Here is a 72089-nt window from a genome sequence, read left to right as displayed (position 1 = left end):
AACATTACAACTGATATAACAGAAATACAAAAGATTATAACAAACCACTACAAATACAACTATATGTCAACAAATTAGAAAACCTAGAAGAAAGGGATAAACTTCTGGACACATACAACTTACCAAGATTGAATAATAAAGAAATAGAAAACTTTAATAGACCACCAACAGGCAACAAGATTAAAACAATAACAAACAATCTCCCATCAAAGTAAAACACTGCACTTGATGTCTTTATTGCTGAATTCTATCAAAACATTTAAAGAAGAGCTAATATCAATTCTACCGAAACTATTTCAAAAAGTTAAAGAGAGTGGAATGTTTCAATATTCATTCAATATTCGATATCGAATATTCATTCAATATTCAAATATTGAAACATACAATGTAGCTTTTAGGATGAGAGTTACTGAGATTTTTGTAAGTAGGAGCTGAAAGCAAACCAAAAGCAGGGCTCTGGAATGGTTCGATTCTAAGGAGAGTCCTGGTATAGTTAGTGGCTTCCAGTAAGTTTCAATAGTTTCTTAAGGTAAAGCCATTATGGGTGAGGTCTGAGAATAAATTCGTACTTATTTGCAAAGGAAGTATTTGGGACTATGTAAGGCACATGAATACACGTGTGGAGTATAGCATAGTAAAAGCAGCATAGGTATTAGGATGAGACAAATATAAATCTTAATCTTAGTTCTACTAGTCACTATCTATGTGGTCTTGGAAAGCTGAGGTTCAAATTTTCAATAAATGATGAAGAGTTGTAATAAAATTTAAATAAGTCATGCAGGTGCTTACTAAATATGTATGCTGAGTACTCTCATTTTGCTTCCTGTAGATCCAATCTTGTGCTCTCTACCTTGCATTTTATGAACACTATCAACCAGTCTCCTCTCTTGGGTTCATATGAAGGAAGGCATCAGCAGGAAGAGAGTGGAGAATAATTCAGTCTGGATAATTATATTTCTTCCTACGGGGTTGGCAAGGACTACCTTTCTGCACAAAAGGAGAATCTTGATGTCACATCAGGTGCCCTCTCTTACCCTACAGTTTCAAATTTTTCTGGGTTCCATTGAACCCTCCCATCCCTTAACCTCTTTTGGTCAAAGGTGATAGTGACTTTCCTGCTGTGGTTACTCACCATTGCTTGTTGGTTTTCCTTAAACCACCTCACACCTTTGTAAATAGTCCCTTTATTAAACTCCCTTCAAGCAACTCTTTTCCGTGGGTCATATTCTCCCTGACTGGGACATTAATAGAATTGTTATTATCATGATGATGATCATAATTATTTAAGGGTGGTCTCACCGAACGCCCTGCCAAGTGTTGTTATGAAGGAGATTCATAGTAACTGGCTTGACATTGTGAGAGCTATCAGGTGTCACATGAATATACAAAACAATCCATCTTGTGAGGCTGGTGGATAATTATCTAAAGCATCAGATGTCAAAAAGGGACTCAAAAGTGGTCATATCTGTTGAGAAATATACTAATTTATTATTATTTATATTTAAGAGGCTATTGTTGAAAATTTCAAAAATGACATATCTATTGACTTCTGTAAATAACTGCAAATGTAAAACTAAGGCAAAAAGAATTTTATCTTTTGCATTTTTTTAGAATCCATAAAAATGTTATTATGTCTTCCTGGGAGTGGCTAGTATGTGGCTTGCTGAGAGACAAGCCCCAGTGTGAGAGGCACCTGTGAGCCAGCATGTCCATCCTGACCTCATCATTGCTTTTCCTCCAGTGACCGATTCACCACGGGGACTGGCTCCACTCAAACCCAATAGGAGCAGTAAGAAAAGTCCATTCAATTGCATGACAAAAGTCGAAGATATTGAGTGTTGAATAAAACATTTTGGCAAAAGATAAGAAATAGAATTAAACCAAAATATATTTGTAATTTAGAATGCTGCAGACCATATAAGTTAAATAATTTAAGTAGTCTGACTTAAAAAAATTACACACTGATGTTTTTCAGTGATTTTTCCCTGAAGCAGTTTAATATATTTCAGAGAAAATCAACGGATTCACTTTTACAGAGCCAGAGCAAAATAAATTAGGATGAGGTATTCTCCTCCTAGTAAATGTCAAGAAGATGAACATTCATTTTCCTGGTGTTTCCTATCAGTGAGATTTCCAATAACCCATAGTTTCAGGCAGCTCTCTTCTTCTACCTCGATTGAACCCAGGCATTGAGATTGATTGCTACTGGTTTAGTATAGCTACGAGTAATGGCTTGCAGATTGTTTTATAATCAACCCTCTTGAAATGTCTATTAAAGTTTGCCACAGGAATCAGAATGTCAAGGTACCAAGGACAAATGACTTTTTCCAAGTCAGGTATAAAAACACTTCCTAATAAGAGAGTATAGTTGTTTATTTTTGAAGCTACTAAGAGTAATAAAAAATTAAAATAAAATAACTTGCAAATGTTAAAAGAGATCAGTAAAATTTTGGAAGTTCTCTAGAAGAAAATTATGTTTCACAGTCTTTTGATGACATAAAAGGTAACAGAAAATCCTGAAGGTGTGTTGCTTTTCACTTGTAATGTTCGCCTGAGGTTTGTCATCAATGTACATAGACTACAAGATAGCAATCTAATAACCTTGAATTTCCTTCAAATGTGACTATTTTTAGATCATTTGAACTTTAGTTTCTCAAGCACCTCATGAATTTAAACATCAAAGATGAAGACAATGAATTGAACCCCATTTTCTGGGACTTACTTATAAAGGAGTCAACATTTGTTTTGCCTGATGATATTTTAAAATAATTATTGGTATGTTGTGCCTATAATTTGTTTCTTATAACCTTCATTGACATAATTAACTTTAAGATGTCTAAAAATTTATTTCTTTTGCCAAGACCTCAGTTAATATATTTTAAATATTCCAAGTAAATACATATGTATATACATATATATAAAATTATCTAAATTAAGCCTCTGATTTTTTTTTAAGTAGTGACAAAAATAAAAGGAAGAACAAAAAGTCTCAAATAGACTCTTTAGGTATAAATTGACTGAGCAGGAAGAATTAGTTAAGAATTTGAAATATTAGTTGGAAAAGATTCTACTGAAAGAACCCAATTTGATTGTTTTTGTTGAGGCTAATAATGTCCTGATCTGGTTTAATTAATATAAGACCAATTATAACTTGCTCCCTCTGACCAAGAGAAAATCATGGCAAATTTTGAACTGCTCTGAAAGAGTCAAAAACAAATATTGTAAGTTCAATTGAGTAGGTTTTAAAAATGTATGTAATGCAACCAAATAGTTGTAAATGTATGTATTTTGAAATACAATACATACAAGTATATTTCATTGGATTTTGATACATCTGACAGTATATCAAAATGCAGTGTGAATATAGCTAAAATGTTAAATTATGAAATAATGACATCAAAAGAGGACTAAGATCAAAATGTTGAACTATATTGTTCCTGGTTTAACATCTTACATCCAAATATTCTTCTAAATGTATCTAGTGTTTTGACTAGTGCATTAAAAAGCTAGTTTGCATATTCAAGAGATACAAGAATCAAAATTTCTTTACGTCAGTAGGTTTTCTACTTATTTGTATAAACTCAAACTAATAATCGAGGCAAAGAAAAACTTTTTAAAAATAAAATTCAACTCAAATTCAAATTAAGTCTTTGATTATTAAATTCAAACTAAGAATCAATGAAAAAAAAAGGGTCAAAAAAGTATGCTTTCAGAATACTTGGGTAAGAGGTAGGGAGAGGATGTAGAAGAATAAATTTCCCATTAACTCCCAAAGGGGTGGGGAGGTGGCTGTGAAACCAGTTACACTGTCAAACTAAGATACAGCATTATTTCTGTGAATATGCGAAATCATAACTTTTTCATTAAGTTACATAAAAAAAGAAAATTATGGGCACTATTACAGCTTGTCATTTTGCTTTAAGCACATATTTTCTACCTACTTGTGTTTCGGCTTGCCCACTGGATTTTATTTATTCATTTTGATATAAACAAACTTTTGTATCTCATAATACATACATTTTTCCATCATTTTTTAGTAATTGGTTATTTTGGCCATGGTTGGTTGAAGGTTTTGATTATATTTTCTTGCTGTTTGATAACTTGATCTCTGTGATTATTTGAAATCAATATGAAAAGTGTAAAAGTATGTGTGGGGTTTTTGCTATTATTGATTTTTTTTAGTGCCTAATCACACCTCAGTGCCATTTGCCATTTTTGGGGTAGGGAAATTGGGATGGGAGAGAAGAAAGGTGGAAAAAATATAATATGAGCAATAAATATCAAATGTCTTTATAGATCAAAATTTGCTTCATTTAAATGATTTAAAGTTACATTATTAATAATGCTATTATTTTAGTTCAAAATTAATATATTTGATGTATTTATGGGTGGGAATATACAGTGAAAAGCTACAAATAGGCTTTGAGTAAATATTTTGAATAGCCCTTGTAATGGTTGGAGAGGAGTGTGTTAAAAGACATTAGACAAAAATCCTTCCTTATTATTTTCTCAACCTTTTTATATTTTATTCGAGGGGTCTTGAGCTTTTGAGGACTAATAATTCTCCCTGTCATGCATTAGCATTAGAATTTTGACAAACCATAAGTCTGTTCTGAAAAGCATAAAAATAGATAAGCTTATCAGGATATTCACATTCACACCCTTTTAAAATAAGGTCTTATGAAGTATTTTGTAGTAGTTATAGATGGACTATCTAAGAATAGTCCTTCTTGAAATGGTTTTATCCTTTAAATAACATAAAACTAATTAATGTGTTATATATTTAAATACTCATACTACTTTATAGAAACTTTGGATTATTTAAAGAAAAACATATAGATAAATAATTTTAAAAATTTAGAATATATTATTTATTGTCAACTGTAGCTGAAAGGTTAAATGTGCTGATTGATTAGTTGCCTGTAACAAGCAAGAAAGCCCTCTCTTACCACTCCTATTCAACACAGTATTGGAAGTCCTGGCCAGAACAATCAGGCAAGACAAAGAAATAAAAGACATCCAAATAAGTAGAGAGGAAGTCATATTATCCCAGTTCACAGGTGACATAATTATATATCTAGAAAACCCCATAGTCTCAGCCCAAATGCTCCTAAAGCTGATAAAAAACTTCAGCAGTTTTAAGATAGAAAATCAATATGCAAAAATTAGTAACACTTCAATATACCAAAAACATACAAGCTGAGAGCCAAATCAGGAACACAATCCCATTCATGATTCCCACAAAAAGAATAAAATCCCTAGGAATACAGCTAACCAGGGAGGAGAAAGATTTTTATGAGAATTGGAAAACACTAGTCAAATAAATCAGAGATGACACAAATAAATAGAAAAACATTCCATGCTTATGGATAGGAAAAATTAACATTATTAAAATGGCCATACTGCCAAAAGCAATATACAGATTCAGTGTTATTCCTATCAAACTACTAATGACATTCTTCACAAAATTATAAAAAAAACTATTTTAAAATTTTTATGGAACCTAAAAGGAGCCCAAATAGACAAGGCAATCTTAAGCAAAAGAACAAAGCTAGAAGCATCACATTGTCTGACTTCAAATTATACTACAGGGCTACAGTAACCCAAACAACATGGTATTGGTATAAAAACAGACACATAGACCAATGGAACAGAATAGAGAACCCAGAAATAAGTCTGCACATCTACAACCATCTGATCTTTGACAAACCTGACAAAAACAAGCAATGAGGAAAGGACTCACTATTCAATAAATGGTGCTGGGATACATGGCTAGCCATATGCAGAAGATCAAGCCTGGGCCTCTACCTTACCCATCATATAAAAATCAACTTAAGGCCAGGCGCTGTGGCTCATGCCTGTAATCCCAGAACTTTGGGAAGCTGAGGTGGGTGGATTGCCTGAGCTCAAGAGTTCTGGACCAGCCTGGACAACATGGTGAAACCCTGTCTCTACTAAAATACAAAAAATTAGCCGGGCATGGAGGTGTGCACCTGTAGTCCCAGCTACTTCGGAGGCTGAGGCAGGAGAATTGCTTGAACCCGGGAGGCAGAGGTTGCAGTGAGCCAAGATCGCGCCACTGTACTCCAGCCTGGGCAACAGAGCAAGACTCTGTCTCAAAAACAAAACAAAACAAAAAAAAAAAACAAAAAAAAAACCCATAAAAAATAAAATAAAAATAAATAAATAATAAAAATAAAAATCAACTTGAGATAGATTAAAGACTTAAACGTGAAACCTAAAACTATAAAAACCTTCAAAATACAATTCTGGACATAGGACTTGGCAATAATTTCATGACAAAGATGCCAAAAGCAATTGCAACTAAAACAGAAATTGACAAATGGGATCTAATTAAACAAACAAAAGAGCTTCTGTACAGCAAAAGAAACTATATACAGAGTGAACAGAAAACCTACAGAGTGAGGGAAAATATTTGCAAACTATGCATCTGACAAAGGTTTAATATCCAGAATCTATAAGGAACTTAAACAAATTTACAAGCAAAAATAAACGGCCCCCTTAAAAAGTGGGCAAAGACCATGAAGAGACGCTTTTCAAAAGAAGACATATTTGTGGCCAACAAGCATATGAAAAAAAGCTCAAAATTATTGATCATTAGAGAAATGCAAATCAAAACCACAATGAGATACCATCACATGCCAATCAGAATGGCTACTATTAAAAAGTCAAAAAATAACAAATTCTGGCAAGGTTACAGAGAAAAGGAAATGCTTATACACTGCTGGTAAGAGTGTAAATTAGTTCGGCGAAAAGCGGTGTGGTGATTTCTCAAAGAACTTAAAACAGAAGAGTGTAAATTAGTTCGGCCACTGTGAAAAGTAGTGTGGTGATTTCTCAAAGAACTTAAAACAGAATTACCATTTGACTGAGTAATCTCATTATTGAATATATACCCCCCAAAATATAAATATACATATATTTGTTTTATATATGTATAAATATATGTGTGTATATATATATAAAAAATACATTGACACATACCGAAGACTGCCCTGTTGGCTTCCCTGCTTTTGAGGCTTTTGAACTTGGATGAACCACTACTGGCTTCTTTCTTCCCCAGTGTGCAGAAGGCCTATCATGATGGGACTTCACCTTGTGATTGTGTGAGCCAATTATCTCTAATAAACTACCTTTCATATACACATATATCCTGTAAGTTCTGTCCCTCTGGAGAACCCTGACAAATACACACACTCAGCATATCATAACTATGAGCAGCATCTGAGAAAGCCATTGCACATAGTTTCTCTATAACCAAGAAATTCGTAGAGAAACTTTGCTACTAAAGCATCCATAACCAAAGTTAGGCAATATTAACATTATAGTTATATCCTTGGTGGGAAGAAAAGCCCAATCCAATCAAAAATAAATTAAAAAATAATAACAAGTAATAGCCTACTTAGACAAGAAAAAAAACAGAAAAATAATTCTAGGCAATATGAAATAACAGAGTTTTACATCACCAGAGAATCACACTAACTCTAGCAATAGATCCAAACCAAAATGAAATCTTTGAAACACTAGATAAAGAATACAAAATATTGATTATAAAAGTGCTCCGTGAGATGCATGAAGCATATTAAAACTAACATAAAGAAATTTTAAAAATTCAGGATATGAATTTAAAAATTTCTAAAGAAATAGATAGTTAAAAGAAACTAAAAGAAACAGAACTTCTGGAAATGAAAGACTCATTTGGGAAATTACAAAATGCAGTGGAAAATTTAGTAACAGAGTAGACCAAGCATAAGAAATACTTTCACAGCTTTAAGAAAATGCTTTTGGGCCGGGCGCGGTGGCTCACGCCTGTAATCCCAGCACTTTGGGAGGCCGAGGCGGGTGGATCATGAGGTCAGGAGATTGAGACCATCCTGGCTAACAAGGTGAAACCCCGTCTCTACTAAAAATACAAAAAATTAGCCGGGCGCGGTGGCGGGCGCCTGTAGTCCCAGCTACTCGGGAGGCTGAGGCAGGAGAATGGCGTGAACCCGGGAAGCGGAGCTTGCAGTGAGCCGAGATTGCGCCACTGCAGTCCGCAGTCCGGCCTGGGCGACAGAGCGAGACTCCGTCTCAAAAAAAAAAAAAAAAAAGAAAATGCTTTTGGACCTGGCACAGTGGCTCATGCCTGTAATCGCAGCACTTTGGGAGGCTGAGGCAGACAAATCATGAGATCAAGGGATTGAGACCATCCTGGCCAATGTGGTGAAACACTGTATCTACTAAAACTAACAAAATTAGCTGGATGTGGTAGTGTGTTCCTGTAGTTCCAACTACTCAGGAGGCTGAAGCAGAAGAATCACTTGAACCCAGGACCTGGAGGTTTCAGTGAGCAGAGATCGCACCACTGCACTCCAGCCTGGTGACAGAGCAAGATTCCATCTCAAAAAAAAAAAAAAAAAAAAAAAAAAAATTTGAATTAACCTAATCAGATAAAAGTAAAGAAAAATTAAAAGAAATAACCTGAATCTCTAAGAAACATAGTATTATGTAAGACATCTATGCCTAAGAATCATAGTTATTTTGGGGGAGGAAGTAGAAAAAGCAAAATGTTTGGAAAACCTATTTGAGGGAATAATTAAGGAAAACTTCCTGTGTCATGCTAAAGATTTAGATATCTAGATACAAGAAGCCCAAAGAACTCCTGGCAGATTCATTGCAAAAAGGATGTCACTATGGAATAAAGTCAGCAGTCAACAGGCTATGTAAAGTCAATAGAAAGAAAAGGATTCTAAGAGTAGTGAGACAACATCATCAAATAACTTGTGAAAGAAAAACTATCAGACTAATAGCAGACTTCTCAGCAGAAATATTACCAGTCCAAAGAAAATGGAATTCTATCTTTAGTCTTCTCAAAGAGAATAACTGCCAGCCATGAATTTTGTATCCTGAAAAGATAAGTTTCATAAATGAATGAGAAATAAATTCTTTCTCAGAGAAGCAGATGCTGAAGGAATTTGTCACCACTAGACTTGCCCTACAAGAAATACTCAAAGGAGTTCTAAATATTGAAATGAAATGTTGATCCTACCCATATAGAAATACTCAAAAGTGTAAAACTCATGGTGTTTATAAAACAGTAACACAGCAGAGAATACAAAGCAACCTGATAACAATCAGCATGATGACTAGAACAGTAGTAGACATATCAAAATCAACTTTAAATATAGATGAACTAAATGCCCCACTTAAATCACATAGATTGGCAGAGTGAATTTAAAAAATACAATTCAAATATCTGCTGCCATCGAATATTTGCTGCCACCAAAATACAATTCAAATACGTGCTACCTAATTCACAAAGATTCTTAATAGACTCAAGGTAAAGAGGTAGAAAAACATTCCACACGTATTAAAATCAAAATCAAGCACCAGTAGCTATTCTTATATCAGAAAAAAAAGACTTTGAATTAACAACAGAAGAAAAAGAAAAAGAATGTCATTATATAATGATAAAGGAATCAAGTCAACAAAAGTTGTAATAATTATAAATATATATTAATCTAAAACTGAAGCTCCTAGATTCACAAAACTAATATTACTGGACCTAAGAAAACACATTGACAGCAATACAATAATAGTGGTGGGGGATTGCCAACTAGAAGCAGCAGCAATTGGAGGCTCCCATCAAAAAGAATCATAATAGCATGTGAATCCTGCACTGGCAACAGAGGTATCTAGGTTCTCTGCTCAGAACTGACTAGGCCGCTAGCGTGACCCATGGAGAGGAAGAAAAAGCAATGTGGTACTGTGGCCCACTTGAGAGCCACACGGGGCGGTGGAGGCCCACCCCTCGCCAAGGGAGGCAGTGAATGAGCATGCTACCCAGCCAGGGGAACTGAGCTTTTTCCAAGGAACTGTGCAACCCACGGATCGGAAGATGCCACTTGTGAACCCGTGCCACCAGAGCATACAGTCTCAACCCTGGAGCCCTGCAGATTCTCAACAGTCTCTCAGCTAGAATCTGCTTAAGCCTGCCAAGTTCCTGGGGGAAGGGGCAACCAGCACCACAGCTGTGGCTGCCTGCTGTCTAAGCCCTTTGAGCTCCTTGGGGGAAGGAGGGGCAGCAGCAAGACCTGAGACTCACAACTGCCTAACATGCTAAGCTCCCTGAGCAGGGGGAAGGGTGGCAGCCATGTCTATAGTTCTAGGCCACATTTTTCCCTTGCTGGAGCCAGGGAGGCTGGACGGCTTGGTCCCAAGAGGTGTTCCCCACAGCCCAACACACCAGCTGGGGAAGACTGCAGCCAGAGCGTCTCTTCAGGCCTGACCCTGACCCATCACTCCTCACTGGGCAAGGCTGCCCTGGAGGAACTCCAGCAACTCCAGCCAGGTGCTCAGGGACAGAACTCTGATCTACCTGGGCCTGAGCCCCTTGGGGGACGGGTGGCCACAGTCTCTATGGACCAGCAGACTTAGCCTTTCCTCCTGGTAGTTCTGAGGAATCCAGGCTGCCCAGACCAGTGGGTTTTACCTTCAGCGAAGCACACCCTCTTCACCAAGGGACACTCAAAGTGCTTCACTAAACGGGTCCTGTTCCCCACACCACCCAGCTGGGTGAGGCCCTCCAACAGGAGTTGTCAGGAACCCTATACAGGAGCAATCCTACTGGCATCAGGTTGTTGCCCCTTGAGGTCAGAGATCCCAGAGGAAGGAGCAGACACTCATCTTTGCTGTTCTCCAGCCTCTTTGAGTGACATCTCCAGGTGTGAGAGCAAACCAGATGAATAGGACCTGAAGTAAACCCCCAGCAAACTGCATCAGCCCTACAAAACAGGGACTTGACCATTGAAAGAAAAACAAACAGAAAGCAACAACAACAGCATCAAAAAACCCATCCAAGGGTCAGCAGCCTCAAAGATCGAAATGAGACAAACTCATAAAGATATGAAAAAATCAATTAGAAAACACTGAAAATCCAAAAGGCCAGGGTGCCTCTTCTCCAAATGATTGCAATGCCTCTCCAGCAAGGGCACAGAACTGGACGTAGGATCAGTTGGACAAACTGACAGAAGCCGGCTTCAGAAGATGGGTAATAACAAACTCCTCTGAGCTAAAGGAGCATGTTCTAACCCAATGCAAAGAAGCTAAGAACCTTGATAAAAGGTTAGAGGCTCTGCTAACTAGATAGAATAACCAGTTTAGAGAGGAAATAAATGACCCGATGGAGATTAAAAACAAAGCACGAGAACTTCGTGAAGCATACACAAGTATCAATAGCTGAATCAACCAAGCGAGAGAAAGGATATAAGAATTTGAAAACCACCTTGCTGAAATAAAACATGCCAACAAGATTAGAGGAAAAAGGAATGAAAAGGAAAAAACAAAGCCTCCAAGAAATATGGGACTATGTAAAAAGACTGAACCTACGATTGATTCGAGTGCCTGAAGGAGACAAGGAGAATGGAAACGAGCTGGAAAACACACTTCAGGATATTATCCAGGAGAACTTCCCCAACCTAGCAAGACAGGCAAACATTCAAATTCAGGAAATACAAAGAACACCCCAGGATACTCCACAAGAAGATTAACCCCAAGACATATAATCATCAGATTCTCCAAGGTCAAAATGATGGAAAAGAAAATGTTAAGCACAGCCAGAGAGAAAGGTCAGTTCACCTACAAAGGGAAGCTAATCAGACTAACAGCGTATCTCTCAGCAGAAACCCTACAAACCAGATGAGAGAGGGGCCAATATTCAACATTCTTAAAGAAAAGAATTTTCAACCCAGAATTACATACCCAGCCAAACTAAACTTCGTAAGTGACAGAGAAATAAAATCCTTTCCAGACAAGCAAATGCTGAGGGATTTCATCAACACCGGGCCTGCCTTGCAAGAGCTCCTGAATGAAGCACTAAATGTGGATAGGAAAAACCAGTACCAGCCACTGCAAAAACACACCAAAATATAAAGACCAATGACACTATGAAGAATCTGCATCAACGAATGTGCAAAATAACCAGATAGCATCATAATGACAGGATCAAATTCACACATAACAATACTAACCTTAAATGTAGATGGGCTAAATGCCCCAATTAAAAGTCACAAACTGGCAAATTGGATAAAGAGGCAAGACCCATCAGTGCGCTGTATTCAGGAGATCCATCTCAAGTGCAGACACCCATAGGCTCAAAATAAATGGATGGAGGAAAATTTATGAAGCAAATGGAAAGCAAAAAAAAGCAGGGTTGCAATTCTAGTCTCTGACAAAACATTTTAAACCAACATAGATCAAAAAAAGACAAAGAACAGCGTTAAATAATGGTAAAAGGATCAACTCAACAAGAAGTGCTAACTATTCTAAACATGTATGCACCCAATACCGGAGCACTTGGATTCATAAAACAATATCTTAGAGACCTACAAAAAGACTTCAACTCTGACACAATAATAGCAGGAAACTTTAACATCCCACTGTCAATATTAGACAGATCAATGAGACAGAAAATTATCAATAAGGATATCCAGGGCTTGAACTCAGCTCTGGATCAAGTGGACTTAATAGGCATCCACAAAACTCTGCACCACAAATCAAAAGAATATTCATGCTTCTCAGTGCCAGAAGGCACATATTCTAAAATTGACCATGTAATTGGAAGTAAAACACTCCTCAGCAAATGCAAAAGAACTGAAATCATAACAAACAGCCTCTCAGACCACAGTGAAATCAAATTAGAACTCAAGATTCAGAAACTCACTCAAAACCACATGAGTACATGGAAATTGAAAAACCTGTTCCTGAATGACAACTGGGTAAATAATGAAATTAAGGCAGAAATCAAGAAGTTTTTTGAAACCAGTAAGAACAAAGAGACAACGTATCAGAATCTCTGGGACACAGCTAAGGCAGTGTTAAGAGGGAAATTTATAGCACTAAATGCTCACATCTGAAAGCTAGAAAGATCTCAAATTGACATCCTAACATCACAATTAAAAGAGCCAGAGAAGCAAGAGCAAACTAATCCAAAAGCTAGCAGAGGAAAAGAAATAACTAAGAGCAGAGCAGAATTGAAGGAGAATAAGACACAAAAAATATTCAAAAAATCAATGAATCCAGGAGGTGGTTTTTTGAAACAATCAACAAAATTACAGACCACTAGCTAGACTATTAAAGAAGAAAAGAGAGAAGAATCAAATAGACACAATAAAAAATGATAAAGGGTATATCACCATGACCCCACAGAAATAAAAACTACCATCAGAGAATACTATAAACACCTCTATGCAAATAAACTAGAAAATCTAGAAGAAACGTTTAAATTCCTGGACACAAATTCCCTGCCAAGACTAAACCAGGAAGAAATCAAATCCCTGAATATACCAATAAAATGTTCTGAAATTGAGGCAGTAATTAATAGCCTACCAACTGCAAAAAGCCCAGGATCAGATAGATACACAGCAAAATTCTACCAGAGGTACAAAGAGGAGATTGTACCATCCTTCTGAAACTATTCCAAACAATTGAAAGGGAGGGACTCCTCCCTAACTCATTTCATGAAGCCAGCATCATTCTGATACCAAAACCTGGCAGAGACACAACAAAAAAGAAAACTTTAGGCCAATATCCCTGCTGAACATCAATATGAAAATCCTCAATAAAATACTGGCAAACTGGATCCAGTAGCACATCAAAAAACTTATCCACCATGATCAAGTTGGCTTCATCCATGGGATGCAAGGCTTATTCAACATATGCAAATCAATTAATGTAATCTATCACATAAACAGAACAAACAACAAATATCAAATGATTCTCTCAATAGATGCAGAAAAGCCCTTTAATAAAATTCAACATCCCTTCATGTTAAAAACTGTCAGTAAACTAGGTATTGATGGAATGTATCTCAAAATAATAAGAGCTATTTATGACAAACCCACAGCCAGTATCATATTGAATGAGCAAAAGCTGTAAGCATTCCCTTTGAAAACTGTACAAGACAAGGATGTCCTCCCTCACCACTCCTATTCAACATAGCATTGGAATTTCTTGCCAGGGCCATCAGGCAAGAGAAAGAAATAAAGTGCATTCAAATAGGAAGAGAGGAAGTCAAATGGTTTCTGTTTGCAGACGACGTGATTCTATATTTAGAAAACTCCATTGTCTCTGCCCAAAAACTCCTCAAGTTCATAAACAGCTTCAGCAAAGCATCAGGATACAAAATCAATGCGCAAAAATCACAAGCATTCCTAAACACCAACAAAAGACAAGCAGAGAGCCAAATCATGAATGAACTCCCATTCACAATTGCTTCAGGGAGAATAAGATACCTAGGAATACAGCTAAGAAGGGATGTGAAGGACCTCTTCAAGGAGAATTACATACCTCTGTTCAAGGAAATAAGAGAGGATGCAAACAAATGGAAAAACATGCCATGCTCATGGATAGGAGAAATCAATATCGTGAAAATGGCCATACTGCCCAAAGTAATTTATAGATTCAATGCTATTCCCATCAAACTACCATTGACATTCTTCACAGAGTTAGAAAAATCTACTTTAAATTTCATATGGAACCAAAAAAGAGCCCATATAGCCAAGACAATCCTAAGCAAAAAGAACAAAGTTGGAGGCATCACGCTATTTGACTTCAAACTATACTACACGGCTACAGTAATGAAAAAAGCATGGTACTGGTACCAAAACAGACATATAAACCAATGGAACAGAAGAGAGACCTCAGAAGTAACACCACACATCTACAACCATCTGATCTTCGACAAACCTGATAAAAACAAGCAATGGGGAAAAGTTTTTCTATTCAATAAATGGTGCTGGGAAAATGGCTATCCATATACAGAAAACTGAAACTGGACCCCTTCCTTACACCTCACATAAAAATTAACTCAAGATGAATTAAAGACCTAAATGTAAAACCCCAAATCATAAAAACCCTAGAAGAAAACTTAGGCAATACCATTCAGGACATAGGCATGAGCAAAGACATCATGACTAAAACACCAAAAGCAATTGCAACAAAAGCCAAAATTGACAAAGGGGTTCGAATTAAACTAAAGAGCTTCTGCACAGCAAAAGAAACTATCATCAGAGTGAACAGGCAACCTACAGAATGGGAGAAAATTTTTGCAATCTACCCATCTGACAAAGGTCTAATATCCAGAATCTACAAAGAACTTAAACAAATTTACAAGAAAAAAACAAAATACCCATCAAAAAGTGGGCAAAGGATACAAACAGACATTTCTCAAAAGGAGACATTTATGCAACCAACAAACATGAAAAAAAGCTCAACACCACTGATCACTCAAGTAATGCAAATAAAAACTACAGTGAGATACCATCTCATGCCAGTCAGAATGGCAATTATTAAAAAGTCAAGAAACAATAGATGCTGGCAAGGCTGTGGAGAAATAGGAACACTTTTACACTGTTGGTGGTAATGTAAATTAGTTCAACCATTGTGGAAGACAGTGTGGTGATTCCTTAAGGATCTAGAGCCAGAAATTCCATTTGACCCAGCAATCCCATTACAAGATATATACCTAAAGAAATATAAATCATTCTACTGTAAAGACGAATGTTTATTGCATCACTATTTACAATAGCAAAGACATGGAACCAACCCAAATGCCCATCAATGATAAATTGGATAAAGAAAATGTGGTACATATACACCATGGAATACTATGCAGCCACAGAAAGGAATGAGATCATGTCCTTTGCAGGGACATGGATGAAGGTGAAAGCCATCATCCTCAGCAAACTAACACAGGAACAGAAAACCAAACACTACATGTTCTCACTCATAAGTAGGAGTTGACCAATGAGAACGCATCGTCACAGGGAGGGGAACAACACACACCTTGGCCTGTTGGTAGGTGAGGGCAAGAGGAGGGAACATAGAGAATGGGTCAATAGATGCAGCAAGCCAGCATGGCACACGTATACCTACATAACAAACCTGCACGTTCTGCACGTGTATCCCAGAACTTAAAGTAAAATAATAATAATAATAATAATAAAAAATAGTGGGGGACTTCAACACTCCATTGACAGCCCTAGACAGATCATCAAGGCAAAAAGACACATAGAAACACTGGATGTAAACTGGACTCTAGAACAAATAGACTCTAGAACTAACAGACATTTACTGAACATTCTCCCCTAAAACTGCAGGATATACATGCTTTTTATCAGCAAATGGAACATTTTTCAAGATAAACCATGTGATAGACCAATGGAACAGAACAGAGAGCTCAGAAATAAGGTCTCTGTAAAGAAGTCTCAATAAATCACAAAAAAATGAAAATCATATTAAGTATCTTCTCAGACCACAGTGGAATAAAACTACAAATCCATTCCAAGAGGAGCTCTTAACACTCAATGCAAATACATGAAAATTAAACAACATGTTCCTGAATGATCTTTGGGTAAATAATGAAATCAAGATAAAAATTAATACTTTTTTCAAATGAATAAGACTAACACAAGCTATCAAAATTTCTGGGATATGGCAAAAGCATTACTAAGAGGGAAGTTAATAGCACTAAAATATCTACAACAAAAAGACAGAAAGATCACAAATTGATGACCTAACATCACACTTCAAGGAATTAGAGAAGCAAGAACAAACCAAATTCAAAGCTAGCAGAAGAAAAGAAAGAAAGATCAGAGCAGAACTAAATTGAAACCAAAAATAAATAAATAAATAAAATGATAAATGAAATAAAACGTTGCTTATTTAACAAGGTAAACACAATTGATAGACCAGTAGCTAGATTAACCATGAGGAAGAAAGAGGATTCAAATAAGCTCAATCAAAAATGAAAATGGGGACATTACTACTGATAACACAGAAATACAAAAGCTCACTGAAGACTACTATGACCACTTCAGTGAACACAAACTAGAAAATCAGCATGTGGATAAAATCCTGGAGGCATACAACCCTCCAAGTTTGAATCCTGAAGAAATGGAAATCCTGAGCAGATCAATAATGAGAAGTGAGATTGAACTTAGAATAAAAAATCTTCCAACAACAGCAAAGCCCAGGACCAGATGGATTCAGAGCTAATTCTACCAGATGATTAAAGAAGACTTGATACCAATACTACTAAAACTATTCAAAAAATCAAGAAGAATGAAATTCCCTTCTGACTCATTCTATAAAACCAGGATTACCCTGATACCCTGATACCAAAGCCAGAAAAGGATGCAACAACAGAAAATAAATCTACGGACCAATATCTCTGATGAACATAGATGTAAATATCCTTAATAAAATACGGGCAAACCAAATCCAACAGCACACCAAAGAGATAATTCACCACAAGGTGAATACCAGGGGTGCAAGGATGCAAGGATGATTCAACATATCCAAGTCAATAAAAGTGATTCACTACATAAACAGAATTAAAAACAAAAACTATATATAATTTCAATGGATGCAGGAAAAGTATTCAATAAAATCCAACATGTCCTGATGATAAAAAAAAACAACAAACTAGGCATAGCAGGAACATACTTCAAAATAATAAAAGACATATATCACAAATACACAGTCAACATTGTACTGAATGGGGAAAAGTTGAAAACATCCCCCCTCGGAACTGGAAAAAGCCAAGGATGCCCACTTTTACCACTTCTATTAACAAGGAATGGAAACTCTAGCCAGAGCACTAAGGCAAGAGTAAGAAAGAAAGGGCATCCAGATTGAAAAAGAGGAAGTCAAACTCTATTTGCTGATAATATAACCTTATACCTAGAAAACCCTAACGACTTCTCCAAAAGACTCCTAGTTTGAATAAATGAATTCAATAAAGTTGCAGGTTACAAAATCAATGTATATAAATCAGTAGTACTGCTATACATCAACAACTATCAAGTAAGACTCAAATGAAGAAATCAATCCAATTTACAATAGCTACAATAAAAATAAAATACCTATGAATATACTTAAGCAAGGAGGTGAAATATTTCTATAACGGGAACTACAAAATGCTGGTGAAGTAAATCATAAGTAACACAAACAAATGAAAAAACATCCCACACTCATGGAAGGGAATAATTTACTTTGTGAAAATGACCATACTGCTCAAAGCAATCTACAGATTCAATGCAATTCCAATCAAAATACCAATGTCATTTTTCACAGAATTAGAAAAAGTTCCTAAAATTCATATGAAACTAGACAAGAGCCTGAATAGTCAAAGCAATCCCAAGGAAAAAGAAGAAAGCTGGAGGCATCATGTTGCTTAACTTCAATGCTGTACAATGCTGTAGTAGACACATAGACCAATGGAACAGAATAGAGAATCCAGAAATAAAGCCAAATACCTACAACTGCCTGATCTTCCACAAAACAGATAAAAGCATACACTGGGGAAAGGGCACCCAACTCAATAAATCCTAGGAAAATTAGATAGCTAAATGCAGAGGAATAAAACTGGATCCCTATCTATCTCTCAATGTATAAAAAATTTAACTCAAGATAAATGAAAGACTTAAATGTAGAAGCTGAAACCATAAAATTTCTAGGAAAAAAAAAATAGAAAAAACTCTTCTAGACCTTGGCCTAGGCAAACAATTTACAACTAAGACCCCAAAAGCAAATTAAACCAAAACAAAAATAGACAAGTGAGACGTAATTAAACTGAAAAGCTTCTGTACAGCAAAAGAAAAATCACAGAGTAAACAGACAACCAATGGAATGGGAGAAAATATTTGCAAACTGTGTATTCGACAAAGAACTAATATCCCGGCCAGGCGCGGTGGCTCAAGCCTGTAATCCCAGCACTTTGGGAGGCCGAGGTGGGCAGATCACAAGGTCAGGAGATCGAGACCATCCTGGCTAACACAGTGAAACCCCGTCTCTACTAAAAATACAAAAAATTGGCCAGGCGTGGTGGCGGGCACCCGTAGTCCCAGCTACTCAGGAGGCTGAGGCAGGAGAATGGCATGAACCCGGGAGTCGGAGCTTGCAGTGAGCCGAGATTGCGCCACTGCACTCCAGCCTGGGCGACAGAGCAAGACTCCGTCTCAAAAAAAAAAAGAACTAATATCCAAAATCTACAAAGAACTAAAACAAATCAGCAACAAAAACCAAATAATCCTATTAAAAAATGGTCCAACAACATGAATAGACATTTTTCAAAAGAAGATACACAAATGGCCAACAAACATGAAAAAATGCTCATTACTAATCATCAGGGAAATGCAAGTTGAAACCACAGTGAGTTACCACGTGACCCCATACAGAACAGCTATGAGTGAAATGTCAAAAAATAGATGTTGGCACGGACACCATGAAAAGGGAATGCTTACACACTGTTGTAGAAATGTAAATTAGTACAACCTCTATGGAACATGGCATGGAGATTTCTCAAAGAACTAAAAGTAGATCTACCATTCGATCCAGCAGTCCCACTACTGGATGTATGCCCAAAAGAAGTTGTCATATCAAAAGACACCTGCATTTGTACTTTTATCACAACACAATTCACAATTACAAAGCTATGGAATGAGCCATGTGGTATATGTATATATCATGAAATACTACTCAGCTATTAAAAAGAACAAAAGTGTTTCTTGCAGCAACTTGCATGGGACTCTCAAGGCCATTATCCTAAGCAAAGTATCTCAGGAATGGAAAACCAAGTACTGCATTTTCTCACTTATTAGAGGGAGCTACACTGTGGGTATGCAGGAGCATACAGAGTGGTATAATGGATAAGGGAAACTCCGGGTGCAGTGGAGAGGGATGAAAAACTACTTATTGGATACGATGTACACTATTCAGATGACAGGTACAATAAAAGCCCAGAATTTACCACTATACAATTAATCCATGTAATAAAAAATCACTTGTACCCCTAAATCTATTGAAATAAAAACAGTTTCACATTAGTGTAAAGGTAGAGGCCACAATTTTATGTCTAAATTAAGGCATTTATGCTTGGTTTTACTGCAAATTTGTCATATGGAGCCCTCTTTTTCAATGAATATGTATAGATCTTAGATATAATTATTTAAAAAATAAAATAATAATGAAAATAATTTGACAACTATATATTCATAGAAAAAAATAGAAAACCCTATATGAATTGAAATGCATTTTTTTTTTTTTTTTTTTTTTTTGAGACGGAGTCTCGCTCTGTCGCCCAGGCCGGACTGCGGACTGCAGTGGCGCAATCTCGGCTCACTGCAAGCTCCGCTTCCCGGGTTCACGCCATTCTCCTGCCTCAGCCTCCCGAGTAGCTGGGACTACAGGTGCCCGCCACCGCGCCCGGCTAATTTTTTGTATTTTTAGTAGAGACGGGGTTTCACCTTGTTAGCCAGGATGGTCTCGATCTCCTGACCTCATGATCCAGCCGCCTCGGCCTCCCAAAGTGCTGGGATTACAGGCGTGAGCCACCGCGCCCGGCCTTGAAATGCATTTTAAGCTAAATGGTACTTTACCCAAATAAAACTGTTTTTAAATTTGTTTTGAATAAAGTTTTATATTGTTTTTATTTATATGAAGTATATTTTTGCGATTCAATAAGATCAAATTTTTGATTTAAAAATATTTCCATGAATACTCATTACCCTGCTAAGCTTTGTTGACACAGCATTTAATTATGAGAAAATAGGCCGTTTTAAAACTTCGTAATAGCAGTCATCTCCTTTGCAATGGTAGTCATTAAACTTGGGAAAGGGTACACCATAAATCTCACTAACTGGGAAAGATGGCATCTTGAAACTCATAATGTTTAAATCAATAATAGTAATATAAATGTTTTTAAGATTGAAAAGTCTAATTCAAACTGTAGTTATTTTATTCACAATGGAAAATAAGTGTACAGTTCAACCTAGAAATATAATATGGTGAACATTTTAAAAATATGCCTGGTCTCCAAATTAATTATTTTCAGAATCAGGCAGGAAGGATGAGAGAATATTACCCATTGCTTTCTTCATTTGTCATTAATAAGCATTATGCTGTTTATAATTTAAATGGACCTAAGAAGAGCACAATGAAATACTTTTTATTTCATTTTGAAGTGAAAGTAAAACCATCTCATTAAGGAAATCATGTTATAATGACTGAAGAACAACTGGTCTTACATAACTGTATTGGGAGCAAAGGCTATCTTTAATAGACGCAGTGTAAGAGCATTACTGAATTGATAGATTTTCTGTCATGCATTTTCAATTAAAGCCAATTTGTCACCAAAAAAGACATTTCTTAAGTCATTTGCTAATTATGAGTATCAAAAGTTCTTGGAATAAAGAATCACAGAGATACAAAAATGATAATGATTATATGAGTACCACTATGTAATAATATACCAAAAAGGGATCTAAGGAATGTTCTTTTTTGACCTACATTGTTATTTAATAGTGGGGTCTTTAATCTCCCAGCATCTGGGGATTTTCCAGGTATCTTTTTGTTATTGATTTCTAATTTAATTCCATTGTGCTCTGAGAACAGACATTGTATGATTTCTATTCTTTTAAATTTGTTAAGGTGTGTTTTTTGACCCAGAATGTGCTCTATACCTTGGTGAATATTCTATATGATTTTGAAAGAATGTGTATTCCACAGTAGTTGGATGAAGTAGTCTATAGATGCAAAATTTTTAAAAGAGGATACTTTTCCACCAGGAGGATCTTGTTAAAATTTGCCTGTCAGTGAGTAGAGAATATCAGCATGATTTACTTTCATATATTTAATTTCACCCATCTTTATACAAATACTTTCTAAACTCATATTCAACTTATCCTTAATTCTCATTGTGTTTCCAATTATCTCACATTTCAAACCACCTACTTTTCCATTACCATGTCCCCTGTTAACCAATATACAGTCTAAAACTATTTTCATCCTCAACTGCTTACCACCATCAAACTTTATATTTTGACCTCCCTATCTCTGCTAATGAATTACCATTCTCTCAGTCACTTATGCACAAAAACTCAGAGTCATTTTTCTTTCTTTTATATACCCTATAAATAATCCATTGCCACAATTTAATTCTTCCACAGTTTTCTATCACTTTTGTTCCTCTCTCTACATTTTTTATTGTGAACAACGTAGTTATTACTGCATTATTGAGCAATTATAGTAGTTTTCCAATGGGCCCTTTGCTTCTAGTTTTCTGATGCCTAGCAGAGTCCCTCTAATTCACTTTTTATAATACTAGCAGATAAATAATTATAGCACACTAGTGTCACTAAATTACTGCTTCAGCCACAATGTCTTAGTTGCCTAGTCCTTCAACTTACAGGATTCAATATTAAGCAATTTAAATGGATTCAGGATTCTATACACATTTCTTACTTCTTATGCTTCCAACAGAAGCTAATAATTCTACTCAATTTCTTCCAAATAATTTTATGCTATCTTATATCCACACCTGTAAATTTGTCCTTTTTCTTTGCCCATCAAATCTTCCATATTATTTAAACTCTCCATGAATCTTTCCATGTCCATCACAGATCATACTGGCCACTTTAATTTTCTGAAATATCATTTTTAACTGTAATGCCCAATTATTTTTGTACCTCAATTTGCTAACTAAGGTTGAAAATATTTGAGTTCACATTTGCATGTTATGTCTCCATCACAATTACCAGCTTAAGGTAGAAAGAATATTTTAGTTTTTACTGCATTCCTTATAGCATTTAGTAGCATATTTTAGATATTGTAGACATTCTATTATTATTATTTTGACTTTCTGTTTCTGCTTCTGAGGCTATTGTAATTAATATTTTTATTCCGATAAAGGAACTTGATATTATGAGAAGCTCTAATTACTATTACCATTAACTTAAGTATTTACATACTATTAGATGATATAACGTCAGAGACACAGGGATGCCTGAATCCTGGTCCACAAATCACAGCTGCCTTTCTATAGGGTACTTAATGTTAGAAAAAAAATACCAAGTATTAATAGCTACAAAAGTGGGTCATATGGAGTATTATTATAAAAGGCTAAATTGGAGCATTTCTATTAGTCTTTGGTATAAAGGAAGTATTATCCTCCCTTTCCCTGTCCCAAATTTTATTACTTGCATTGGCATGTTTAGGCATTTCTGCCTAAAGAAATGACAAGAAAAAGACAGAGTGGAACGTGCTTCAGAAAAAGCTCTGTGCCCATTTTCCCTTCTATCTATATTGAGTCAAATATATATATATACATATATATATATATATATACATATATATATATATATATATATATATAGAGAGAGAGAGAGAGAGAGAGAGAGAGAGAGAGAGAGACAACAGGACTCCAAGGGTTCCAAACTCAATATATTTATCTTATTATGTTATGATAGAAAAAAATTCCAGATAAAATAATACCAAATAGGGATACATCCATCAGCAATCATAGCACAGTAAACGTTCCTGAGTTGGACTATTTAGATTAGCAACCAATCCCTGTGTGGGGTTAGGGGAACTGGGGGAAAGGGGAAAGAGGAGAAGAAAGGATACTTTTTAGATCACTAGAGTTAAGCAGAGAACAATGGATTCTCTCCTTCCTAACGCATATCTCATCCACACCATCCTGTTTTGTTTATTCATAAGTTCAGTGAAAATCATTTATCATGGAATAGATTGTGTAAATGATATTTTGTGTTCTCAATTCTAAAACTTACATTTTATTTCAGGTTTTTACATTTCTAGGCCAAGGCATGTCTTGCAATTTGTGTGTGTTTTTCATGTGGGCACAGTTATTATATATATTTTTAAGTATGTGACTTTCAAACCTGTGATGTACCAAAAACAGTCACAATCTTAGTATTAAGGAAATGTAATATCATATTTATTGATGTTATATGTGGTACACTTCTCAAGACAATGAAGGAATAGAAGCTTAATCTGAATCGATATATAATCTGTTGGAATCTTCATGTGTACTAACCATTAAACATTATTCTCAGAGTTCCATTTTCTTATGGTTAAAACTACAGTAACTCTTATTTAAAAATTATAGCTGTAACACATACTCAGCTGTAAATTATAAGAGTGGTTTTGTTCATAATTTGTTTTAGCTGAAAAAAATAGGGAGCATTTTGTGTAATATTAGGATGAAATGGTTAAGGGAGAACATTAGCATCCTGAACATAGTTTTTTTTTTTTTAATTTTTCTACTACAGTTGTGGAGCACTGCTACTATGACTATTAGAATTACTAAATTTTATCTTTAGTACATGAGTGGCTTATCAGAGAAGTGGAGTAGAAATTAGTTTCAAGGAGCCAGGCCATCAAGGTTGAGTGTGTGGACCGTGTGAATTTCCTTAGGGATTCCTATAAGTGAGAATATGGGTCAAAAATTAATTAAATGAAAATTAGATTTTCTCAATTTATGCAAAATCAGAGGGCACAAAGTGGCTGTAATTTGGAAAGCTAATGTAAACACTCAAGTTTATAAAACTGTAACATACCAGTTACTACTATAAAATAGATAATAAATTTTAAAGGGATTTTAAAAAGTGGTTCATTAAAATAAAAACATAATAATGGTAGCTGAAATTCAAACAGATAAGATGTTTTAAAATATTATAAAATTTCATAGTCTTTAAAGAAGGAATGGCCATTAACAACAAATGAGTTCTCAGATATAACAAATAAAAATACAGTGTGTATTAAATGTGAATTTCATATTAGACATACTTGTACAAAAAAAATTATTGCTTAGATGGACGTCCTGTATTTTTTTTTTCCGGCAACCCTATACTAAAGCCTTTCTCATTAGAACACAGAAACAACAGATATATGACTTTCTCTAAAATTGCAAGTTGTGTTAAAAACAGTGACAAATATACCAGCCAGCCAAATTTCTTAGCAACTAAGATAAGTTACCTTGCACATTTACCTTGCGTAGTTAATTGCATGTTCTGATTAACAACACAAATAGCAGAGAAAATTAAATAGCTCTAAATCTGTGTAAGGGTCCATTGCTTTAAGCACTTATTTCAAATTACAAAATTCTTTGAAGTCTCTTTTTTTAAAAAAAAGTATACATTGTATTTCATACATATATAAGTTGTTTGTATAAAAATAATGCTCTATATTATTTATAGTTGAATAAAACTGAGAGCCTGGCCAGAGTGTCATATTTATCCCAAAGCTTCTCTTTCACCCTGGCACACTGGAAGGGCATCAACACCCAGTTAGTGAATTGCTGGTACAATGAAGTTAGCACAAGCCTGAAATTTGGCTTAGAATAGCTTCACTGTTTACTTACTTTTTCATCAGTCTGGGAGCAAATTTTTCCTATTTCCTTTTCTCTACTTTTTACACCTTTAGTCTTATTCATACTCCTAAATATTTACCTTATCAATTACCTCTCTTATATTTCCAGCTCCTTATCATTTCTTGCCTAGATATCCACAAAAGCATGTTAATTGTTGTTCTGCTTTCAGCCTATTCCTCTCTTCCTGCTCCAATCCAACCTCCATACTGCACCAGAACCATTTTTCTGAACAGAATATGTATTACTGCATTATTGTATTACTTCTCTGTTTAAAATACTTTAATGATTCTCTTTTGTTTTCAAATCCATATGCCTTACTTGAATACACAAGTTGCACCATGATCAAAGCCTAGTTATTTCAACTTTTTTTTTGGATATATCCCTTTAGATTACACCTACTTGCCTCTCAACCTATGTTGTTTGCATGAATCCTTTCCTTGATCCCAACAGAATGACTTAAGTTTCATCTCCTATGTCCCTGTTGTACCTTGTATGTAACTTTTCTTGGGAGCTCTTTTCATTTAATCTACATTGCAATTATCACTAAATTTTCAGCCACTCCTAGTAATTCCAAAGGCCATCAGAGAAGAATTTGTCTTTTAATTCAATTATAATACTTAGTACACTGCCTGGAACATTGTAATCACTCAATAAATGCTTGTGGAATGAATATATTAAGTGAACAACCTGTGTTCTAATTTCATATTTAACAGTAAACATTCAACATATCTGATTTTTTTTAACCATAACATAAGGTATGGAGCCAAGGCTGGTCAATAAAGTTGTTTTTACTGTAGTATTCTAAGCCACTTATAAATTTGCTGCTTATTTTTCTAACACATTGAATTTTTCTGAAATATATAATTCATCGAGCAATATTTATTGCACATTTGCTACCCCCATGGCAGTTCCAAAAGTACAATGGCAAGACATAAATGATGTATCACTGCTCAGGTAGTATACTGATCAGGGATGAGGATCATTTATCATACCTCAACTAGGCCTTAAATTATGATAAAAATGCACTGAGGCTCACTTTTGCTGATTTCATTAAAATGTAGTCCTATCTTCCTTGGCAGGCATTTCAGCTCAGACTCCCCACTGGCAACTTAATGATATTAAAGGACAACAAAATGAGTCATGAATGATGAAAAAATAGTTACAAATAATAGAATACTTGGAGGTGAAATATGTTCATTATTTTGTTTATTTTTAAGTGAGCAAAAGCAGTTGTAAACATTATTTGTTTCAATTGATAGATGTTTATTGTGCATTTATATTTCTCAAATATTCACTGAGCAACAGGGTGTGAATTAAATAGCTTATGTCACAGAATGCTTGTAGCCATAAAACAGACTATGTCAAGACAACATAGTTAGAGATTATATGGTATCTGGAATAATGTGGGAGGCCGGATTAAAGTCTGGGCCAGGAACAACGGTAATTGTGGGAGACTCAACAAAGAGTGAGTACAGCTGAAGGAGCCGGGAAGCAGAAAGTATATGCGGCAGGTATGAGGAAGAAAATAGATTTTGGAAGTTATGAGAACTGTACAGAGTGAGTTGAGCATAGTTTGTGATTTTGAGGGCCTCTAAAAGTATTAAAGCAGCGGCAGCCGCTGCACGCAGACATGAGGGCTAGGCTAAAACAGTAAGGTCAAGTTGTTTGGACAGAAAGGCTACAGGGTGTGGTCCTGGCTCTTGTGTAAGAATTCTGACCGCACTAACCATGCCTAGGAAGGAAAGGAGTTGTTGTTTTGTAGAAGGTGCTGGGGTTTGAGAGATCAGTCGGACACGATTGGCAGGGAGAGCAAGTGTGTTTTTATGGGAATTATGCTGAGATAGGTAACAGATGAGGATGAAATTTGGGCTTGATTGAAGTAATGGGGGCTGTCTGTGAAGCTTTGCGGCAGTACAGCCTAGGTAATTTGCTGAGCTTGATGGGTGTCAGGGTCAGTCCAAATGAAAGTGAAGAGAGACTGGGATTAAGGGTGCAAAGGAATAGTAAAGAAAGCATGTCTGAGATCTAGAACAGAATAATGGGTTGTAGAGGCAGGTATTGAGGATAGGAGAGTATATGGGTTTGGCACCACGGGGTGGATAGGCAAAACAATTTGGTTGATAAGGCGCAGATCCTGAACTAACTTGTAAGGCTTGTCTGGTTTTAGGACAGGTAAAATGGGAGAATTGTAAGGAGAGTTTATAGGCTTTAAAAGGCCATGCTGTAGCAGGCGAGTGATAACAGGCTTTAATCTTTTTAAAGCGTGCTGTGGGATGGGATATTGGCGTTGAGTGGGGTAAGGGTGATTAGATTTTAATGAGATGGTAAGGGATGCATGATCGGTCGCCAAGGAGGGAGTAGAGGTATCTTATATTTGTGGGTTAAGGTTGGGGGATACAAGAGGAGGACGCAAAGGAGGCTTTGGATTGGGAAGAAGGGTGGCAATGAGATATAGCTGTAGCCCAGGAATAGTCAGGGAAGCAGATAATTTAGTTAAAGTGTCTCGGCCTAATAAGGGAACTGGGCAGGTGGGGATAACTAAAAAGGAGTGCTTAAAAGAGTATTGTCTAAGTTGGCACCAGAGTTGGGGAGTTTTAAGAGGTTTAGAAGCCTAGCCGTCAATACCCACAACAGTTATGGAGGCAAGGGAAACAGGCCCTTGAAAAGAAGGTAATGTGTAGTGGGTAGCCTCCGTATTGATTAAGAAGGGGACGGGCTTACCTTCCACTGTGAGAGTTACCCGAAGCTCGGCATCCGTGATGGCCTAGGGGGCTTCCGAGGCGATTGGGCAGTGTCAGTCTTCAGCCGCTAAGCCGAGAAGACCTGGGAAGGAGTCAGTCAGAGAGGCTTGGGCCAGAGTTCCAGGGGCTCTGGGAGTGGCTGCCAGGTGAGTTGAACAGTCCAATTTTCAGTGGGGTGCCACACAGATGGGACGCGGCTTAGGAGGAATCCTGGGCTGCGGGCATTCCTTGGCCCAGTGGCCAGATTTCCAGCACGTATAGCAAGCTCCTGTGGGAGGAGGTTCTGGAGGAACGCGTGGCCGCTGCGGTTCAGGCGTTTGGAAGTTCTTGTGTGCTGGAGATGTGGCTGGGGTTTGTCTCACAGTGGAGGCAAGGAATTGCAACTTTTTTCTATTATTGTACACCTTGAAGGCGAGGTTAATTAAATCCTGTTGTGGGGTTGAGGGCCAGAATTTAATTTTTGGAGTTTTATTTAATGTCGGGAGCAGATTGGGTAATAAAATGTATTTTGAGAATAAGATGGCCTTTTGACCTTTTAGGGTCTAGGGCTGTAAAGCATCTCAGGGTTGCTGCCAAACAAGTCATGAACTGGGCTGGATTTTTATATTTGCTGAAAAAGAGCCTAAACGCTATCAGATTTGGGATAAAGAAAAAGGAGCATTAACCTTGACTATGCCTTTGGCTCTAGCCACCTTTTTAAGAGTAAATTGCTGGGCAAGTGGGGGAGGGCTAGTCATGGAATGAAACTGTAAGCCCGACCAGGTGTGAGGAGGGGAGGCGATAAAAAGATTATAGGGTGGAGGAGCAGAGGCTGAGGAAGAATTGGGACCTAGCTCAGTCTGGCGAGGAGGGGAGAGGTCAGATGGGTCTGCAGGTGGGCTGAGTCGGAAAAGAGAGTCAGCGAAGGGAGATAAGGGTGGGGCCGTTTTATAGGATTTGGGTAGATAAAGGAAAATTAGTCAAAGGGAGTTTGTTCTCTGGCGGGCAGGAGTGGGGGTCGCAAGGTGCTCAGTGGGGGTGCTTTTTGAGCCAGGATGAGCCAGGAAAAGGACTTTCACAAGGTAATGTCATCACTTAAGGCAAGGACCGGCCATTTACACTTCTTTTGTGGTGGAATGTCATCAGTTAAGGTGGGGCAGGGCATATTCACTTCTTTTGTGATTCTTCAGTTACTTCAGGCCATCTGGGTGTATACGTGCAAGTCACAAGGGATGCGATGGCTTGGCTTGGGCTCAGAGGCCTGACACTGGTGAGCATTGATCTTTTTGCTGTCTTCATAGTTTTGTCTTTTATAAAGTGCCATATAGTTGGAATCATACATAATATAGCCTTTTCAGACTGGTTTCTTTCACCTAGTAATATGCATTTAAGGTTCCTCCCAGTCTTTTCGTGGCTTGATGTTCCACTTCTTTTGTGCTGAATAATAATTCCATTATCCAGATACACCACAGTATTATCCATTGACCTACTGAAGAATATTGTCGTTGCTTCCAACTTTTGGCAATTATGAATAAAGCTGCTATAAACATCTGTGTGTAGGTTTTTGTGTGGACATAAATAATCATCTCCTTTGGGTAAATACCAAGAAGTTGATTGCTGGATTTTATGGTAAGAGTATGTTTGTGGGGAAAAGAAACAGAGATCAGATTGTTACTGTGTCTGTGTAGAAAGAAGTAGACATAGTAGACTCCATTTTGTTCTGTACTAAGAAAAATTCTTCTGCCTTGAGATGCTGTTAACCTGTAACCCTACCCCCAACCCTGTGCTCCCTGAAACATGTGCTGTGTCAACTCAGGGTTAAATGGATTAAGGGCTGTGCAAGTTGTGCTTTGTTAAACAAATGCTTGAAGGCAGCATGATTGTTAAGAGTCATCATCACTCCCTAATCTCAAGTACCCAGGGACACAAAACACTGTGGAAGGCCGCAGGGACCTCTGCCTAGGAAAGCCAGGTATTGTCCAAGGCTTCTCCCCACGTGATAGCCTGAGATATGGCCTCGTGCAAAGGGAAAGACCTGACCGTCCCCCAGCCCGACACCCATAAATGGTCTGTGCTGAGGAGGATTAGTAAAAGAGGAAGGAACGCCTCCTTGCAGTTGAGACAAGAGGAAGGCATCTGTCTCCTGCTAGTCCCTGGGCAATGGAATGTCTCAGTGTAAAACCCGATTGTATATTCCATCTACTGAGATAGGGGAAAACCGCCTTAGGGCTGGAGGTGGGACATGCGGGCAGCAATACTGCTCTTTAAGGCATTGAGCTGTTTATGTGTATACATATCTAAAGCACAGCACTTAATTCTTTACCTTGTTTATGATGCAGAGACCTTTGTTCACGTGTCTACCTGCTGAACTCCTCTCCACTATTATCCTATGACCCTGCCACATCCCCCTCTCCGAGAAACACCCAATAATGATGGATAAATATTGAGGGAACTCAGGCCGGTGGGATCCTCCGTGTATTGAACGCCGGTCTCCTGGGCCCCCTTTTTCTTTCTCTATACTTTGTCTCTGTGTCTCTTTTCCAAGTCTCTCGTTCCACCTAACGAGAAAAACCCACAGGTGGAGGGGCAACCCACCCCTTCATATGTTTAGTTTTGTTTATAAACCACAAAATTGTCTTCCAAAGGATCTGTATTATTTTGCATTCCCACAAGAAATGATTGAGAATTCCTGTTATTGTACATCATTGCCAGCATTTGGTATTGTCAGTGTTCCAGATTTTGGCTATTCTAATAAATGTGCAGTGGTATCTCTCACTGTTTTAATTTGTATTTCCCAGAAGACATATAATGAGGAACAGATTTTCATATACTTATTTGTAATCTGTAATCTTCCTTGATGAGGTGCCTGCTAAGGTTTTTGCTTATTTTTAAATTAGATCATTTCCTTATTGTTGAGTTTTAGGAGTTCTTCATATATTTTGGATAACAATCCTTTATCAGATGTGTCTTTTGAAAATATTTTATTCCACAGTGTAGATTGTCTTTTCGTTCTCTTAGCACTGTTTTTCACAGAGAAGAAATTTTTGATTTTAATAAAGTCTAGCTTATTGATTCTTTCATGATTATGTTTTTGCTGTTATATCTAAAAAGTCTTATCATACCCAAGGTTTTCTCCTATGTTGTTTTCTAAGAGTTGTATACTTTCATGTTTTACACATAGGCCTACGATATGTTTTGAATTAATTTTTGTGAAGAGTGTAAGGTTTGTGGTGTCTAGATTCCTTGTTTTGCCTTATTTGACATGCAGATGTCTACTTGTTCCAGCAGCATTTGTTGAACAGATCATATTTGCTTCATTGTACTGTCTTTGCTCCTTTGTCAAAGATCAGTTGACTAGATTTATGAGTCTATTTCTAGGTTCTTCGTTGTGTTCCATTGATTTATTTGTCTCTTCTCTTGCCAGTATCATGCTGTCTTAATTTCTGTAGCTTTAGAGTAAGCCTGGAATTGGGTAGTGTCAGTTCTCCAACTTTGTTATTCTCCTTTAATATTTTGTTTGATATTCTGAGTCTCTTACCTCTCCATATAAACTTTAGAGTTAGGTTGTGAATATCCAAAAATGCCTCACTAGGGTTTTGGTTGAGATTGCATTGAATTTATAGATCAAGTTGGAAAGAACTGCCATCTTGATGATATTGAGACTTTCTATCCATGAACATGGAAAATCTCTACATTTATTTAGTTTTTTGTTTATTTATCAAAGTTTTATAGTTTCTTTTACAAACTTTTTGATATAATTAAGAATGTAAGTGGTATTGTGTTTTTAGTTTGTTATACTTAAGAATGTAAGTGGTATCATGTTTTTAGTATCAAAATATACTTTTTCATTGTTGGTGAGGAAAGTGATTGACTTTTGCATATTAACCTTGTGTCCTACAATTTGTTATAATTGGTTATTGGTTTTATAAGTTTTCATAAATTCTTTTAGATTTCTACATAGACAGTCATGTCATCTGTGAGAAAAGTTTTATGTTTTCCTTCTCAATTGGTATACTTGTTGTTTTCTTTTCTTGTCTTATTGCATTAGTACTTCCAGAATGATGCTAAAAAGCAGTGATGGGGGTGACATTCTATACTTGTTCCTAATCTTACTAGGAATGCTTCACATTTATCACCATTAAGTATGAAGTTAGCAATAGGAATTTTGCACTTATTCTTTACCACATTGAAGTTCACTTATATTCCTAGTTTACTGAGAGTTTTTTAATCAAGAGTTAAGTGTTGGAATTTGTTAGATTCATTTTTTGCATTTATTGATATGATCATGTGATTTTTTTAACCTATTGACATGACGGATTACATTAATTGGCTTTTGAATGTCAATTCAGCTGTGTATAGCTGGGATAAATCCTACATTTTTCTTTTTTTATATAAGACAAATATTTTTAAATAATTTATAATTTGTTCATGACAACATTTTGCTAATGAATGAACATGTTACTAATGAACTAACATTTAATGAATGTAAAGAATTGGAAAATGCAAAAAGAAAGAATTTCAAGTGCTTTTGAGCCTTTAATGGGTCTTGATGCCCTTTGAGAATCTAATAAAAGATTATGAATTCTAAAGAATAATGCAAATTGCACAAATAAACACAATTTGGCATTAATTTGTACTTTGTGCCACAGAAGTAAATGTGCTCCACTTGCCTGTTTTAATAGGTAAGTAGGCTCTGAAGAGTTAAATATTCTAAATGAAATGGAATAAATACAATTATGACTGATGCTAGAAGAAGGATGTGTGTAAATTGGCTTTGGGTTAAATTAATTTATGGCAATTAATGAAAGAATATAATAGAGTAGTTGCTTTTAAGGAGATTTTTAAAATGCAAAATTACATGTACTTACTAATTTGCAGAAGAGGTAATTATTTCTTTGAGTTGTATATTGAAAATTGTAACTCTTACATCATTTTATAAAAAGGCTGAAATAGAGAAATAGCTTCACCTGCAATCCAAATTTTAAGGGTGTCATTCCCATAGCAACTCTCACTATATCTTAGACATTTCCACATTTTTGATAATATGATGTTGTTTCCTAAATTAATATTTAATGGTTATTAAGGCTGGTTTATAATTCTGAAAAGTCACTGAACTTGTCTACCTGCCGTCCTTGACTCATGCTATCTTTCACTAGAATGTCCTGGGGAGATCTTAGTTAGCAAATTAGTTATGGGCTCAGGTAACAAATAGCTTTCCTTGTGAATTATTCTAAAGCCTCAGATAGACAACATTGCTTCTTTCTTTGTGCTCCCACAGACTCAGGTCACACAATCAGGCTACAGTTCATTCATTCAAGCTCTGCAGTCAATATCTTCTGATAGATTATGAGTTCTCTAGGGCAAGAGCAGAGTCTCATCCATCTATGTTATTTCAGCCTCAGTGCTTGTCAAGAGAGTAAACCTTCACATTGGTTTGCTGAATCAAAACACTTCATGGTTTTTCTGTCAAATGTAAGCATACTATCAGTAGCTGTTAAGAATATTTACCTTTTCTTACTAAATTCTAAGAAGCTGTATAAGCAAAGAAGCCATATTTATCTTATGCACCATTAAAAACACAACATTGGTCATGGAGCCTGGTACACTGCGGACAATCAATAAGTAATTGCTGAATGACTATTGAACAAATTAATTCAAAGTAGCATGAAGGGTACCTACAGAATATATTACTCCCAGTAAACATATTTTAAATGCTGTAAGTTACAGAAAGGCTTTTCTTTCAATTCATAAAGAAGCTCTTTTGTCATTTATTTATTCAGTTCTTCACAGCTATCACAGCAGAGAAGGAAAAAAAGTCATTACAATAAACTGTGATGAGGGTCATGAAAGAGAAGTACAAGGTCTGAAGTAAGTGCATAGACCAAGCAAACATCATTGTCTAAAAGTCTAGAAAGACCTGGAGAAAATGATATTGAAAATGAGAACTGAAGTCTGATGAATTAGACTGGGAAGAAGGCATGGGATGAAGGTGAAGAGTGCTCTTGGAGAACAGCTTTCCTTAAAAGCCAGAAATTAAAAAAGCAGAGAATTCCAGAAAATAAAAGTAAAGGGATTACCTATAACTATGACTCACTGCTACCCCCACACACTCAGTCCTTTCAAGTACAGTATATTCCAATATTTCTTAGCTTAAAAATAAAAAGAAAGAAAATTTAAAACCAACCTGTTGAGAAGCACCCCCAACACACACAATGCAATCATTTTTTCACTCTCACATTCTTCCATTTCCTACTGAAATGTCACTTTATCAACAAGGCCTTTCCTTACCACCCTGCCCCCTAGACTTTGTATCCCCCTTTGCATTTACTGCCACCTAAAGAGGTGTATGTTATGTTCAACTGTTCATATCTGTCTCCTTTTACAGTAAAACGAAAGCTCTTTGAGGGACTTTTGTCTAGACTGGAATAACTAAATGAATGATTAGATTAAGGCAAAGAGTCTGATGCTTTCAATATTGTCAGCCCCTTCAAGCCATAGAGCAACCTTCTAGATATTTAAAAAATGCAAATTTTTTCAGGCCATTCACTTATTTAAACCTGCCTATGTCTTTGCACTACATGAAAAATATGAGCTGCAATTCAAAACTTGGATTGATAAAATGTTTGTAAAATCTGGCTTCAGGTTCCCTACAAACTTAAGCTTTGCTCTCCAGCACCAAGGAGAAAGGCTTTTTTCAATTTCTTGAACAAATCATGCTTTTCCCCTCCACCTGGCATTTCCAAAAGGAATCCTCTTCCCTCCTTAGGAAGCTTCTTCTTCCCACCTTCTTCCTTCATAGAACTAATTCAGATTTCAGAACTCCACTTAGGCACTTGAAAAAAAAGTGCTGGAATTTAGAGCATATGTGTGAGCACATTTATTAGATATTTCCAAAGTTTCTTCAAAGAGACCTTGCAATCCCAAAAGCAATGTTTCTACAAGGACTTCTTTATGTCTTATGAGATTATTCCTTTCTACTTCGTCTGTCTTGGCAATGTTAATAAACAATACCTTCTTTTAAAATTACATTTTATAATTGTGTATGGCTTTTGGTTTGTCGTTGGTGGTGGGGATTTATTAAATCACCAATTGTGTTAGTCCACTTTGCGTTCCTATAAAGGAATACCAGAGGCTGAGTAATTTATAAAGAAGAGAAGTTTACTTTGGCTCATGGTTCTGCAGGCTATATAGGAAGCATGTCAATGAAACGTGCTTAGTTTCTGGTGAGGGCCTCAGGGAGCTTCCAATAATGGCAGAAGGCAAAAGGGGAACAGGCATGTGACATGGAGAGACAGGGAGCAAGAGAGAGTAGAAGTTGCAGTTAAGAACTCACTTAACTCACTCATTGTCATGAGGATGGCACCAAGCCTTTCATGAGGGATTCGTTCCCATGACCCTAGTGTCTCTCACCAGGCCCCACCTCCAATATTGGGGATCATGTTTCAACATGAGATTTGGAGGGGACAAAACATCCAAACCATATTATGAAGTGTTTATTTGTTACAATCACTCTTAGTTTTCTATTGCTGCCATGACAAATTACCACAAATTTAGTGGCTTAAAACAATACAATTTTATATTACAGTTATGGTGGTCAGAAGTCCTAAAAAAGTCTCAGTGGACTAAAATCAAAGTCTGACATATTCCTTTCTGGAGGCTTTGCATTTAATTGCCTTTCCCAGGTTTGAGAAATCAGCTGCATTCTTCAGCTCATGGCCCCTTCTTCAATCCTAAAAGATAGTAACAGAGGACCAAGTACTTCTCATGCTATTGTATGTTTGCTTCTCCACAACCTGTTCAAGTCTCTACCTTTAAGGAATCATGCAATTAGATTGGGCCCACCTGCATAATAAAGTTTTTAAAACACATTTTTATTTCTTCATTTGGCTGAAAACTATGTATTCTAATTATTTTCTTTTGACAGTTACACAGTTTTATTTTCACTGCTTAATTTTACATAATCTAAATTTAATCAATAAAATGATGTTAAAATGCAATCTTTTTAAATGTTATCTTAATTCAATAATGTACTTCTGCCTTGTCTTATACCACACAGATTTGCCATTATAATTACTACTGCATTATCATGCTTATTTTACATTTGCTTAGGTTTTTTTTTTTTTTAAATCACTACTTGCATCTTACTCCATTTTCAAGGTAAAGTTTTCTTCTTTCTAAATTGCACACAATTTTACTTCCTACAGTGAAGGTCTATTAATGATAAAGATTCACTCTTGTGTCTCTCACTATATATGTAGTGTCTATATATTAACATATATACACACATATAACCTACATTATTGTTTTATAAGTTTTAGATTATTGCTATTTTCTTGTGTTGTATTATCATTTGGCTCTGTTGTTGTTGTGGATAGCCACATGTCAGTGTAATTACTGATTACCAGGGGTAATGCTGTCCTTTTTTTTTATTGCTGTTACAAACTTATTTTTGTATTTCATCTGACTGAGTGTTGTTTGTCTTTTAGAGTGCATACTTTGTGTCCTGATTTTGAAAAATTATGTGTTTTTTTTTCCATCCTGGGAAATTATCTATAAATTTTTATTTTAATACTGTCTCTATCACATTTCTTTTATATTTCATTCCAGAAATATTTTCAAACATAATTAACTTTCTCAATCTTTCATTTTTTTCTTTTAACCTCTGTTTTGTATTTTTAATATATCTCTCTTTTAGTTGGCTTCATTTGCAGTTCTGTAAAAGTAATTTGATTTTCAGTCATTTCTAATGTATTTTTACTTTTATACCATTTAGTACTTAATTTTTAAAATTACACTTTTTTATTTCTACAAGTTGTGTTGTACATTTTGTGTTTATTTTGTATAGAATTATGCTTTAATATTGGAGTCCTTTTATATTTAATTTTGTTAAACATAGAGAAAATCTTGTGATGTGGCTCTTTCAGTTTTATAAAATTTAAATTAGCATAATAGTATACAGTCATTTTAAAACTAAGATGAATTTCGGTCATGTCTTATAGATTTGTAAAATTTTTCTTTGAAATCACCAAAACTGAGGTGACATTCTGGTATAATTGAGCTGTACTAAGTATATAATCTATGTGAAAGCAACCAGACTCAAATCAGGGGTGGTTAGACTAGCTCAATAAAACAACCTCACAGCTTACAACTTTAAGGTGATAGTTCTCTGAATATCCGTCCGATTTTTCATTTAAGAACTGTTGATCTTAGACACATGCCTCACAATTTTAATGAGTTCTAATACTTTCAGTATAAGATAGAACAGAGAAATATAGAAAAATCACAAATGTCTAGATGTAGAGAATATTGGAAGGATGACAGAGAGACAAATCAGGCTGAAATATACTAATGGCCAACAATGAAAGGCATAAAATTGTAGTAAAGGAGTTGCAATGTGATCCTTTAGAAGAATACTAAACTATTTTGATGGTGTGAATGCCATGATCAAATGTCTATTTTAGAAAGTTAACATTGTTTTCAGTGAAAATGTGGATATAAGTTTGGGAGCTATTGTAATAGTACATTTATCATATATATGATCCATCATCTTCTGTCCACTGTGAACTTCCCAAAGAAGGACTCAGTGATTTATATATCGACAGGTATCCCCAGAACCTTAATTCAGTTACTGGAACATAATAGTTAATCTCTAAGTGATAGTTGAGTTGAACTAAAAATAAAAAAAGAATGGCTTTAAATGTCAATGTTTTGAAAATGTAATAAAAATAAGATTATAATTTTTTACATGTGCTTTTTATATACCTGTCACTATTAAAATTTAAAACCTAATAAAATGGCTATGTATAGTAAGTAGTAAATATTTGAAGTAGATATTTAGTTTCTACTATAAAAATTAAAGTGTTTGATAGATATTGGGTTCTATTAAGATTTTAAATTATCAAGAAAAAATAGTGACATGTTGTATATTTTGATTATAATATTTAGCTACACTGAACTATTTTTGTACTAGTAAGATACAACAAAACTGTGTCTATTAAAATGTGTTCTACAAGATACATCATTTTCATCGAGATAAATGGATTGTGGGAGCAGATAGTGGAAGGGGCAAAAAGGCTACTTCAAGCCTCCTTTATACTGGCACCTAATCCGATTTATGTGGGCTCCACTTTCATTGCCTAATCACTTTCCAAAGTCCCTACCACTCAATACAATAATTTTGGGGGTTAGGCTTTAACATATGAGTTTTGCAGAGACATAAACATTTAAATCATAGCAGTGATGAACCCTTGTATATCCCTATGCAAAAAAAAAAAAAAAAATTAACCTCAACCCATATTTTTCACTGAAGTTAATTCAAAATGGATCATAGAGCTAAATGCTACAGTTAAAATTATGAACTTCTAGGAGATGACGTAGCAGGCTATCCTTGTGAAACCGGATTGAAAAATGTCTCTTAGATACAAAGCAAAAGCCATATTCCATTTAAAAATTGACAAATCAGACTTCACCAGAAAAAGAAATTCTGATTTTCATAAGACACTAAGAAAATGAAAGAAAAGTTACAGACTGAGAAAAAATATTTACAAATTAGTATCTGATAAATGATTTGTATCCCGAATGTATAAATAACTCTCAATAATAAAAAAGCAATAATCTAATTTTAAAATGCTAAGAATTTAAGCAAACATTGGCCAAGAAGCTATCAGATGACAATATAAAAAGCATTGCTGAGAACACAGATCAATCAGCATTTTTACACTCTGTGGCTAGAAGTTGAAAACAGTGCGACTTTGAAAAGCAGTTAGCAGTTTCTTAAAAGTTAAACACACATCTATCATGTGAAGTAGTTATTTCATTCTTAGATATTTATTCAACAGAAATGAAAGCATATGTACACAAATATTTAGAACAGCTTCATTTGTAAAAACAAAATTTTGGAAACAATGCAAAAGTCCATCAAGAGGTGAATGGAAAAAAATTCTTGATATATACATAAAATTGAATCCTATTCACCAATTTAAAAAAGTAACTGTTTATACAGAAAACACATGGATGAAAATCCAAATAAACTATGCTGAGTGAAAAAAATTACAAGAAAGTATATAATATGTAATTATGTTTAAATAAAATTGTAGAGAATTCATTACTAATTGTAGTGACAGAAAGCAAAACAATATTTGCGTGGAAAAATTGAGAGAGAAAGAAGGAAGTGGAAGGAGGAAAGGATTACAATGGAGCTTGAGGAAATTTTAGTCAGTGATGGCTAAGATCACTATTTTGATTGCGGTAATGTTTTAACATGTGCATGCATATTTCAAAGCTTCCCAGATCATAAACTTTAAAAATATGCAGTTTATGTATTAAATAAATCATTTCTTAAAGATTAAGATTTTTGGTATAACACTCACCAACATTAAAAATTAACTGATTGGACAGGAAATATAAAAACAAGTCTGGAGCATTTTGATGTATTAAAGAAAAATCCACAATGATGAAAATACGTCAAAAGAGCATAGAAGTCAACGGGAGTTCTCAATATCGAAGATGAAACAATTGGAACAATAAAACAAATAAAATAGTGATTGAATTACAACCTGAAATATAAAATGAATATCACATACTTAGATGACTAAATGATTGAATAAATAAACAAACAGGAGAAAACACAAATCTCCTGTGCAGAAAAATCCAAAATAACTTGTGTAGATTCTCTACCCTCAGGAGGTGGAATATAATTCCTTATCCTTAACTTGTGAACTGTGCATAGTGACCTTCAAAGAGTACAGTGTGGAAGTGGAGGAGAAGGGAAATTTACAGTATAGAAACCTGATGAACATTCTCTCAGCCAAGTGAGCAAGAACAGCTTTAACAAGTGATGGATAAGTCATATTAATTGTATGCACTGCTGATATGATGTAAAGAAAATGGCACTTTACCTCTGGTCTTCCTCCTAACAACTTGTAACACCAGGTTAATCATAAGTAAAGCATAAGACAAATCCAAATTGAGGAAAATTTTACAAGACCTGACCATTACTCTCTAAATTATCAGGAACATCAAAAACAAGGAAAGCTGGAGAAACTGTCATAACCAAGAAGAGCCTCGAGCCACATGATAACTAAATGTAATGTGGTATCTTAGCTGATAGCATAAAGCAGACAAAGGGCATTATTAAAGAAATCTGAATAAAGAATGGACTTTAGTTAATAATCATACATTTTAAAAATATGCAGTTTATACATTAAATAAATCGTTTCTTAAAAATTAAGGTCTACAATATAACATTCACCAATATTAAAAGTTAACTGACTGAACAGGAAATATACAAAATGAGTATGGAGCATTTTGATGTACTAAAAACAAAACCACAATGCTGAAAATATGTCAAAAGAGCATAAAAGCCAACAGAAGGAGTTATCAATATCAAATGTTTGTGTCTCTCCAAATATTGAAAATGTATCAATATTTCTCCATTAAAATTGTGATAAATATACCATACTAATGCAAAATGCTAATAACAGGGGAGACAGGATGTGGAGTAATATAGAAACACTCTGTACTATCTTCACAATTTTTCTCTGAATATAAAACTATTCTAAAGTTTTAAAAAGTTTACTTTTAAAAATGTTAACCGAAGCACACTACCGAAAAGTGCAGAGACACCAAATGTGTAGCTCCAGTGGCACAATTTTTTAGAACATGATACTTACAAGAGACACCAAATTTGTTCTCCATAACTTCTGCCCCATGGTCAAGACTGCCCTCTACGCTTATCTGTTTAATTTTCCCAACTTCCTGTGGGCTCTACCCAATGAGTGAATACACTAGCTCTAAACGAAGGATTCATCGTTAAGTATTCTTTTTTGTTTTTTACAAGTATTCTTAATAGAAAGTTTTCTATATTTTTGAGGAGAAAAATGGACACTAAACATAAATATGAAAAAATGGCTGAGTAGTAAAAATGTGGATGATACTTCTCTATATGTCTCACAAAATCCATGGTGCGGCAGTTATACATCCAAACACTAGAAGCTTCAATCCTAGCTGTGACACTAGCAGCTTGACTTTCATCCGTTGCTTTAAACATCTGTAGGAAAATGAGTGGAAGCTACTTATATCATGCAGGCTTTAAAAGGTGTAATTTGTGCAAAATGTTTACAACTCTGTAAGGTTAGTCACTAATACTACTTCGTGCCTCCCAGTTATTCCACAGCGTGGTAAACTGTAGAATAATGCAGCCACAAATTCTATGCTCTTTTCTTTTCTTTAACGTTTTTAATGTTAACCCTCTTTATACGGTTACATCCCAATTATTTTTGCTTGGAAACAGAGTGTAATGTGTCTGGAGACTGAATTTAAGCCTCATGTTAATTGTCTGAAATCCAGTTTGTTGTCTGCATCCCTTTAGAAATGTGAGCTATGTAGTATGCAATATTCATTATATGGCTAGATACCTCATATGAGAGTAATTTAATTGTCAGTGCTGCTCAACCATTGTTTAATGAATTCTTAACAATTTGAAAGGCAAGCTGTTGGAAGACCATTATTACATTTCATATTTGCTCTGCAGTTTTCTTCACCATTGCTTCATCTATTTAGGATTATGATAACATTAACTTTTGAATTCCTTGAAAAAATATGACTTTTTGCATAATGAAAAATTTGAACTTTTTATCTACTTGGAAAATAGGGTAAATTTATTTTGAAGGCAGGCTTGCAATTAGGTCAAAGAGTGATAATCACACTAGTCTGTATAATAAAACAGATTCATAAAACAAAAGGAATGTTTGTTCACTCATTTACACAGTAGCACAATAAACAACATTATGGTAGACACAGAAGGAAAATTCATGTAATTAGAGCAAAAGTTAATCTAAGCTTATAAGTAGCTTAATAAATTGTAACCACTAATATCTCAAAAAGAAAATTAAAGCATGTTCTATTTATATTATTGATTATGCCACAAAGCGTAATAGCCTATGTATTACTGTGTTCATTTGTTGTAATATCCCAAGAGGCACACAGGAAAATAACATATTTTGGGTGGTTCATATGAAAATCAAATAAGTTAAATTTGAGAAAGAAAACTGATTAGATCAATAACTTTAGGTGTCCAGAACAAGCAAAGCCAGTCTACATGAATATTTCCAGACTCTTCAGTATTATAAACCTTGAGTCTTACAACGCATTGAATAAAATTAAGTTCCTTTGTACACATTTGGATACTTTCTGAATCTCCAAAATATCTCCTAAAATAACATTTACTTGTTATTTAATCATGGCCAAGAATACTGACAAAGCAGAAAATCATGACTGAGCCATGTTGTATATATGTACACCCTTCCATGGACTCAGTGGGCTTTTATGAAAAATATAAAATAAAATGCAAACATGTCTCCCAGATTTTAGGGAGACATTATTAATGAGAGGGATTGCTAAGCACACTGCAATTAAAAATTGATAAAATAAATAAAAAGTAGCATTTGGGCTGTTTGCTGAATTAATAAAATCTAACGTATTTAGGAAAATCTATCAATTCAGTGTTGCTTTGATGGAGCTTCAGGAAATTCTTAGTAGCACTAGGTAAAATGTTGCCAATTATGAAGAGAAGTGAGATTGCCAAACACTTATATTTTGAGAACCAGTATGAATTCTCTGTCCTGATATTCAATACCAACTGCCAGGATTCATCATATAAATATCCATAAAATTAAAATAGCAGGATGGCACAGTGGACAGACCATGCATGCTGCAGTTAAAGAGACACAAATGTAAATTCTCATTAGAACTCTGAAGTTTTAAAATTACTTATTGTCTCAGAATGCTAACATCCCATCTATAAATAAGGAGTTTTGGTTACATGCTGTGGTAGCCATCTTTCTTGGTGTCTAGCAGTACTTCCTGCATTCTTCATGTTACAGATACCATCCTCATGGACACAGAATGGCCATGTCACATAGGCTAGGCTAGTCAATCCTCTACCCTTTTCCCAACCTCCAAGAGTGATTGATACCTAAGGATGAGAACCTCACTGAAGCTGGGTCAGTCAGATTTTCCCAATTCTTTCGTACAAACTAGAGTTGAGGGACACCAGGCCCCTGTTCCCTTTGGTCAGGAATCTGCACGGCATTAAATCTGGAATCAACTACAGACATGCTTCTGATAAAGAGAAGCATAACTATGATAGCAAAACAACAATAAAAACAGATATGAGATGTGAAATAAAGATACTCTGGGGTCACTTCCATCCCTGACAGCCCCATGGCTTCAAATGTATGTCAACTAATCTTCCTTTTCAAATCAAGCTAGTTAGAGAAGCATTAGCCACTTATAACTAGATTTCTACTGATATTCCTTCCTTGGGGGGTGTTTTTGGAGATAAGAGAGAGTGCATGTAAAGTATCAGTCATAGATTAAGAACATTGTGAACTGAGGATATTTTTATTATAATTTTTTTTACTCAGTTTATATATAAAGATTCTGATTTATTATTGGACTCAGGCTGGGGTAAAAATAAAAGTAAAACTGAAATTTTCCTTTTGATAATTTAGGCCAAAATTTGATAGCACAATTGTTATGACTAGTACTCCCACTGTGACTTAGACTACTATTGCTAGCACATCTATTATTACTACTACAACTACTACTTTATCTACATTTACTGGATGACTAATACTTCTTTTTGTTTTGCTTTTTAACATTTATTTTTTAAGTTCACGGGTACATGTGCAAGTTTGCTACATAGGTAAACTTGTGTCATGGAGATTTGTTGTACAGGTTACTTCATTATCCAGGTATTAAGCCTAGTACCCATTAGTTATTTTTCCTGATTCTCTCCTTCCACCCACCTTCCACCCTCTGATGGGCCTCAGTGTGTGTTGTTCCTTCTATGTGGTGATATGTTCTCATCATTTAGCTCACACTTGTAAGTGAGAACATCTGGTTTTCTGTTCCTGTGTTAGCTTGCTAAGGATAATGTCCTCCAGCTCCATCCACGTCCCTGCGACAGACATGAGCTCATTCTTTTTTATGGCTGCATAGTATTCCATGGTGGGTATGTACCACATTTTCTTTATCCAGTCTATCACTGATGACCATTTAGGTCGATTCCCTGTCTTTGCTAATGTGAATAGTGCTGCAGTGAACATACACATGCATGTGTCTTTATGACACAACAATTTATATTCGTTTGTGTATATTTCTTTTTGTAAATACCATTCCTTTGAATGATATTTCTGTTTTTGAGGAATTGCCACACTGTCTTCCACCATGGTTGAACTAATTTTCACTCCCACCAACAGTGTATAAGTGTTCCTTTTTCTCCACAACCTCATCAGCATCTGTTATTTTTTTGTGTTCTAATAGTAGCCATTCTGACTGGCATGAGATGTTATCTAATTGTGGTTTTGATTTGCATTTCTCTAATGATCAGTGATGTTGAGTTTTTTTTCGTATGCTTGTTGGTCGCATGTATGTCTTCTTTGGAAATGTGTCTGTTCATGTCCTTTGCCCACTTTTTAATGAGGTTGCTTCTTTTTCTCTTGTAAATTTGATTAAGTTCCTTATAGATTCTGGATGTTAGACCTCTGTTGGATGCACATCCAACAGTTTACAAATATTTTCTCCCATTCTGTAGGTTGTCTGTTTACTCTTGTTACTTTTGTTGTGCAGAAGCTCATTAGTTTAATTAGATCCCATTTGTCAATTTTTGTCTTCACAATTGCTTTTGATATCTTCATCATAAAATCTTTGCTTGTGCCTGTGTCCTGAATGGCACTGCCTAGGTTGTCTTTCAGAGTTTTAAAGTTTTGGGTTTTACATTTAAGTCTTTAATCCATCTTGAGTTAATTTTTGTGTGTAAGGAAGAGGTCCAATTTCAGTCTTCTGCAAATGGCTAACCAGTTATCCCAGCATCATTTATTGAATAGGGAATTCTTTTCCCATTGCTTGTTTTTGTCAGGTTTGTCAAAGATCAGATAGTTGTACATGTGCGGACTTATGTCTGAGTTCTCTATTCTGTTCCGTTGGACTATGTGATGACTACAATTTCTGGGACCTATGCTAACGGATTTTTTTAACATCATCTCATTTAATCTTCACATAATTTACTTTATTCTGTTAATTTTTGTCATTATCCCAGTGTATAAAGAAGAATAATAGTACCTTAGTGAAGTTAAGGGGCATACCCTGAATTCATGTTCAGATATGCTTCACTCTAAACCAGAGTACCGGATCATTGAGTCATGCTTACCGACATTAATATAATTCAGATAAAAATTGGCTATTTGCTGAAATCATACAGACAACTTTTTCATTTTTCTGTTTCTCTGTGTGTACAAATGCAACATGAATCCAAGTGGCAGGACCACTGAACATTTCAAAATGAAAGCAGGGAAGTGTTATCCCAAGCTGTAACATGAATGTCAACTCTGTTTGAACAAAATGCTGTGAGATGTAAAGAAAATCATGCTTCATATTGTTGATTCACCTTTAATATATTTATAGAATATATAGAAATTTAGTAGATGATATTTACATATTTAGGATTTATGAAATGAGGAACTAAATGTTGCTATTGTTTCTACAGTCTAAGTCTTGAGAGAATTAGTCATAAGCAATACATCTAATAACTGCTTCTGCTAAGAAAAAATTGAAGTTGTCATAAACCCAGATCATGCTAGAAAAAAATAAAATTATCATTAAACTGAATGGAAGGGTAGAATATAGCTAGAGGGAGAAATGGTTTCCAAAGGAGCCAGAAAATGGCAATTTAGTGAGTTGTTCCCTTCATCTATTCTGCATCCAATTTTTAAATGTTCTTTATCTGGCTTTAGTACTACACTGGTCATATACTCTGCAACTAAATCTTTTAGTCATTTTTGGGTCAGTTTCAGTGTCCTTTTCTTTATATGAAGTTTAAAAAAAAATTTAAAAACTACCTTCTGGGAAAACTCTTCTCCCTTTTCAGCTGTCAAAATGATTTAAAGTGTGACCTCTCAATCAACGGGCAGTGGCCACTTTGTCTATAAATGATTTTTTTTTCTGATTCTCTTTTGTCTTTTGTTCCCTAAATGTGCCATCGAAAGCAGTGCCTTTGAGTTGCTCAAATTGGTCCATTTCTTGAATTGTCTTCCTCTTTCAATATTTCATTTAATGTTTCTCTAATGGTTAGTTACTGTCAGTAGCCTTGCAAAAAGGTATGCCTATGAGTTTATGTCCTCACTAATGCACATAATCTTGAATATTTAATAATACAATTCTTTGAAAGGATGCAGTTTTATCTAATTGCAGGCTCATTTTCTTGTCCTTCTTGTGGAATATGCTCTGTGAAATTTCCATTGGTATTTTTAATCTTAATTTAGACTTCATAATATTAAAAAAAACTTTAGAGGAGACATATTTTCTGAATGTCAAGCATAATTTTACTTTCAATAAATACTGAGTATGGACAACAAGGGAAAGAAAATATAAAAATTTCATTTATTTAGTAACATTTTTGCCATTTTTTTACTGTACTAGATATTACCTCATTTAATGTTTACCATGACTTTATGTAATTTGAAAAATGTTCAGCCACAGTCAATGAATAGGTGTATTTTTGTGTATTAATTATTGCTTCATTGTAAAGCTATAAGCCAAGCATTTGCAAATTTATACATATTAAATAACGTACAAGAGACATTTATTATAAAACTAAATATGAAAAAATATAAACCGTTATTTGCCAAAAATACTGTTCAAAATAAATAAACTTTGTTTCCTCTTGCCAATTTTTTTATTGCAAATGTATCACTTGTTGAGCACTCCACACAACCTCACTGGTGCCAGATTTTGGTTCACTAGACTTAGGGTAGCTATTCAACCAAGGCTTGCCTGGAAAACATATCTGTCCCCACTACTGTTTTTGTTTAGGCCCTTCTCAGATTGTCCCAGGACAATTTTTCAGTTTTGCAAAGATCTCCATTTCTCAGTCTTCTTTATTTTAGCTTTACTTTCTCTTTACCACTGTTCAGGTATTTTTGTCAAGTGTAATTCACAATATAAATGCCAAATATTTTAAAATCTAGTTTTAGTGTATCTTTCCAAATATACTCTGAGATACTTCACACAAAGCCCTATACTTTTCCCACCGTTCCCGTGATTTAGAAAACATTCCTGTTTAAAGGATGCATGACTTCTGGGAGGGCAACATGAGGGGATCAGCACACCCTCCATATGCTCACCAAGAACATCCGAAAATGAGGTTAAGAAAAACAATTTCATTCATAATTTCATCAAAAAGAATAAAATATTTGAGATTACATTTTTTACGAGAAGTTCAAGGCCTGTTTTCTGAAAACAACAAAACATTGCTGAAAAAAAGTTTTAAGAGATCTGAAATAAATAGGCATTCTATGTTTATGCGCTACAAAGCTCAACATTGCTAAAAAAGCAATTCTTTATAGTTTCATCAATGGGTTTAACACAATCCCTGTTAAAATCTCAGCTGATGGTTTTGTAAATATTGACTAGTTTGTCTTGACATTTAAATGAGAATGAAAAGGGCTCACAATAACCAAAACAATTTTGAAAAGAACCATGACAAAGCTTACTATACATTTACAATAATCATGACACTGATACTGGTGCAAGAAAAGATCCCTAGATAAACAGAATGAAATTGAAAATTCAGAAGTAAAAACTTAGAATTTATGTTTCATTGACTTTTAATAAAGCCACTAAGGCAGTTGAATGGGGGGAAAAGGTAGTCTTTTCAACAAAAGGTTCTGAGAAAATTAGATAATCCCATTAAAATTCCTAATTTAGGTACTTTACTCATATCATAAGACAAAAATTAACTTAAAATAGATTATACACTGAAATGGAAAGGCTAAAATGTAAAATTTTAGAAGAATATATAGGAGAAAATTTTTGTGAAAGTAATTTAGAAGACAGATTTTTAGACATAACACCAGTAATGGTACATAAAATAAAAAATATATATATTGGATTTCATTAAAAATAACTTTTCGTCCGCACATACATGACTTAAAGAACTTAAAGAAGAATAAAATAAAATATAAAATAAAATAACTTTTTGGCCAGGCGCAGTGGCTCATGCCCATAATTCCAGCACTTTGGGAGGCCAAGGTAGGTGGAACACCTGAGGTCAGGAGTTCGAGACCAGCCTGGTCAATATGGGGAAAACTGTCTCTACTAAATACAAAAAATTAGCCGGGCATGGTGGCAGGAGCCTGTAGTCCCAGTTACTCGGGAGGCTGAGGCAGGAGAATTGCTTGAACTTGGGAGGTGAAGGTTGCAGTGAGCCAAGATTGTACCACTGCACTCCAGCTTGGGCAACAGGAGCAAAAACTCCATCTTAAATAAATAAATAAGTCAATAGATAACTTTTGGGCTTCAAAAGACATCTTTAAGGAAAGAAAAAAATAAGACATTGACTGGGAGGAAATATTTGTGAAACATAACATCCATTTAAAGACTTATATCCAGAATATATAAAGAATTCTTATAATTTAAAAAGGAGACAAACAACATAATTTAAAAATAGGCAAACCAATAGAATAGGCATTTCACTAAAGAAGATATATGAATGACTAATAAGCACATATTGTGGAGAAACTATATTCTCGCATAGGGAAGAGAAGAAATGTAAAATTTTGAAAGCCTGGATTCAAACCTGGAAGACTCTCATTTTTTAAATGGACAGATTTGTGACTAGAAAAGCATCTCTCAGGAATAAAACGAAATTGACTTTTCCAGAACATAGTTTAGTACAATAATAGATGTAACCAACAGATTTTATATTTATTTCCTTTTGCTGTTAAATTTCTTGATTAATTTATTATAATGGTCTCAAGGCCCTGAGAGATCATGCTTGCACCTCATCACTCCTGCCCTTTCTTTCATTATACTCCAGACACAAAATAAAATATTTGCAGCCTCAGCACCTTTACACAAGCTGTCTGCACGGTTTGCTCTTAGGTCACAACTCTACTGTCACATCTTCAAATGATCGTTCCTGATGCCTTCTCTAAAAGGCACCCCTTTCCTGACTCAGTGACAATATTGTTTTTTTTTTTTTTAATTGTTGCAACATTTTTTAAAATTATACTTTAAGTTCTAGGGCACATGTGCACAATGTGCAGATTTGTTACATATGTATACATGTGCCATGTTGGTGTGCTGCACCCATTAACTCGTCATTTACATTAGGTATATCTCCTAATGCTTTCCCTCCCTCTTCCCCCAACCCCATGACAGGCCCCGGTGTGTGATGTTCCCCTTCCTGTTTGGTTTTTTGTCCTTGTGATAGTTTGCTGAGAATGATGGTTTCCAGCTTCATCCATGTCCCTACAAAGGATATGAACTCATCCTTTTTTATGGCTGCATAGTATTGTTTTTATCGCCCTATCCTGGTTTTTTGCATTCATCTCATTTCCAATTATAGAATATTCAGAATGAAAGAAAAGTTGTCATACGTGCTAGCAGCTTCATCTTGGCAACCAAAGCGACTGTGGTTGAGAAAGTTGGTTTAGAAATTTCAGGGAGAAAGGCTGGAATTAGCCTCCCTCTCCCAGCCACAACATGTATTAGAAAGTCTGCCACATGAAAACTGCACTGTTGAAGGGCTGGCCCCAATATCAAAGTCTCTTTCAAGGGGCTTATCATCACTCCATAAGAGTCTCAGAATTTAGCAGCCCTGTGTCTGGAACCCATGTAATCCACTTCTCTACTTTTCTATTTTTTTTTTTTTCAGTTTCATTTCTTTTTTCACAATTTGCAAGATATGAAAAGCGAGAAAAGCACTTCAAGAAAAAGGAGATGCAAAGTTTGCTGCATTGACCAGGGTTAAATTGTGACTGTAATATACTCAGTGATTAAAAAAAAAAAAAAAGTGTTCCACTATGAGCTTTGAATATGCCTTGTTCAAAATATCTGAAAATATCTACTTTGTGATCTCCTTTCTAAGTGTTACAAGTTGAAATTTAAAAAGGTGATTGAAAAACGTTTGCACACTTAAGTATGGTATAACAGTTTTTTATTAGATCTTACATGAATGAACCAGGCAATTACTTTCTCCATTCAAGCCACCTACTTTTAGAAATGCACTGGTTTTCTCTGATATGAAGAACAACTGTGACGTTTGAAACAACTCCACTGCTCCATTTTATTAAATAGGATGGGTGGTGATTGTGGCAGTAAGTCTTTTTAAAGACTCACTCCTGCATTGCAAGCTTCTGCAAACATTGTAAATGTGAGTTAACATTCTGGAGACCAGTCTTTCACAGACAGTGGCTATGCAGAGTTAAACAGCATGAATCTGCTAGAGGTATAGCCATATTTCTATCAAGCAAGAGAAAGATTCATTATTTTCCTGGCCAAGTGAATACCTAGAAAAGAAGACCTGGTGTGCATATTCAATCTTTGATGAATATATTCTTCTTAACTAATCATTTAACACATCTCTATCTAAAGACCAATCATTCTCATTAAAAACTAAGAACAATGCTTAGTCCTCCAATTCTGTTTAGATAGAAAATTAAATTGTTTTATGTCTTAATTCTCCATTTGTCATTAACAGCTCAGAACCAAAGGGAGAAATAAATAATGCTATGAAAATGTGTAATTGTTGCAGCATTTATAATACCCAGCGGGAATAGTTAAGATATGAGGGACAAATTGTTAATTATTAAAAATAATATTCCATATAAATACCAAGGCAGGTCCGGCTCCTGGAGGCTTTTAACGATGTTTTACTTGGTGATGCTTGGGGTTGAACATGAAAAGAAATGAAATAATCATGATGATTTATATTTCATGATGTGATTTAAAAGCCATTGTAAGAATGATCTTTTTCATCCTCGGAACAACCATGAAGAATATTATTATTGTCCTATTTATAGATGTAAAAACTAAAGCTCAGAGAGGCTGACTGACTTACCCAAAGTACCATAGCTGTGATGATGGTAATGAACTCAAGTTGTCTTTATCTAAGATCAGAAATACTACCACTATACATAAAATAGTGCTTGTAACTTCCACATATTATTTTCAGTTATGTGTTAAACACAAACATGAATAAATTAGATGAGTTGTGAAGATGATATAACTAGGATATTAGCTATAACTTTAAGAACAAAATGCTTCTTGTAGCTTCTGAGATATGTTCATAATACAGTTACATTGTACAGTAGGAACTTGTTATTCATTTGTTTCTCCAAATATTTATTGAGTACCTACTGTATACCAGCATTGGCAGTAGCCACTGAGATGAAAAAGAATTCCTGTGTTCCAGTGCCCCAGAATCTAGTGGAGAGAAAAGCAAAAACAATCGCAAATAAATGTGACAAGTGTGACAGTGCTGAGCAAGCAGATGTGTTTTGTATTCAGCCCTCCTGGGAAGGCCAAGGCAGAATCCTTTGAAAAATGATGTCGAGGTCAGGTGAAGGATGTTAAGTTAGGGGTCTAAGTTTTGTGTAGAATGCAAGGGAAAGTGCCAGACAGAAGGAATGCTATTCGGAAAACATGGATATATGCAGAACCATAAAGTGTTAAGATCTTGTGGAAATATCTTGTTTAGACAGTCTCAAGCAGCACACACAAAGTAGACACTTTGCAAGAACATTTATTTAAAATGCATTTGGTACTTAAAAATGAATCATTTGTAGCTTGTTATTTAATTAACAACTTAACAAAAGAGAGATGGTAATGGTAAAGTTCTGCAATTCTTAAACTATGAATTGGAAATCCTCAAAGACCTAAAAAACTAACTTAAATTATTAATGCTTAATTAGGCAAACTATGGAGAATATTATGGAAAAGAAAAGTATATTCAGGTTAGTGAAATATTCATTAACTCTACCATTAATATATAATGTTTCCATGTACTCTCTATAGGGGTAGAATTGCCCAAGTATAACATCATCAAATTCTTAAAAGAACTTGTCTCTCTCCACAGGAATGGCATGCTTGCGATCAGCTGGACCTTCTGAAACACATTAATGTACATGTGCCTCATAATGACACATTTTGGCCAGTGATGAACCGTATATAGGATAATAGTCCTATAAGAATTTCTTTTTTTCTTGAGACAGGGTCTCACTGTGTCACCCAAGCTGGAGTGCAGTGGTGCCATCCTCCTGGGTCAGCCTTTCAAGTAGGTGGGACTACAGGCATGTGCCACTAAACCAGCTAATTTTTTTTTTTTTTTTTGTATTTTTTGTAGAGATAGGGTCTCCCTATGTTGCCATGCTCATTTTAAACTCCTGGCCCTAAATGATCCTCCTACCTGGGCCTCCGAAAGTGCTGGGATTACGGGTGTGAGCCACCACAACAGCCAAGATAATAATTAAACTGAAAATTTTCTACTACCTAGTGATGTCATACCCATTATAATGTGTCAGTGCAACATATTACTCACGTGTTTGTGGTAATGCTGGTGTAAACAAACCTACTGTGATACCAGTCATATAAAAGTATAACATATACAACTTATATATAGTATATAATACTTGAAAATGATAATAACTGTGTTACTGGTTTATATATTTACTATACTATACTTAATGTTATTATTTTAGAGTGTACTGCTTCTACATATATATAAGTATATATATATATAGTTAACTTTATATATATATAATTTGTGTGTGTATATGATATATATATACGTATATATATATAAATTTAACTGTAAAACAGCCTCAGGCAGGTTCCTCAACAGATATCCAGAAGATAGCACTGTTATCATAGGAGATGACATCTCCATGCATGTTATTGCCCCTGAAGACCTTCCAGTGATACAAGATGTGAAGGTTGAAGGCAGTGATATTAATGATCCTGACCCTGTAGTCCTAGGCTAATGTCTGTCCTTTTTTCTTAGTTTTTTAACACAATTGTTTAAAAAAATTCAAAAATTTTAATTTAAAAATAGAAAAAAGCTTAAAGAATGAGGATCTATAAAAGAAAACATTTTTGTACAGCTGTACGAGGTGTTGGTATTTTAATCAAAGTGTTATACAAAGGAGTCAAAAAGTTAAAAAATTCAAGTTTTATAAAGGAAATAGTTGTAAGCTAGGGTTAATTTATTATTGAAGAAAGAAAAAAATTATAAATTAGTGCAGCCTAAGTGTACAGTGTTTATAAAGTCTACAGAGTGTACAGTGGCATCCTAGGCCTTCACATTCACTCACCATTCACTCGGAGACTCATCCAGAGCAACTTCCTGTCCTGCAAGCTCCACTTATGGTTAGTGCCCTATGCAGGTGTACCATTTTTTATCTTTTATACCATATTTTTACTATACATTTTCTATACTTAGATGTGTTTAGATACAGAAATACTTTCCATAGTGTTACAATTGCCTATGGTATTCAGTATAGCAACATGCTATACAGATTTGTAGCCTGGGAGCAATAGCCTATATCATACAGCCTATGTGTGCAGTAAGCTATACCATCTAGGTTTGTGTAAGTACATTGTATGTTGTTCACACAAGGACAAAATTGCCTAAAGAACACAATTCTATTATTAAGCAATGCATGACTGTACTTTTTACCATTATTCCTCTTTCAACTTTGAGAATATTTCCCAGTTTTTAGTCTTCCCATTACAGCTCATTTCCTACTACTCTTATGTACACTCATCCCATACATCATTCTTTTTCTGCTTATATTCAGCCAGCATCAAGTATGGGAATCAGTGTTTACCTGCCGATACAAACTGAGACCTGAACCTTAAAGCAATCAGTTTATGATTGTCAAAAAAGTACCTAGTATTCAGAGAATAAGTCTTCTCTAGGGATCAAGCTTAAAACCAATGGAAAAAATAAGGTCTCATGTAGAAAAAGTTGGGCTAGAAAAGATGAGTTAAACCTAATATGGGTAGCAAAGTTTGGGTTGAGATGAATAAATTCATGTACTGTATAAAAGAAGTTGCAGAGTATATTCTAGTTATTTTGCTGAAATTCTGTAAAATGGGTGTGAACCACTTTTTTCTTCCTGTCTTTGAGATCCAGTGGACCTTCTCTGTGATCTTATGCTATGATTTCCATCTCTTCACCAGCTGCTACGGAAATTATTTTCTGAAACAGGGGTCAACCAACTACAGCCCATGGGCTACATCAAGCCCACCACATGTTTTTGTCAATAAAGTTTGATTTGAAATAGAGTCACACCCATTAGTTTACTTATTGTTTCTGACTTCTGTTGTTCCACAAGGGCAGAGGTGAGTAGATGTAACAGAGACTATTGGCCCACATGGTGTAAAGCATTGACTGGCCCTTTGTAGAAAAGTTTGCCTGCTCTGAAAGACTCATTAAATAATTATAAATATTGCCTTTCTTTATTTTCTTTTCATGTGATTTATTCCTCTCCAGTAAAATTGTGTGCCTCTTTGAGTAGATGTCATGAATTGTGTGACCTGGTATCACAAAGCCAAGTAAAGTAAGCTTTAAACAATAAGTACTCAAGTTCTAGGAGTTTAGAAATTATATATCTTATTTATTGTTGTACCCTCAGTATCTTGCAGTATGTTGAGTGCATAGATGTGCAAGAGAAATGTAAAGAAATGAAAGAATGTTTGTTACAGAGCTTGGGATATAACTAAAATATTTGATTTTAAGGACAAAACCAAAATATACATATGAGTCAAATCCAATTGCAGATGCAAACTGTACATTAATATATAAGGCAGAATCAAGTAGTCAGCTTCAAACATGGAGTCCAGCATGGGTCATTCAACCATTCAATAGGTTGTGACCTATTATATTTGAAGATAACTGTCTTTATATAAATAAGCAATCAGATGGAGGATATTTCCTCTAAATAGTAAACATTCTTCCACATATTTTTCTACCAACATAATGTTGATTCTTTCAGACAATTTCCGTGCTTGGTCCCAACTTAAGACTAATTTTGCCTCCAAAAATATGCAAAGCCTACCAGGAGAGGACTTAATTGTTAGGAAAATAGTGCAGGTTTTTTACTTCTTAGTTGCTATTTTATTTTTTTTATTACCTTGCCTTAGCTCTTGTTATACCTTTTCTCATGCTGATTTACAGGATCTAAAAATGAAGCTAAAGGAACATATTCTGAAGTCTGGAAATGTGGAACCTGCTGATTTTCTAGAGGAAAACTCAAAACCTGTAGATATCTGTTGACTGTTTAAGAGCTTTCACATCAAAATAAGAGTCGATGTGGCATTCTAGGAAATAATTTTAACAGAGTGTTTTGTTTGGCTTTCTATTATTTGGCAAAAAAATCATTTTATGTGAAAATTATAGGCCAAGATGGATTCTCTGATGCTTTTGTGCTGTACCAGTCTACAACTAGTTGGTATCATGATGCTCTAGGTGTTGTTTCACAGTCCTTTAGCAAATGTTCTAACATCTACACTCCTCCTTCCCTGCCCACATTCATTTGGGCCACTTCAGCTGATCACCTAGCAGCTGTTTCAGCATCCTGCTGTCATTCATCCTCTACATGTATCCAGCCCAGTGGAACTACATTAAAGTGAGCAGGACTTCACTGCAGGAAGATTGGCTGCCTGCCAGGACTTCATTATTAGTGATCTTTCTTACTGCTCATGTTTCATAGCCTCTTGGGTAACACTGAATCAGGTTTTTAAGAACTAGATGGAGAGTTGTGGCAAGCCCACATTTCACTGCCTCCACTCTGTAGATGCCAAGCTTGACTGGTGACAAGTATGTCCCCTGAACAAAGCAAATGTATGTGCAGATAACGTGGTATTTCAATTTCTGTGCACTAAGATGATTTGGCAAGAGTGATGGTGACTGCACCTGTTTAGCAGAAGAAAAATGTCTCATCACAACCCCAAATAACATTATGTTATGCTATTATGACATCAAGGATCTAAAAATGAAGCTAAAGGAACATCGAGGATGTTATAATAGCATATTGGTATAGAATATTGGTACCTACTTTCTCCATATCAACCAAACATCTATTTTCTAATCCCTCTTTTTAACAACCAAGATATGTGCATTTTAGTATGACAATGCCTTTATTTTATTTAATAATTTCAACTCACCAGCAAAATTAGAAAAAAAACTCTGAAGAATATGAAATTAAACAGAAATATATGTGGAATTCATGTCTTATTTTTCAAACAAATGAAAATGAGTATCAAAAAAGCAGAAAAAAGAAGCTTTGAAGTGCTTTCCTTCCTTGATTTTGGCCCAGCAGGAAATAAAGATTCATAAATGGAGATTATGATCTCGTTTTATAATCCAGCTTGCCAAATCATCTCCTAGAAGATTGCATCAGCCAATAGATTTTGAATAATGTTAAATATGAAAAATACTTTAGCATTATTAACTCTAATGTTTTCATATTTCAAATGAGAAAACAAGTCAAGCAGCGTATTAAATGTCACACAGTTAACAGCAGATTTGGGCCTACAATTCTTTTCATTTTACTCTACCACTGAAGAGATATGTTCTTTTATTTTAGACAGAAAAAGTCTCAGATTTGCTCACCACCATCCACTCCTTCTCCCCGTTTTTTAAAAAATTTTTTCCCAAAGTATCACTTTCACTTTGCCATGGAAAGCTTTATTATAAGTAAAATGGAGAGAGGAATCAATGAATTTTACTTTTTCTTAGTGTTTGGCTAGAGCACACCATGAAAACTCAATAAGATTCACTGACTGTGGCCCAGGTAACTCAGTATACTTTCTTGCTTTCCTTCAAGAATCATAGAGGACAAGCATAGTGAAAAGCATACAGTATAAAAATAAAAGCACAGGACAAGGGGTCAATAAAACCTGGATCTAAGAGCCAGGTCTTTTATTAACCATATTATCTGTACACATCTGAATCTCATTGGCATCCTGTGTAAAACATAAACGACACCTATCTCATAGAGTTATAAATGTAATGAAATGATTCATTCATTTGGAAAAAAATATTTATCAAGAAACTACTATGTATTAAGGATTATTCCAGATTCAGGGGCTATTATAGTGAACAAAACAAGTACAACTCTCTATCTGCATGGAGCTTTTATTCTGGTGTAGAAATCAGAGAGCAATCATAATAAATGTGTAAATTACATGGTATTCTAGGATGTAATAAATACTATGGATACATTTAAAGCAGAATAAGGAGGATGGAACATGCTGGAGGAGGAGTGGTGGGTAAGATAGAGCGGTCAGGGTAGGCTTCAATGAGAAGGTGGCATTTGCAAGAAACAAGAGGGGGATATCCAAATGGATACCTGGAAATTAATATGTTCAGCCATACAAAATGTTTGATGTGAAAACCCAAAGGCAGAAATATTCCTACCCTAAACTAGGAAGAATGAGGGGGGACAGTATGATATGAGTGAAGTGAAAGAGGGAGTACAGGAAATGAAGTCAGAGATAGTGTGAGACTCAGGTCACTCAGGCCCTTGAGAAAACTGTAAAGCTTTTGGTTTTACATTGAGTAAAATAAGGAATTAGTGATAGAGTTTTATGTGGAGCATGATATGGTCTGATTAGTTTTTAAATGTTTCACTTTGGCTTTTCTATAGACAGTAGACCAAGCAGAAGTGAAGGGAAAATGAAGGTGTTGGAAGCAGGGGGCCAGTTAGGAGATGAACGAATTCATTCAAGAGAGATATTATATCTCAAAAGAGGATGGAAGCAGAGGCATTGATGAGAAGTATATTAGCCATAGTCCCCCTCAGTGTACATGGGGCATTGGCTCCAGGTCCCCTGCCCCCGATACCAAAATCCACAATTACTCAAGTCCTGAAGTCTGCACTTCAGACACTGTGTATACAAAATGTCCCATAGAGGCTGGTTTTGTAACCTGCAAATACTATATTTTTCATCTGCCTTTGGTTGTGGATATGGAACCCACTCATATGGAGGGGCAACTACATTTTTTTTTTTAATCCATGTATATCTGAACCCTCGCAGTTCAAACCCATGTTGTTCAAGGATCAACTGTATATATTTTTGAAGGTAGAATCAGGAGGGATTCCTAACAGATTGGATAGAAATAGAAAGAAATTTAATCATAATGCCAAGATTTCTGGACTGGGAAACTACAAGAATAGAGCACCAGAAGAATTGAGATCAGGTGTTTGTGGTAAAATCAGTTGAAGACCAGGAGTTCAATTTGGACATCTTGAGTTTGACATGCCTGTTAGGAAACCAGTAGGAGATGTTGAGCAGGCATTAGATGAAGGAGTCTGAAGTTCAGAAGAAATATAGAGGCTGGAGATATAACTTGGGGAGTCATTCACTGATAGATTGCATTTGAAGTCATATGAAATACTTGTTAATCTGATTATTCTGTTTTTCCCTACCTTCATAGACTGTATGAAGTTACTATGCTGCATTGTGTATTTCGTAATATTGCCTGTGAGCTCATTTTCAAAAGAACTAAATCTGTGGGATTATGTTGAAGTCATTAAGTTAGAAAATATTGACTTGAAGTTGTGCAGACCTCAGGAGTAATATATACTCAGGTTAAAATGAGGACCAGCTTTAGGTCATTCATTTTTGTATTTTACATTTGCTTACTTTTATTGAATAGAAAATGATTTGTTTTAGTCACCTATGTACAATATTACTAGAAAACAAAATACCCTTAAGTAAAATAATCAGTAAAGTAGCTCCAACAAATTACATCAAACACTGTACCCTGACAATGGTGACATTTAAAACGTGTGACATATTTAATAACTAACCATAATATACCACACAAATGAAAAAATACAACCTTCTCAGAGATAGAAATATTACAGATAACATACTCTGATTACAATGCAATAAAACTATAAGACACTACCATGTGTGGAAAATAAATAAGTTTTAAAGCATCCTATAATTTGTAAGTAAAATGTATAAATACATAATACTAGGATCAAAGAAAACAGGCCTAAACAATGTGATATCTAGAAGACAGCAATTATAAAAGTATTAAATATCAAAAGGAATATAATACAGCTAAAGCAGTACATGGAGGAAATTTTAGATTCTTAAATATGTATGTTGTAAACAAGGAAATATACTAATCTTTGAATTCAAGAAGCTATAGAAGATCAAAAAAAATTATAGCATTCTGTGTCAATGGCAATGAAGGTGACAGTATACTCTTTAGATCTTCCCAAACCCCCACATAAAAACTATCAGAGAAGCTCAACAACAAAATCCCAAACCTGGGGCAAACATTTACAATTATTTGTATAGTCAAATAATAATTTCTATTTATTTTCAATAATTATAAAAAATAGTATTAATATTGTTACTCTGAAAACATTTTTATGCAATAAGCAATAAAGCAAATTATAGTTATGGAATATTTTAATTTTATTGTTATCTGTGTTCTAGAGAACCAAGCTTCTCATTCTGAAAGGAAAGAGATACTGATGTATCACAGAAGAAATAAAGTTAAAAAGTATATATATATATTTATACATATGCATGTTTACACACACACAATAAATTGACTCATGAATTCACACTATATCCTATTGGAATATACACACACATGCAAATACATAGGTAAACAGTTATAAGATATGTATATATGTATATGTAGCTATAGGTGTACGTATAGAGATATAGATATGCACAAAGGCAAAAGTCAGCATCATGTATAATAGAGAAAACTTAGAAGCTACACTTGGTAAGGCAAGAACAACTAAAGGAGTTCCAATATCATAAATATATTTTTTGTGAGAGTTAATTTTACACATTTAGGCTGGAGAAGAAAAGCAAACGTATGAATATTTGAAATAATGAAACTGTAACTTAAAATACAAGTAAACAAACATCTTATTATGGAATATAAATTAATTTTAATTAGGTGGTTGAAGAAAAAAATAGGTACAACTACCTCAACATAGTAAAAGAATTTATGTAAAGCTCACAGCTAACATCCTACTCAGTGGTGAAAAACTCATTACTTCTCTAAAATCAGGAAAAACACAAGGATATCTGTTTTTGCCACTTCTATTCAACATAGTACTAGAAGACCTAGCCAGAGTAATTAGTCAAGAATAAGAAATAAAGGTATTAAAATGAAAGAATGAAGGAAACTTTTCTCTGTATGCAGATGACATGATCTTAGAATGCATTAACGATTCCACAAAAAAGTTATAACTGAAAAACCTCACAAAGTTGCACACTCTATCATCAATACATCAAAATAGGTTCTATTTCTGTACAGTAACAATAAACAATCCAAAAAGAAAATTTAGAAAACAATTCTATTTATAATTGCCTAAAATATAAATTACTTAAAAATAAACTGTCAAGATTAAAGACTTCTAACCAAATATTATAAAATTATAAAACATTGTTGAAAGAAATTTAAAAACATACAAACAAATGAAGAGACACCTCATGTTCATGGATTAGAAGATAATATTGTTAACAATATCCATACTACATAATGTGATCTACAGATTAAATATAATACCTTTCAAACTTTTGGTAGCATTATTTTTTTTTAGAAATATAAGAAACTCATCCTAAAATTCACATAAAATTTGAAAGAGCCCTCAATGGCCAAAACAATTTTGAGAGAAAAAAAGTTGAAGAACCTACTTTCTGATTTTAAAATATATCACAAAGCTACAGTAATTAAAAGAGTGTTGTACTGTTATTAAAATGGACATATTAACCAATGGAATGAAATAGCACAGAAATAAGCCCTTGCATATACAGTCAAATATCTTCAAAAACAGTGCCAAGGAACCTCAATGAAGAAAGAACAGTCTCTTCAACAAATTGTGTCAGGGAAGCTGGATATTAATATAGAAAAAAATGAATTTTGTCCTTGTCTTAAACTATACACAAAAATTGACTCAATGTGTGTGGAAGACCTAAACTTAAATCCTAAAACTATAAATTTCCTGGAAGAGAACATAGGAAAAAATCTTTAGGCCATTAGACTAGGCAATGATTTCTTGAATATGAGACCAAAAGCACAGCCAATAACAACAAAAAAAAATAGATTGAGCTACACCAAACTTAAAATCATTTGTGCATCATAGGACACAATCAACAGAGTGGAAGGGCAACCTACAGAATGTAAGAAAATATTTTCAAATCATTTATCTGATAAGAGGTTAGTATTCAGAACATATAAAGACCTCATAACACAAAAACAAACAAAAAATCAAATAATTTAAAAATAAGCAAATGACTTGAATAGACATTTCTTCAAAAGTGATATAAAAATGGTCAACAAGCATATGAAAAAAATGCTCAACATCACTATTCATCAAAGAATTGCAAATCAAACCCACAATGAGATATCACCTCCTAGCCATTTGGATGGCTACTGTAAACAAATAAGCAAGTAAATATAGAAACTCTTTTCTCACAAGTTTTGTCGAAGATGGGTAGAAATTGGAATTTTTGTGCGTTGTTGGTGAGATTGTAAAGTGTCACAATCATTGTGGGAAAAATTATGAACATTCTTCAAAAAACTAAAAGTAGAATTACCATATGATCTAGTATGCCACTACTGGGTATATATCAAAAAGTGAAAGCAGGATCTCAAGAGATATTTGAACAGCTATGTTCATAGAAGCATTATTCACTATAGCCGAGATGTAGAAGCAACTCAAATGTTTGTAGACAGATGAATGGTTAAACAAAATTTAGTATATACATACAACGAAATATTATTCCACCTTAAAAAGTATGGAAATAATGTGACATGCTACAACATGAATGAATCTTAACAACTTAGGCTAAATAAAATTAGTCAGCCACACAAACACAAATATGGATGATTCCAGTTATATAAAGTGTCTGAAGTAGCCAAATTTATAGAAGAACAAAGTAGAATAGTGGTTACTAGGTGTTGGGGGAAGGGGCAAAGAAGATTGTTTAATGGTTATAGAGTTTAATAGTTATAGAGTTTCACATTTGCAAGATGAAAAGGTTTTAGATATCTGTTTCACAACAATGTAAATATAATTAAAAATGGTTCAGATGGCAAAAAGAAGGCAGAGAGGGAGCTTATATATGAAACATAGGCAAAAGTATATATATAATTCCTATATAAAAACAACTATAGAAAACATAATGGAAGTAAAGAAGTCATATTCAATAGTAGCAAAGTAAGATCAACTGCCTAGGCAAAATCTTTAAAAAAAATGTACAGGATCTAAACAAAAATGCAACGAAAGACTTAAAAGAATGCCTGAACAGAAAACTGTACATTTCTCTTCACTCTCTAATATAAGGGTATCAGTTTTCCATAAAGTAATACTAAATGTTTTGCAGCAGCAATAAAAACACCAAAAGTATTTTTGTTTGCAGCCAAAAAAGCTAATCATAGGATTCACTTGGAATAAAAATCTGGCAAGAATTGTCGGAAATTCTTCAAAAGGAGAATAATAAGTAAGAAATAGCCCTATAAGATATAATGTTTATAGCTGTAGAAACAAAGACAACTGGATACTTGCATTTAAATATACTGAGAAATGAATAAAATAGCATAACAACCCAGAAACAGATGCTCAACTAGCAGTTTAGTGTATAAAAAATGATATGACATTTCCTGAAGAAATCCTTTTAGAATAAATAGAATTGAGAAGGGCGGACACAGTGACTCACGCCTATCATAATCCCAGCACTTCGGGAGGTGGAGGTGGACAAACCACTTGAGCCCAGGAGTTGGAGACCAGCCTGGGAAACATGGTGAAACTCCGTCTAACAAAAAATACAAAAATTAGCTAGGTGTGGTGGCACACAGCTATTGTGAGCTTAGGAAGCGGAGGTTGCAGTTAGCCGAGATCAGCCTGGGCGACAGAGGGAGACCCTGTCTCAAAAACAAAACAAAACCAACAAATAAACAAAAATATAGAATTGAGAAAACTTGCTATCAGGAAAAAATAAAACATAAAAATAAATTTCAAATTCTATATCACCCCTGAAAACAAAATAAACTCAGGGTTAAAAAAAATACAGAAAAAAAAGAATTTATAAGAACATTACAATTAAATTTGAAGAACGTGTTTTACAATATTAGAGTGAGCAAATATTTTCTAAGTATAGTGCAAAATTAAAATGTCATAAAATAAGTGCAGATTAATTGGACTACACAATTTTTAAAATTGTGCCTGAAAGTTATTATCCAAACAAAAAGTCAATAACAAACGCAATAAAAACATTGGGATGTTGGATAGAGAAAATTTTAATTCTCAATCTTTTATAATGGCCAATTACAAATCAATGAAAAGCTGTGAAAATTCCTATAGAAAAATGGACAAAGAATATGAAAAGACAGAACATGTAAAAATAAGTGTAAAAGATTTGAAAACATGAAATATACTGTATAAAACCCCAACTATTAAAATTTATTCATGATTTAAAATATGAGACATTATTTTTCAACTAACACAATTGCAAAGTGTGAAGGTTTGATTATAAACTGTGTTGATGATGGAGTGGAGTACATGGACTGACATAATAAAAACTGACTTGCAAGGAAATTTGTTTATAAATAGCCAAATACTAGTTGCGTGTAACATTTGATAGTTATTTCATTTTGAGGATTGTATCCAACAGATATTTTCACACTTTAGCACAAAGATATTTGAATAAGGATATTTATATAAATATTCTTTGTGGTAATAAAAGATTAAAAACAACATAAATCACCAAGAGATCATTTGCTAAATACATTATTTATTCCCAGGCTATGTTTTGTTATATAATTATGGGTATTGAAGAAATAAAACAGATCTATATAAACAGATATCAATGACACCCAATTTGTATTAGAAAAAAAGCAAGTTGCAACAGAGTGTATATATTACAAAACCACTTAGATATTCAGAGATATATCTGAAATTTTAATAGGCCACTAGTAGCTGGATATTTCTGAGAAAAGATTGAAAATACTGAAAGAGGGCATTGAAGGGAGATACATTCCCTATTAACTTTATTATTTGAATTTTCTTGTTTATATTATTTGAATTTTTCACTGTGAACATATAATGCCTACCAATGAAAAACAAATACAAGGCCTTAATGATGGAAAAGGCATTGTAGGGAAACTACTGTCGGTGTATTCTGTTGGTTTGCACTGTATGCTTTTTAAATCTTGAAGCATGAACACTGTCTGTGTGAGGACAAGTTTTTTGAAAGAGCTAACTCTACTGATGTTTCCCTGGAAATACAGCATAAAACTGCTTGTGGCGAGAGGAAAAGTAGAGAACAACCTAATGACTCCAAATAGTGTAAAAAATATGCAATGCATGGATTACTACTTTTTTCCCACCTGTACTCAGGTCATTTAAGTATTATGAAGGAGAAATTCTTTCATTCATTCACCAAGTATTTATGTGAGATTGTATGAGCTAGTTACTGTTCTAGGTACTTGAGATACATCAGTGAATAAAACAGGCCCAAATCACTGCCTGGCACCTTGGGGGATCTGCAATCAGCCCTCCACAAGTGGTCACTTTTATTGCCTGCCAGAAACATAACTCTCAATATTCTTGAAGGACTATATGAAGTACTTGGAATCAATGCACTAGAAATCGTGAGTGCATAATTTATTGGACTAACATGATGATAAAAGTGGATTAGCTGAAAGATGATATTCAGAAAGACATTTTAGCTGACCACATTTGATGTATGATACATTATGTCAATAAGCAAAAATCAAACCATTTTTCAAAGTACAACCTAACAGACATTAAATAATTACATTTTATTTCTGAGTAAAGCTTCACAGGTTTAAAATACTTTCATATATTACTGTCATTTTCTTCTAACAACTCGGTTATAGGAGGGAAGCCGGGCAAGTATTTCTCGCCCCATTTTATAGATGGAAATACGACCCTCATAAATGTTGTGAATTTTCAAAGGTTAATTGGCTGGTAAGCGGCAGATCTTAAACTAGTTCCCAGGTTTAAAAAATCTTAGTTCAGTTTTCAGCAACACATTTATCCTTTAAAATACAGGAAAAGTCCCATAGCGCTCCAACACAGGGGCAATTCATTAGGCCATAAAGTTTCACTGACAGTACAACGGTGGTAGATGCCATTAGACCATGTTAAAACGCAGAAAGGCAGTCTTTAAAAGTTTACATACGTAATGTTATTAAGAACATCAAAGATGCAAATATTTTGCACTAACATAACAATAAAAGAGATTACTTTTCCACAGTTTCATTGGTTCATTCTCTCTGGGAATGAAAGACTGAATAATGTTAGCTTCCATTCTTTTGAATGTTTCTTTGTTTTTATATAAAACGTGACTTCAAGAATTTTAATGAAAAATGTAATATTTATTTAAAATAATCTTTTAGAAACTATCAAGTAGACTAAATTACTTATTCGTTTTTAGCAGATAGTATTGAAACTGAATTGACAAATATAATCATCGTTTCTACTGAAGTATTTAGAAATGCTTGACTAGTCATTAAATACAGTCTTCTGAAAATGCTCTAGAAGATACAATGGAATTGTGACTGATTTATTTTCTATGTGACTAGCATCACAAATCCATTTGAGAATCAGATATGGTGGTTTCTCAACACTCTTCCAAAATAGTGACACTGAAAGCATCATCTTGGAAAACGTGATTTTGAAATGACATATTCAATGTAACAACAGAGTTAGCCAGTGCCATACATATCTGAAAATGCACTGTACGAATCACCAACACCCTTACTGATTGATGAGCAAGGTAGGGCACAGACTGCACAAAACCTGGTCTCTCAAGAGAGTCTTTGGGTGTGGTTGTCATACTCTCTGTCTTGATAGCTCCCTCCATGTATTTCCTGTACATAAAATCATCACTTAGAGACTGGACATGTCTTCAGTAATCACCAAGGGGTTCTCTGATTAATCCACATGGTTGAGAATACACCTCCACTATGTTGTTGCAAAGAGACACCCTTGATTGAAGGAAGGATTAAGGGCTCAAATTTAACCTGAGCCCAGGGAGAAGTCATCACCTGCCCCATGATTGAGCCTGGAGCTTGTCAACCTGAAGAAAGGGGCTTCTACTTTTTACAAAATTTCAGTGTTAAAAATATCATCTGTTTTTCTGGTAATTTATACCCAAGCAGTCGTCTCTTTTAGTTGCAGTTCTGGTTGAGATGTTAGTAAAATTGAAAACCAATAAAATTACTTAGAGATGGTTACTTTTTAAAAATCTTCACCATACTTTTGCAGAGCCAATTTCATAATAAAAAACAAAAATTATTTCAAATTTTACAAAATCTTAACACATGCCACAGGCAGTTGTTCTGGTAAGCCAAGTAGGGGCAGTGCTAAAAATTACAACCGATCTAAAAACAGTCCATATTGTCCCAGAAGCCTAGACCTACATAATTTTAGCTTTGTAGGATCTAATGATATCTGGTTCAGGTGTGCAAACTAACTCAATCACAGAGAAAACACTGACTTTGTTAACCAGAATCATTATGTGGAAACATCCAATAACATGTAAACATGGATTAAAACCATGCACTTATGCTTACTTTGGGATTGTTTCCCTTATAAGACAAAGTACAGAAATCTAACAGACTGTTGGCTTCTGTTTCAAAGCCTGTATTACTTGAATGAAAATTGAGACATATTAAAGAACTAGGAAGGGAAGAGCATAGCAAATATGTCCAAGGAAGGATGGCATAGTATAATGAAAGGGGTGTGTCTGGAGAACAGGTTTAGTTTCTGGCTCAGCCAACACTGATTTTGCGTGTACGGCCTCAGGTTCTCTAGGCTTGAGTGCCTTGACCATATAGAAAAGAGGCTAGATGAGGCATCTTGTAAAAATCTCTCCGAATCTGGAGATCTAGGATTTGATGAAACCGGCAATTATCACAGCAATGGTGGCAGCACTGGCTGCCTCAGAAGGTTAAATGTGGAAATAAACTGCCATACTCACAAGTAAGACAGAATTTGTCTTTCTCCCCCTTCCCTGTATATCAAAATCCCTTGGAAGAATAAGCCACCTTTACAGTGCAAGCAGTACTGAAGTCAGGAAGAACAAAAGTTTGAAAATCAGAGAAGACCGAGTTTGAACATGGCTTTTCTATTCACTATGATTTGGTATAAGTCAAATTATTCAACATTTCATAGCCCCAGTTTTCTCATGGGTAATAGAAGTATAATACTCCATCTTGTGGAATTGCTGGGTTTGGCTGGACAGGGTTGGCCAATACAAGCTTTTCATTCTGCTCCAATATAAAGCAAGCTTCTTGAGGTCAGAGATTAATGTGAAGATCTATGAAGATCTAAGACACTGACCAGTAATTGACACTCTGTAGTTGCCTTATGAGCGTTATGTTCATTGAGTAATCAATTATATAATTAGTAGCAAGTGACCCAAGGACAGACTGTTATCAGAGTTGTTTTCTAAGGAGAGCTGATGCAATCAGAATCTCTTTTGGATGGCATGCAACACAATTGACATCAGTTCAGCGTAATACTTACAGCAATGGCCAAACGTTGAGGATTGTAGTGATCACCTTGACAATAAAGCAAGGTTTAAATTATGCTCAGGTGTTCTGTTGTAGAGCCAGGGGAAAAGTTGCATATTTTAAAACCGTGTCCTTTTTAAAGCACAAGGACAAACACTAGTGATTAAAATATTAACTCCTAGCTATTTGGAAAATTTGACTATCTCATTTTCTCTTTTACAAAACATTCCAAAAACAGAGGCTTACAATTCTGTGATAGAAAATGTTTAACAAATCTCATTGACAAGCAACCCCTGGAAAATATGAATATAAAATAGACATGGCATTTGTAAATTTGTTATTTATTCGTGCTTAGATAGCCCTTGAGTAAAACATGTAGAGGTTACTCTTAATTTATAGATTGGTCTATTCATATGACAATGGTCAAATATTCTGTGCTTCACCTTTGAAAAGTATTTGGCCTATTAAATTACAAATATAACTTAAAGATTAATTAAAAGAGATCTATAGTACAAAGAATTCATTAGAAATTACCTGTGAGACCTACACAATGTGGAAATACTGCTGGGATGATTGGATTAGGAGGACTTGTTTGTGCATATGTTGATGTGAATGTGAGTTTGTGTTTTATTTGCTTTGCCTATTTCAAGAGGGAAATAATTTGAACACGCTTAAATAAATTTTATTTGCTAAGATATTAACATCTTACAGACTTTAAGTGCCCAAATTGTTCACTCAACTTTTTTAAATGTGGGAGATTTGGACAGATATTGGTTAGGCAAACAGTAATTTAGCATTTTTTCTACAATTTTAAAGTTTTTTGTTGTTGTTAAATTCAGTCAAACCAAAATTTAGTCATTTCTTTTTCAAACTTTTACATTTGATATAGTAAGTTTCACATTATTTCTTATATCTAGTTAATAAATCTTAAATCTAGTTAATGTGATTTCATTTTCCTAATAGAAATAATCATGTATCATATTTTATTTGATTTTGAGGTTGGTATGATTCCTCAGAATTGAGAAATTAAAAGTTCTAAGATTAGTTGGTCTACCAAATCTCTTATGCAAACCTCATATGTCTGAATGTGAGTTAATTATTCATGATCCATTCTTCATTGCCTCACTCCTTGTAGTAGGGGGGAGTGAATCTATGTATCTAGATAAAAATGATGTTTTATTGAGATGATTGTATAACATTATCTATCACCTTGGCCAAACTGACTTTTATAGAACACTGAACCCAACCAGAGCAGAATAAGCATTCCTTTCCCAATCATGCACGCAAAACATTCTCCAAGATAGATTGTATGTTGATAAGTAAACAAATCTAAACAAACTGAAAAGAATTCAAGTCCTGAAAAATGTGTTCTGTGACCATAAGAGAATTATATTAGAAATTAATGCAGTAAAATATCTAGAAAATTTCCGAAAGTTTGGAAATTTAACAACATAGCAGTAAATAATACATAAGTCAAATAAAAATTATTAAGTATATTATTTAAATTGAATGTTAATAATACACAACATAAAATTTGAGATGTAGCCAATGCAGTCCATAGAGGGAAATTTATAGCTACAAATGCCTACATTTAAAAAACTGTAAGATCAATGATCTTAATATTCCTTCTTAAGAAACTTGAAAAAGAGAACAAATTAATTTAAAAATAAATTAAAAATTTTATTTAAAAATAAAAATTTAAAAGTGAGTAGAAATTAAAAATCATAAAAATATGAGTGGAAATCAATGGGATACTAACTAGATAGTAACTTTAAAACACCAATTTGTCAAAAGTTGGTCTTTTTAAGAAAATGAATTGTTCTCATAAATGTCCAGCAAATGTATTAAAAACAAAAAACTAGAGTGAGAAAATGAAAACTACTAATATCAAGAAAGAAATAAAAGACATGAGCATAAATTCCACAGATGGGAAGAACATAATAGGAAATATCAAGGAAAAATTTATGCCAATAAATTTGACAGCTCTGATGTAATGGAGAAACATCTTGAGAAAAAAGTTTGCCAAAATTCATATAAGCAGAAATAAATACTCTAAATATTATATCTAATAAAAATGAAGAAATAATCAAACACCTCCACCCACACACACAAAAAAACATATCCAGGAATCAGATGGCTTAATAAGTGAATTCCATCATTTATTTCTAGGAGAAGTAATACAAATCATAAGGAAGTTTCTTCCAAAGATAGACAAGAAGCAATACTTTCCAACTCAATTGATGAGGACAGTATAACCCTGATACAAAAATCTAACAAAACATTACAGTATATGTAAAAAAAAATCAGAAAAAAGTGACCTTCATGAACATAGATGCAAAATATTATCAAATTGATCTAACCATATGTAAAAAGGTAATATATCATGACCAAGTCATGACCAAATTGCAGAATGGGGTTAATCAAGGAATGCAAGGTTGATTTAACATTTTAAAATTAATTATTATAATTTATGACATATAACTATGATAAAATACATGTAGAAAAAAATGAAAAAAATAAACATTTATGATAAAAATAAAAGAAACAACTTTAATCTCTAGGTTTCGAAGGGAAGTTTCTCAATCTGAAAAAATATATCTATTTTTAAAAATCTACAGCTAACATCAGAGTTAATAGCAAGTATTGAATATTTCCTCCCTAAATAAAAAAGAAGACATCAAGCAGAACCTTGTATACCAATACTAATACCTGGGGAAAACTCCAACTACGTGGAGTACAGCAAAGATCACCGAAATGCCAGCCACCCAGTACTAAAGTCCAAACACTTCTGCCCACTGCATCTTAATATTCAAGTCACTGAGAAAAACACAACACAGCACTGGATGGAACAAGCTTTTACTCACATAGAGGACAGACAGTAAAATCAGCTCCAATAGTGTGCATTGGTCCCACATGACACGTGTCCCATGACAGCTGATGCAGAGCAATTAGCTTAGTCACACCTCCCATGCCACATGAAAGGACTCCTTCTTCTCCCACATGGAGTCTGGAATACTGAAAGCTGGAGGCATGACTGAGGGCCATTGTTGCACACAGTTAAGCAGAACAAAGGAGGACAAATGGAGCCTGAAGCAGGGAAAGATATTCATACTTGAGTGATAAGCCAGGCATAGGCTGTGTAGGGTCTTTATCTCTTGGTAAGAAAGTATTCCAGGCCCAAGACCCATTCATATGTGGCCTAGTGAGGTTCAAAATACCGCACCCATGAAATTGCCTGTCTCAATAGAAGACAAGGATGTCTGCTAGGTTCTTACCTCTTCTAGTCAACATTGTACCAAAAAGTCTACCAAATGCAATTAGACAAGAAAAATAATGTTTAAAAAGCATAAATGGAGAGAGAAAAAAGCTGCAGTTATGTATTGGAAAACCATTTGGGATATACAAAATAACAATAAAATTAGGAAATCTTTAAGATACAAGATTAACATAAAATTAATTTTATTTCAATATTTAATCAATAAACATTTGGTATATAAAACTAAAATAACACTATTATAGTACCAAAAACATAAAATCACTAAGAATATATCTAAAGAGTGTTCAATATCTCTATTCTGAAAAGTACAAAACGTTTTCTAACATAAATGAAATAAGATATAAAGACAGGAGAGATATGTCATGTTCATGGATTGCAGGGCTCAATATTTTTACATATTCTTTCTCCTTACATTGATGCATAAATTCAATGCATTCATAGCCAAAGTCCCAGGAGGCTTTTAAAGACAAAATTGATAAGTTCATTCTAATATTGATACAGAAATACAAAGGATCCAAAAGAATCAATCTTGACATTTAAAAACACAAAGGCAGAATTAGAGGATTTCTGCCTTCTGATTCACAGACTTATTGTGAAGCTACTAAAACAAATAGTGCTCTATTGGTCTAAGGATAAACACATGGATCAATGTAACAGAACAGAAACCCTCAACCCACACATATGTAGTCACTGTATGTGCATGAAAAAATATTGTTGGAACAACTGGATATTTATGTTCAAAAATAAAAACCAAAAAGAATCTCAACCCTTGCTTTATTCTATAATAAAAATTAATTTGAAATGGCTCACTCCTAAGCATAAAAGCTAGGGGAAAACAAGAGACTGTCTTCATAATCATGGTAAAGTATTTCTTATGCATAAGACAAACATATTAATCCTAAAAAAAGAATTGCCTTTGTCAAATAATTTCTGCTCTTGAAACACACCATTAAGAAAATGAATCTGCAAACCACAAACTTAAAGTATATGCATTCAGGATATATAAAGAAAGAATTTCAACAGTGTAATAATGAAAAGATAACCCAATTCAAGGCAAATAAGTTGAAAAGAACTGAGAGAAGATGTCCAATATACACATAAAAAGCTGCACAACATTATTACTCCTTAGAAAAATCTAAATTAAAGCTGTTGAGGTTCAGAAATAATACCACAAAAGGAAGGTTTAAGAAGCATACGTTTTTCTTTGACCTTCTCCAGCCCTCCTATCTCTGGCCCCTCATTCTCCCCTGGGGCTAGCCATGGAAACTAGAAACTGTCTTCCCAAGGTGGGTTAATATAAATCAGAACCCCTTTCCCTAAAGCCAGTCATAAAAACTAAAAATATTACTCTAACTTTCCCCCCACCATTTTGTGTAAAAACTGGCCATAAAGCTATGCTTTGACCTACCTTGTATGACTGTGGGTCATGAGACCTCTATTACAGAGAGGATCCTGCCCTATACCCAGAAGGAAGGAATGCTGCCC

The 72089-nt window shown here is 34.7% G+C and overlaps 4 annotated features.

Annotated features, from left to right (window-relative positions):
• Positions 27553–28254: an enhancer, noted in NCBI's record as "NANOG-H3K27ac hESC enhancer chr13:54843241-54843942 (GRCh37/hg19 assembly coordinates)". NCBI's record gives its function as "activates a minimal SCP1, AML or CMV promoter by ChIP-STARR-seq in naive H9 embryonic stem cells {active_cell/tissue: H9 hESC(naive)}" and the evidence as "EXISTENCE:reporter gene assay evidence [ECO:0000049][PMID:30033119]".
• Positions 28255–28956: an enhancer, noted in NCBI's record as "OCT4-NANOG-H3K27ac hESC enhancer chr13:54842539-54843240 (GRCh37/hg19 assembly coordinates)". NCBI's record gives its function as "activates a minimal SCP1, AML or CMV promoter by ChIP-STARR-seq in naive and primed H9 embryonic stem cells {active_cell/tissue: H9 hESC(naive and primed)}" and the evidence as "EXISTENCE:reporter gene assay evidence [ECO:0000049][PMID:30033119]".
• Positions 28957–29658: an enhancer, noted in NCBI's record as "OCT4-NANOG-H3K27ac hESC enhancer chr13:54841837-54842538 (GRCh37/hg19 assembly coordinates)". NCBI's record gives its function as "activates a minimal SCP1, AML or CMV promoter by ChIP-STARR-seq in naive and primed H9 embryonic stem cells {active_cell/tissue: H9 hESC(naive and primed)}" and the evidence as "EXISTENCE:reporter gene assay evidence [ECO:0000049][PMID:30033119]".
• Positions 29659–30360: an enhancer, noted in NCBI's record as "OCT4-NANOG-H3K27ac hESC enhancer chr13:54841135-54841836 (GRCh37/hg19 assembly coordinates)". NCBI's record gives its function as "activates a minimal SCP1, AML or CMV promoter by ChIP-STARR-seq in naive and primed H9 embryonic stem cells {active_cell/tissue: H9 hESC(naive and primed)}" and the evidence as "EXISTENCE:reporter gene assay evidence [ECO:0000049][PMID:30033119]".

Source organism: Homo sapiens, chromosome 13 (assembly GCF_000001405.40).
Source record: "Homo sapiens chromosome 13, GRCh38.p14 Primary Assembly".
In the NCBI taxonomy this organism is placed as follows: domain Eukaryota; kingdom Metazoa; phylum Chordata; class Mammalia; order Primates; family Hominidae; genus Homo; species Homo sapiens.
Note: the sequence above shows the minus strand (reverse complement) of the source record. Positions and strands in the feature narration are given on the sequence as shown.